Source organism: Elaeis guineensis, chromosome 8 (genome assembly GCF_000442705.2).
Source record: "Elaeis guineensis isolate ETL-2024a chromosome 8, EG11, whole genome shotgun sequence".
Lineage (NCBI taxonomy): Eukaryota > Viridiplantae > Streptophyta > Magnoliopsida > Arecales > Arecaceae > Elaeis > Elaeis guineensis.
In genome coordinates this window covers 14,338,027-14,410,115 of record NC_026000.2, presented here as the reverse complement: position 1 = coordinate 14,410,115, position 72,089 = coordinate 14,338,027, and the positions used below count along the sequence as shown (strand labels likewise).

Here is a 72,089-nt window from a genome sequence, read left to right as displayed (position 1 = left end):
TGAGTTATTTTTTATTCATTTTGTGTACAGATCCATAACTTTAAGGTAAATTATTTTCTACAATCACAGATCCAATAGCATCTTCTTGCTGGTCTTGATCAGACTGAATTTTGACAATAACAATTTTCATGATAGCCGGCTCTTGGACGCACACAAGGACCATTTGTGCATGCATGGAATCCATTCAATGGTGGATCGCTAGCCTTCAACACATCAAGTCTACTCCTTGTTGTTTCCAATACGATAAGTTTATTTCCACATATTCGATCAAAGCATGTCCGGCAACTTCAAGCACAATTTTGATAGAGTATTTGAACATATAAAATCCCCAATATTCTCTTAATGGTTTCTAATTTATTAATTTCCCATTTGATCCTACTACAGCTGGGAGCTGGCAGATAGGGGCAATCAATCTAATTCCAAATATAGCCTGAATGTGTACATTCTAATATGTCATAAATACAAGGTTTTAGCCCAATTATTGGGCAAGCCATTGAACGGAAAACCCGAAATCAATTTTTTTTTTTTTTTTAATGATATCAAGGCCTCTGATCTGTTCAGATCTGCATGCGTCTGCTTGAGAGAATAAAACCTTTACGGCTTCACCGATAACACGAGAAATAGAAGCATTCCAATAAATGACTTCCATTACGAAAAACATATAAATTTTGTACACATCAAACTCTCCCAACAAAAGGTCCTACAAGACCACAGCACAATAATGCTAGCCTTAAAAACTTTATAAACATAATATTTTCTATATAACGCACGAAACAGACTACGCCAAAACGCAAGCACCCAACTGCTCTCTATCTGACTCGCCCAAACCGCCTACTGCTTTCAGATTTTTCCGGCGCCCATCAAAGCCTTCTTCAGTTCCTCGTTCACCTCCTCCGCCGCCACTTTCCCGGAGCTCTCCTGCGACTTCCCATCGGTCCAGCGGTCCCTTTTCCCCGCCGCCGCCTTATTCCCGCCCTTGCCAACGTCACCGCCGCCGAAGACCTGACATCCGGCCGATGGAGCCGCCTGCCCACCGCTGACTTCCGCCCGAAGCTCCTCCACGGCCTTTCTCAGCAGCCCATTCTCAGCCTGCAGCGCCTCCAGCTGCCGCCTCACCGACAGGCACGCCTCCGCGACGTCGCCACCGGCGACAGCCGTCTGCTCCTTCGCCTTTCTGTCGTCCAACGCCACGTGTTCGATCGAGATCTTGTTCATCACAAGAAGCGGGAGCTTGGTGAGCGAGATTCCGGCCGCCGGCACCCTCACCCCGCCGGCATCCTCCGCGAAAGCCGCGCGGAGCTCCGGTGGCATCTTCACCCCCCACCGGAACCTCACCGCGGCACGGCTCCGGAGTGGGAGGACGCTCCTCGCGGTGATCTCCATGCCAGAGAGGAGGCCTTGGATCCCGCCACCTCTGGGGGTGAAATCCGTCGGGAATCTGTTCACCTTCTTCCCGAGGTGACTCCCGTTCTCCGGCCGGAACCCCATGACGGGTGTCTCGACCCCGTCTACCGATCCCTCCCCGTCCGTGTCGGCATCGACGGCAATCTTCCTCCCCACAGCGGGCGCGATGCCGGCGGATCCGGTGGTTTTCTTGATGCAGAAGTCGCCGAGGCGTGGTTTGAAGAGGATTGAGAAGGTGGGGCCGCCGACGCCGGCGCCGAGGAGGTTGAACTCGGCAGTCATCGCCATGGGGGCGCCAAAGGGGGAGCCGAAGGTGCCGATCCCAGTCTTGACTCCGAGGCTGAAGGGGTTCCAGGAGTCATTGGGGCGATAGGAGACGCGGAAAGAGGGGCCGGAGTCGAAGGCGGTTGCGAGGTCGAGGCGGAGCTCCCGGGACTCGCCGGCGGAAACTCCGGAAAGGAAGGGGAGGCCGAAGATGCTGATGGGGATCTTGGCCCTCACAAGGGGCTTCTGGTCCTCTCGGAACCTGATGGAGGCCTTCATGGTGTCCTCCGCGGTCTCGGGTTTTAGAGCTCGACTTCGAAGCCCTCGATAGATCGATCGAAGAGGAGAAATTCGAATTCTAGGCCACCATGGATGGATCGAAGTGGGGAATTCGAGTTCGGGGGAGCGATGGGTCGCTTAGGTTTAGGGTTTTAAAAATTGGGGATTGGAGGGGAAAGGGAAGGCGATTATTTTGAGCTGAGATTACGGGATGTGTTTGTTCTTGATTCGAAGGGCCGGCGAGAAGGGTCTATCGATGGGCAACTGTGCACCGGGTCCGCGCCAGAGGCGAGGCGGTGATGGCGAAAAGCACTTGGCCCTCGGCTGTCTCTAAACTTACGACTACACGCCGTATCCTTGGGTTTTACTTTGACTCGTCTCTGTAGGTGAAAGGTGGCATGAGTTAACTGATGCAACATACCATAATAATTTGGAAATATCCTTCAAAGAGGAGTGAGCATGATCTTGGTGGATACAATCCTGAATCTTGATCACCATCGCAATCAAGTCCCCTTCAACAATAAAATAGTCACCTTCAAAATTTGCCTGACATATAGAATCTCAACCCAAGTAGTACGAAATTACATCTCGATACTATAAGTGTGAAGAGATGGTTTCTCCCAGCCACTGACAATCTGGAGTCAGATCCATAGATCACAAAGCTCGCCCCATTCTGTCCATCTCAAATATTACCATCAAAGTGATCTTCAGGTACCTCGAAAAAGGGGGCACCTAAACAATAAACACCCATCAGATCGCCATGTGAGCAGGATGGAACTCCCAAATCTCTGAGGGTTTGGAGGTCACATCAGTCACCTCTACAGCCAAAATACGAACTCTCTCCAGGATAAACCTCGCTAAGCTTCTTTTGGACTCAAATACAAGGCCATTCTAGGCAAGCCAAATGTAATAGTTCGTATATGTAGCACAAGGAACTACCGCATTAGAGATAGCTTCTTTCGCACTCCTACGATGGTACTCCAAGAATGCTTGAGCTGGAGCTGTAGTCTGGAGGAAGTGCTGGTGTAGTCTGGTGAGACACCAAACCTATCTGACCCTCAGGTATAAAAATAAAATGTGGTCCATTGTCACTTCTTCCAACTCACAGCATGGGCAGGTCGACTGGATCTCCATACCTCGACCCCCTAAAATGGATCTCGTCGAAAGCCGACCTCAGGCCACCTTCCACAGAAAGAGGTTCACCTGCAGATGCACCCCTATCCTCCAAATCCACTTCACGTCCATCTGCCTAGATGATCCCCTCTGATATAATCGACAAAGATCTGCCTTTCACCGCTCTTAGAGAGCAAGAGTGCCTCTAAACCCTAACATCTGGACTACTATGGATCGGCATAGGAAGGGCCAATACCCGCTCTCCCAGTTGCTCCCCAAAGAGACGAGCCACCACTATTGGATCCCATCCACCGCTATTTGCATCGAAGATGTCAGTCACCGTCATAGTGTCCATCACCTCATGACTAATGAATGTCAGCCATCGGCTAAATGCAAGGTCGTCAATCCACTGATCATGCAAGAGCCGTATAGATTGACCATTATCTATCAGCCATTGCATTTAAACAATGACCTCCAAAGCATGTGCACAGATCTTCCACCACACGAAGGATGCGCCTCAGCCAGGCCGAATCTCCTAGCCCATGGTCCAAGATCCATATATAAACCTCATTACCGCACTCCATAGGCTCTCTGGATCCAGAAGTAATCTAGCCACATATCGAGCAATCAAGGCCTCTCGTCTTGCGATGAGGAACTGAACACCAAGTCTCCCATCCCTCAATGGCTGACACACCATCTCCCATGCCAATAAATGCACACCACCCCCACCTCAAGGTCTTGAACTGCATGAGAAGCTTCGGAAGTGCTGCTCCAATTTGTCTACCACAGTCCTGGGTAGCATTGAATTTGAAAGGAGATAGACTGGCATGGAGCTAAAAATAAATCTTATCATAGTGACTCTCCCGAATATAGAAAGGGCACGAGCCTGCCATCCCTCTAGCCGCTTTCGGATCGCCATCTCTACACCACTGCAGTCTGTTCTCCTCAGAGTACGGTCGACAATAGGAACACCCAAATCTATAAGGTCCCACTATGCTCCCCAATCCTCAGGCTCTCTCTGATCACATGTTGAATCCAAGCTAGTGTCTTGGGCTGAAAATCACAGTAGATTTGGAGAGGTTCACCTTCTAATGGGATGCCCCATGGTATTCATCTAGAATCCTTCTGAATCCAGCCACATTCAAGACAGTTGTTGAAAAAAAAACTAGACAGTACCATACATATATTTTTAAAATTTTTGATAGCGAAAGCATTAGATTAAACTATTTAAGCTAACTAACATACATGAGATCTAATCTAGACTACCTATCCAAGATCTATAATATAATTAATATGTATTTAAAATATAAAATAAATTGAAACTTGTATTGATCACATTGATGTCTTAGATCAGATCCAACCATTAGATCTGATCTAATGAGTTCAGAATCGATTATCTTTGCACAAATCGATGATCTTCACTGTTGAAACATGTAAAACAGAGGGTTTGCTGGTCGCTCGTAGCTGCACAGAATATCTCAGCTCTGCGAATCATCCACATGAAGTCTTTGTATCGATCTGATCTTTCGAGACTACTAGATCACGCGAATATCATTTCTGATGGCTGATTTTATTTGATCTTCTTCTGAAATCGCCTCAGACTCTTCCAAGGTTGAAGATAGATCAATGGAGGTTGCTAGATTTTGGAAGAAAATCAAAGAAAATAATTTTTCTCTAATCTTAACTCTCTTTCCTAAAGACCCGAACGCTTAGGGCTAGTATACTCACCAAAGAAGAGACGATTCTTTTTTAATCTCTCACGCCAAAGGATGGCAACCCAAAATCAAGTTCAGCCCCTATCTTTCTGCTCTCATTCATGATGGAATTGCTCTTTTTTTCTCAGCGCATAAAAAACAAGTTGTTTTATGGTTGTCGAACAAAGGATATGGATGAGATAAGAGCCCATTTGAAGTTCAAATTCAAACCCTCTTTAAATTCAAACCAAACTCTGCTTATCCTCATCCAAAGCCAGATCAAAGAGGGGTCGAACAATCCGTTTGGTGGGGAAAAATGATCGGGAACCATTCCCTATTGTCGCACAAACCAAGCACCTTCACAAGGGGCCGACGGGAGGAATAGATAAGGATAGGATTAGGGTTTAGTTAGGGTTTAAATTTAAATCCAATTTAAATTCAAACAAACCAATCTCAACCCTACCAATAATGGGCGTCAAGGAGAGGCTATGGCATGATGTATTCAGAACACAAACCTGATCTGTGCGATGAAAGAATTTGTGGAGAGTTTTGGGGGGCGCATGGGATTTGAAATTCAAACCTAGTTTGAATTTCAAGTTGGTTCTTCAATTCAATCCAAACCAAACCAAAATCCTTTTGGTTAGACTCAATTAAACCAAAGCAAACCTAATCCAATTATGCTCCTAATCAATTTGATTAAGTTTTAATTCAATCAAAAATTAATCAAGCCCAAGTCCTAATCAAATCATGACTCAATCTCTTTAGATCATCTCATAACCTAATCGGATTTGACCTAATTGAATCTAATTCAATTAGATTTAGTCCAGACTTTAATACTCAATCAAATTGAGTTAATCAACAATCAAATTATTGACTAATTTCTCTTGAATATCACTAACTCTCAATGAATCAATTTATTACAATTATTATACAGGGTTAATCATCTATCATATTAGTAACTTTACTCTCGAATGATTTTTAATCATCGATCATCCATATAATCGGAGAGGCACTTCTTATATATGTGACCTCATAGGTTCGAACCTAAGTCGATAGAATAAAAATAATTTCTGTACTAATCGAAGTAACCATCTAGCAATAGGATTTAATGTTCGGATAGATCGAATGTGTGCAAAGCAACACTTAGAACCAACTGGACTGGTTACCGTATAAATTCATCTCTTTGACCTAATGCTCAAGGTGATCTTGGGTTTAACTGTCAATCTTAAAATAGTCAACCATATTGTATTTCAACCTTTCAAATCCATCATATGAATTATTTTGATCAAGATTTTACTAAATTAAAATATAGTGATGCATTAACTCCTACTTATTTGAAGGGGTCAATCATATTTTGACTCACACACTGACTACTATAAGTATTTAACTGTATCCAGATATCTTCTATTACTGAATTAAAAATTTAGATAGTCTGGTACTAAAGCATAGTGAGTTGCTTGCAAGTCACTGTGGTGATCTCAGATCGGAGAGATATTTATATCCATATCCCTTCGAAGTAATTTTTGATAGCAGAGTATTTCAAAATTAGTTACGTTCAGTGAGATGTACTCTTATATCTCACCTGCATGCCATACCAGTGTCTCCACACTTCTTGGTTAAGAGAACAACTAACTTATATGGCATATAACGACCTACACTTGATATAGCTATCGTTCTAGTAATAGCATATCATTTGATCGCGAATACATTTAAGGACTAAACGATAAATTCTGCTTTATCAATTTTAAATAGTCCTAAGGACTTCATCACAACATAGAAGTTTATAAAATAGATATACAATTTATGATGAAAAGATGCCAAATAATTTTTATTAATAAAAATTTATATACATTTATATCAATGAGTTTAACTGTCAATAGATTGACAATTGATTTTGAAATATTATTCCCAACAAACTCCCACTTAGACTAAAGCCAATTAGTACAGTAACGTATACCCATCTTTAATTTATGATCTTCGAACTCCTTGATACTTGGGGCTTTAGTGAATGGGTCGGTCAGGTTATTCTTTCCATCGATCTTTTGAAGCTCGACGTCATCTCGATCCATGGTCTTTCAGATCAGATGGTAGCGGTGTAGTATATGCTTGGTGCGCTGATGGGATTTCGATTCTTTCACTTGAGCAATGGCACCAGTACCATCATAGTAGAGCAAGATCGAACCATCGATGGAGGATGTCACTCCGAGCTCATCGATGAACTTCCACAACCATACAGCTTCCTTCATAGCATCGGATGTTGTGATGTACTCTGTCTTGCACATTGAGTCGGCTATGGTATGCTGCTTGAAATTTTTCAAGCAAATCGTTCCACCATTTAGGATAAAAATAAATTCCGACACATTTTTGCTATCATCGAGATTTAACTGAAAGTTAGAGTCGGTAAATTCTACTAGTTTCAAATCAGATTCTCCATAAATGAACTACTGATTCTTAGTATTTCTCAAATATTTAAGGATGATTTTCACAACCTTCCAGTTGTTCTCTTTCGAATCAGACTGACACCTACTCACTATCCTTAGTGAGTAGGCAACATCCAATCTCATACATATCATGATGTACATGATGGATTCCACTATCGAGGTATATGAAATCTTATCCATATGCTCTTTTTCTTGAGAAGTTGTTAGATAATTCTTCTTCGAAAGAAAAATTCTATGATCTATCAGAAGATAGCTTTTTTTAGAATTCTTCATACTGAACCGCTTCAGCACTGTATCTATGTACGTGAACTGTGACAACCCAAGCAACCTCCTCGATCTATCTCTGTAGATCTTCATCCTAAGGATGTAGGATGCTTCTTCCAAATTCTTCATGGAGAATTGAGACGATAGCCAAACTTTTATTTTCTATAATGTGGGGATGTTATTTTTAGTTAAAAAAATATCATCCATATATAAAATAAGAAATACAATTACAGAATCATTTGCCCACTTGTAGATGTAGAATTCTTTTTCATTTCTAACAAAATTATATGTTCTAATCACCTTATCAAAATATATGTTCCAACTCCTACTTACCTGCTTCAATCCATAAATGGATCTTTGTAGCTTGCATACCTTAGACTCATCTGTGGATGTGAATTCTTCAGATTATATCATATACACCTCTTCTTCTTGCTTTTTATTTAAAAAAACTATTTTCACATCCATTTGCCAGATATTATAGTCTAGATATGCCGCTATCACAAGTATAATCTAAATAGATTTAAGCATTGCCATCGAAAAAAATATCTTATCATCGTCAATACCATAACATTGACAATACCTCTTGGTAACCAGATGCACTTTATAGGTCTCTACCTTTCCATCTATACCCCTCTTCCTTTTGAAGATCTACTTATAGTCAATGAGATTTATCCCTTTAGGTGGGTCAATTAATGTCCATACATCATTGACCTTCATGGACTCCATTTCGGACTTCATGGCTTCAAGCCACTTATTGAAGTCAGATCTCTGCATCGCATTCATATAGGTAATCGGATCCTTATTGTTCTCATCGAGCTCAACAGGATCACCATTCCAAATCAAAAAATCATAGTATCTATCCAGCTGATGCGGTACTCTATCGGATCGCCTTAAGAATGATTCCACATTGAGCCTCAGATTTGATCTAATCAAATTCAATTCAGGTTCAGTCACTGGTGTTGATTCATCTACCTGTCGAACTTTATCAATTGTTCAACTTTAGAGGCATTAGTTCCTTCCCTAAGAATTTTTTTTTTAAAAGACTACCATAAGGCTAATGAACATTCTTTGTTCATCAGCAAAGTAGAAGTAATATTCTCTTATTTTCTTGGGATATCCTATAAAATAATACTTATCGAACTTAGGTCTGAGCTTGTCGATCTGTAATCGTTGGATATAAGTCGGACATCTCCAATCCTTCAGCTAAGAGAGGTTCGGCCTACGTCTTGACCATATCTCATATGATGTTTTACTAACTAACTTGTTTGGAATATTATTGAGCACAAAATAGGCTGTCTCAAGTGCATATCTCCAAAAAAAGATCGGCAGATTTGCAAACCTCATTATGGATCGAACCATATCCAATAGGATTTGATTTTTTCTTTTTGAGATGCTATTATGCTGTGGTGCTCCTGGAAGAATTTATTGTGAGAGAATCTTATTCTCTCATAAATATGTCAGAAATTCACTAGAGAGGTATTCACCTCCTCGATCAGATCAAAGAGTTTTAATACTTTTTTTAGTTTGTTTCTCTACTTCATTACTGAATCGTTTGAATATTTTAAATGATTCAGACTTATGTTTCATCAAGTAGATATATCCCTTTCTAGATAGGTCATCTATAAACATAATGAAATAGTGATATCCATCTCTGGCACTAGTGTTCATGGGTTCATATACATCAGTATATATTATATCTAGAACATCACTAGCTCTTTCACTTTTTTCAGTAAAAGGTGATTTAGCCATCTTCCAAAAAAGACAAGACTCATGGATCGGTAATGATTTATAATCACTCATGTTCAAGATATCCTTTTGAGCTAACCTGTTTATCCTATTCTTATTAATATAACCGAGCCTACAATGCCAAAAGTAGGCATCCATGACATTATCTAATTTAGGATGTTTATTTGAAGTGTACATTATACTAAGAGATTATGACAGAATATAGATGCCATTTCTTAATTATCTTTGCATTACTGTAACACCATTCATAATGATATCATAATAATCATTCTTTATTGAAAAATTATAACCATGTTTGATCAAAAGGCCAACAGAGATTACATTCATCAAGAAAGATAGACAATAGTGACAATTACTCAAAATGATACTATTAAAGTTGAAAACAAGCTTGACAATTTCCAAAGTTAGGATTGAAACTTGACTTCTATCTCTAACATTCAAAAATCTATCGTCATTCTCAAATTTTTTACCAACTTGAAGACCTTGCAATGAATTACAAATATGAACTGGACTTTCGATATCCAATACTCAGATAGTAGTATTACATATAGAGAAATTACAAGATATTATCATACAAGCATCTTGATCAGCAACTAATTGCTCGTTTCTCTTTGGTCTATTTGGGTCAAAATCTGTCTGACTCGATTCAGCCTTAGACTTCTCATCTAGTTTGGACTCAAGACCAATATTCAACTTCTGATACTGGCTAGCAAAGTTGGATCCAATAAGCTCATCATTGTAAAACAGTGTGTGGAGAGACAACTTACTAGCCATAACTATATAAAAGAAAAATCAAAAGCCTAATTAATATATAAATTTTAAGCCTAAAGACTTGAATTTTGGTCTAAAAGATTCTCCCACTATTTTTATGAATTGATAGCCTCTATCTTTAATTTAAGAAATTATCTTAATTTTTTAGCGGATATTAAAATTCACACAGACTGTATACGGGTCCGAGTATGGCTCGATCAATCCATGTGCATCTATGAATAGATTTTTAACCAATTATTTCTTCAAATAATTTTTAGTAATCAGTTTCACTCCAGATTTTATTTCAATAGGCTAAGGGCCTCCATTGAAAGTTCTGATTAGGTCCAACTATTAATATAAACCTATTTAATGATTTTAACTAATGAATAATTAGATCCGAATATAGCTCGACCAACCAAATCATTCATCAGATAGAACAGTAGAGTCATCATATAATGAATGATAATTCTATCATTCAGAGAAACACTAAGCGTAAGGCGCCTCCAATGTCAATTTGAAATAATGGACTCATTACCATTCACCTTAATGGAAGGCTATGATCTAGTTATCTCCATAACCAGCTCATTTTTATTGACCTAATAATTTAAAAAAATTGGTTAATACAATTTAAAAAAATTAAAGATATAGATCAGCTAATTATAATCCTCCCACTAACTTCACCAAATCAGATCAGAATGGATTAGAAACAAGCTGGTTCGACTGATAAGTCATCAATCCTTCCATTGACTTCACCAAGTTATGAAGATGACTAAGACAAGTTGAACTAAGAGCATCTAAATCAGTCGAACTGATTTTTTAGTTAGCATGGATCAATCCCTAATTATTAAGTGATCTAATCAAAATATGATTCACCATGTTGGCTAGATAAGTGAGATCGATGGAAAAGATATGTCATTAACTCATCATAGACTCAATCTATTTGAGTAGCTCTCAATTAATGACCATCGATCAAGACTGCCAAAATTACCTCAGACACCAACTGGTTAATCAGTTTCAACTTGATCAACTTACAGATTTGGGTTTGACCGTTGAGCTAGAGATCAAAGTCCATTTGGGTCTAATCAAAGATATAGACTTGACCAACTACAACTATTGTATTGGTTCTAAAAAAATTTTTATTTAATCTAAATTTTTTTAATCCATTTAACCTTTGATTCTAATCCTAGGATCTAACCTAATTAGGAGGACTTGATCAAACTAACCCATAAATCCATCGCCCCATGTTTTATGCGAAAATGACATTAGATCTTTAATTCATAATTCTAGATCTAATTGGTTCAACTTAACTCTCAATTAAGTTTGGGACTGACATGGGTTGAAATTTGATATTTAAAAATAATTTTAAATTTTATAAAATATTTTATAATTAATTTTATGCATGATTATTTAGATTTAAAACTTGAGTCGGCTCACTTCTGGATTGAACCAACTCATTACAGTGGGTTGATTAAGTTTCAAGACTTAGTCGACACACTGATGATAAATAATAAATCATATTTTTAGCTTATTTTATTGAGTCAGCTTAGCAGAAATTCAGTTGACTAACCAGAATTCTGAGTCGACTCAAACAAAAATGAGTCGACTTAATAGGCGAACCACAACAATTACAATATTTTTAGATCAAAATAATTCTATATAAATAGTAATAAAATTAATTATAAATTATTTTAAATCTAATCAAAATATATTTATGATTTTAAATTTTATCTTCAATGATTAGATGCTACTACTTTTCGTACAATGTATCACATACATGATCTTAAAATTTTAAAACCTAAAATTTTATAGAAAAATATATTTTTTATCTAATCTAATCATATCACATTTGAAAAAATTTAGATCTAATCTAAATCATATCAGATCTAATCAAATCAGATCATAAGTATCACATACTTGAATTAAAATAAAATTTTATCAAGATCAGTATAAACTAGGACAATCTTTTCATTGTAAGGGGTAAACCATAAGGTGGGATAACCTTATTTCAGTTTGTGCCATCAAATCTATAACTAATTTTAGATCTTAGACATCAAATATTAGATTTAATAAAATTAAATTTCAGATCTTAAAAGTATAAAAAATCATGTCATGCGATCTAGACTCTGATATCAATTGAAAAAAAATTTGACAGTACTATGCATATATTTTTATAATTTTTAATAGTGGAAGCATTAGATTAAACTATTTAATCTAACTAACATGTATGAGATCTAATCTAGACTACCTATCCAAGATCTATAATATGATTAATATGCATTTAAAATCTGAAATTAATCAAAACTTGCATCGATCACATCGATGTCCTAGATCAGATCCAACCGTTAGATCAGATCTAGTCCGATCCAATAAGTTCAAAACCCATTATCTTTACATGGATCGATAATCTTTGCTTCTGAAACATGTAGAACAGAGAGTCTGCTGGTCGCTCGTAGCCGCACAGGGTGTCCGACCTCTGTGAATCATCCATATAAAGTTTTCATACTGATATGATCTTTCAGGACTGCTAGATTGCACGAAGATCGCTCTTGGTGGTTGATCTGATTTGACCTTCTTCTGGTATCACCTCAGATCCTTTCGAGGTTGAAGGTAGATTAATGAAGGTTGCTAGACGTTGAAAGAAAATCAGAGAAAATAACTTTTCACTGATCTTAACTCTCTCTCCCAAAAATCCTAATGCTTAGGGCTAGTACACTCACCAAAGAAGAAACGGTTCTCTTCTAATCTCTCATGCCAAAGGATGGCAACCCACCTCAGATCTCACACCCCCAAAACCAGGTTCGGCCCCTCTCTTTCTACTCTCATTCATGATGGAATTGCTCTGTTTTTCTCGATTTACAAAAAATAAGTTGTTTTATGGTTGCCGAACAAAGGATATGGATGAGATAAGAGCCCATTTGAAGTTCAAATTCAAATCCTCTTTGAATTCAAACCAAACTCTGCTTATCCTCATCCAAAGTCAGACCAAAGAGGGGTTGAACAATGCTTTTGGCATGGCAAAATGATCGGGAACCATTCCCTATTGTCGCACAAACCAAGCACCTTCACAAGGGGCCGGCGGGAGGAATAGATAAGGATAAAATTAGGGTTTAGTTAGGGTTTAAATTTAAATCCAATTTAAATTCAAACAAACTAATCTTAACCCTATCACTAATAGGTGACAAGGAGAGGCTATGGCATGATGTATTCTACACACAAACTAGATTTGTGTGATGAAAGAATACATGGAGAGTTTTGGGTGGTGCATGGGATTTGAAATTCAAACCTAGTTTGAATTTCAAGTTGGTTCTTCAATTCGATCCAAATCAAAACCCTTTTGGTTAGACCCAATTAAATCAAAGCAAACCTAATGCAATTAGGCTCCTAATCAACTTAATTAAATTTTAATCCAATTAAAAATTAATCAAACCCAAGTCCTGATCAAATCAGGACTCAATCCCCTTTAGCGATTAGGTCATCTCATAACCTAATCGGGTTTGACCTAATTGAATCTAATTCAATTAGACTTAGTATAGATTTTAATACTCAATCAAATTGAGTTAATCAGTAATTTAATTATTGATTAGTTTCTCCTGAATATCATTGATTTTCAGTGAATCAATTTATTGCAACTATTATATAGGATTAATCATCAATTGTATTGATAACTTTATCCTCGAACAATTCTTAATCATCGATCAGCCATATGATCGAAAAGATATTTTTTATGTGTGTGATCTCATAGGTTCGAACCTAAGCTGATAGTATAAAAATAATTTTTATACCAATCAAAGTAATCATTTAGCAATGGAACCCGATGTTTGAATAGGCCGAATGTGTGCAAAGCAATATTTAAAACCTACTGGACTATGGTTATCATATAATTCATCCCTTTGACTCTAATGCTCAAGATGACCTAGAGTTTAACTGTCAATCCTAAAATAATTAATCAAATTATATTTTAACTTTTCAAATCTATCATATGGATTATCCTGATCAAGATTTTATTGAATTGAAAGATAGTGATGTATTAACTCCTACTTATTCGGAGCAGTCAATCTCATTTTGACTCACACATCTATTATCTTAAGTACTTAACTGTGTCTAAAGATCTTCTATCACTGAATTAAAAATTCAGATAGTCTGACATCAAAGCACAGTGAGTTACTTATAAATCACCATGGTGATCTCAGATCAAAGAGATATTTATATTCATATCCCTTTGGAATAACTCTTGATAGCAGAGTGCTCCAGAATTGATCACGTTCAGTAAGATATACTCCTATATCTCACCTGCATGCCATACTAGTGTCTCCACACTCTTTGGTTAAGAGGATAACCAATCTATATGGCACACAACGACCTACACTTAATATAGCTATCGTCCTAGTAATAGTATATCGCTTGATCGTGAACGTATTTAAGAACTAAATGATAAATCCTCCTTTATCGACTCTAAAAAATCCTAAAGACTTCATCACAAAACAGGAGTTCATAAAAAAAGATGTACAACTTATGATGAAAAGATGTCAAATAACTTTTATTAATAAAAATTCATATATATTTATATCAATGAGCTCGACCGTCAACAGGTTGACGATTGACTTTAGGACACAATTTTCAATAATTATCTGGCCAACCAACATGCAATTATCTGCAAAAAGCAGGTGCAAGATCAGTTGGACCCCTAGGATCGACACATAGGGATCAAGCATTGGCCCCTAGGTAGCAATATGCAGAGCTCACGAAAGGATATTAGCACATATAATAAAGAAGTAAGGAGATAGGGGACAACCATGCCACAGCCCAACCGTAGAGTGGAAAAAAGATAAAGGTGACCCATTGATGAGGAGGGCAAAGGAGGGGCTCTAAATGCACTCCAAAATCCAACCAATCCAGTGAGAATGGAAGCCAAAGGCTGTGAGAGCTCCCTCCAAGAAGTGCCAGCTCATATGATCATAGGCCTATTCCACGTCAAGCTTGATAACCGTAAGACTGCATGGGATGGAGGCATGCGAATGACATACATAAGCTCTTGGGCGATGAGAATATTATCAGATATACTATGGTCGCCAATAAAGACCCTCTGCTCTAGACAAATCAGATGAAGAAGATGAGGCTTCATCCTGATAATCATTAGCTTTGTACAGATCTTGTACAAGGTTGTGTAGAGATTAATCGATCTCAAATGACTCTGCCCTGAAGCATCCTACCTCTTTGGTATTAGAGTGATGAAGGTCTACTTTCATACCTCAGGCATGTGATCGGTGACAAAGAACTTTTATACAGCTGTCACAACCTTCGATTAGATGATGGGTTAATATCTCCTATAAAAGAGGGGGAAAACCATCGGGGCCTAGGGCTTTATCCTCGGCTATAGACCATACTGCTCTTTGCACCACCTCTTCAGTCACCTCACGAAGAAGGTCTCTATTCTCCTATACAGTAATCAAACTATGATGAGGGGCAAAATGACTAACTCGATTCGTGCCTAGTTCCATCGTCCATCAAGATTGAAAGAATTGCACCACCTTCTACCTAATTTTGTCGTCGTCCATTAGCCACTGCCCTCTAGTATCTTTGATTGTCCGAATTTGGTTTCTATGCCTCTGGATGATAGTAGTTTGATGGAAAAACCTCATGTTCTGATCCCTCTCTCTGATCTACTGCATTCTGAATTTATTCTCCATAGGATCTCCTACTGTCTGAGCAGGGAGTGGTGGGTGGAAAGCAAACCATGAAGGTCTGCAAGCTCCACCTCCACAAGGCCCCCATCTTGGTCCTCTCACTCTTAAAACTCCACTATGAAGGCCTCAATCTCCTCAAGTCTTTTGAATATATCTCCTCCCTCGATCCTATTCCACCTCATCAAGCGCCACCCCATTAGTTTGAGCCTCCTAATCATTGGTATCTGGCATCACCACGTACCATTAGCCTCCAAACCCTCCTCATTGTTCCAAGATCGAGGATAGGAGAGCCAAAACTTCTTGAACCTAAAAGGACTTCTGTAAGAAGGGAACATGCCAGTGATCAACGGGAGCGAACAATGGTCCGAAATGATTTTCGGTAGGTAATGAATCTGATAGTCCGGATATCATTGGATCTAACTGATCGTGGCTAGGGCTCTATCAATCCTTTCCCAAACTCTAGCCCCTCTTAATCGGTTATTGCATCGAGTGAATCTTGACTCAATAAACATGAGATCCACAAGGCCACAAGACTGAATGAAAGCTTTATTAAGCTCCTTGGAGCCCACATCATCCACAAACGGTCTGCCCCCTTGCTTCTCATGAGGACTCGTGATGCAGTTAAAATCTCTAGCAACTACCATGAGGATATTCTGATCAATCAAGGCCGTTACCTCCTGCCATAGAAGTCTCCTATTTTTATATTTAATACTAGCATATACTTTCGATAAGAGCTAAGTGAAACTATCCATTTTTGTAATTACAATAGCTGCTTGTTGATTACATTGGTGGAAGATATCCACCGCAGCAACCTCCCTTTTCCAGACTACAATAATTCTCCCCAAGAGACCCATGGACTCGATGGGATAGAACACCCATCCTGTCGAGAAGCGATGTCGAATGTGAGCAAGACTAGGGCTAGAAAGTCTGGTTTCCATCAACGCACATAAATTGGGATTATGATTATGCATCAATCACTTATATGATGAGTGGAAGGATGGTTGTTTTCCTACCCTTCACATATTTTCCAAATAACAATCTTCATGACTTAATCGATGGTCGATGACGAGCCTACGGACGAACCAATCGGAGCACTCCCACTGTCCATCTTCTCCTCCAAAACACTCGTTGAATTGCTCAGGTCCCCAACCTCCTATAGGGCTGACTTGAGGTGGCCCACCGCTTCTTCATGGGCCAGGGGCACCTCCATGGTCGAATCCCTATGAATTCCCCTACTATGACCGCTCCCCTTCGCCTCTTGCATCGCTGACGAAGATACCTCAGTTGCTCGATGTCGTACCTCCCCTTAAGCTCTTTCTTCTGACCGCACCTCCCTTCTCATCTCTGTCGTACACTCCTCGATTGTCCCTTCTGGTGGTGGGAGTTGCTCGATCATCGCTACAAGACTGTTGGCCCTCGACCCCAGACTCTCGACGGTGACTCCCCCGATGAACAAGGAAGAGGGTGATGGGGGTCTGCCCCCCCTCGGCCAGTGATTATTTACCCTTCCCCCATGATGGCACAGGTGACACATCGACACCTTGATTGGTGGGGTTAGCCCTCGATTTATTTGGCCCACCTTGTGTGGATCAGGCCAGGCTTCTAACCTACTTCAATGAAACCCCTGATGCGTCTATCATGTAGGAGTCCACTGGGCTTGGATCCACCTCGTAGCCACCTCTATAGAGTCCTAGCCTAGGACCAACTCAGACAACACCCGAAACCCAATAGATGAATTTGGCGAGTCGACTTAGTCCATCACAAAGCCGCCTCTTGATCTCGCCAGAGATCACTGCTGGGCACGTTTGGCTGGTTTCTACTAGCCATTAGAGTCTGACGGAGATCTAAGAGAGCTCTCTCGGATTCTAGATGAGCTAGGCCTTGATGGGGAGGAGCTGGAAGCCGAAGAATCCAGATTGGATCGGCTTGCCATTATTGGTTTCATCAAAACTATAGATTACTAGGGTTGCTAGATCTAGTTTGTCGCTACCCACGGTCCCATCCTCGATCAAGAAATAGAGTTAAGCTCCTCAACTTCCGCCGTTCCTTCCTCAATAGCTATGGGGGAGATGCAAATGTTTTCTAGCTAAAGGAAATTGACCTCCCCTCTCCTTTTCTACCGGTGAAGCTTGAGCTTGGCTAGAGCTGAAATTGGATCGGATATCAGCATATCATATCCATATTTATTTTGTCTGATGAATACAAATATGGATATGAATATTATTCGGATGAAAAAATTTACATTCATATTTGTTTTAAATGGATACAGATACAATTCAGATACTAGAAGTATGTGTATATATATATATATATATATATATATATATATATATATATATATATATATATATATATATATATATATATATATATATATATATATATATATATAATTACGGACATAACTTAGATAATTAAATTTTATGACTATAGAATTAAAGATATTGCTAAATATATGATAAATCAAGTTAATAACATATTTATATGGTTGTCTATTTTGTTTAAAAATTAATAAATGCTATATAAAGTTATATAGGATTATATGTAAATTTGGATACGGATTGAATAGTTGTCATCTATATCTTTATTTATTTTTATTTGATAGATATTAATACAGATATAAATATTAGATAGATCTTAAATTTTTATTCATATTTAAATTGATTCGAATATAAAAATAAATTTGAATAAATAATATCCATACAATTTTTATCATTGAGCTTGGTATTCCCTGTCACACTGATCCATCCGACCATGCTGGTAACACACTACCACTATATTGTCGTAGATGAACGGCTGACAGAAGATGCGCCGTGACCCCGGATTGAAACCCCTGGTTTTAAGGGTTTCGACGCATCTAGTTCAACCCGGATCCTCGTAAATCTGGTATTTTGATGCTGGTCGATGAAATCATCGAGGGCCACCGGATGTCCCGCCTCCGTCACGATCCCCATCAATGTCTCCGGTTCCCAGAACTCCACCAGCAGCCTTGGCAAGCGGATCCACATGATAGTCCTCCACACCCATATTGGTTCCGGCCATAAAATCAGGGACCCATGGTTCCACCTCCAGGAGTTGGCTGGCGACGAACCACGGGCCACCCTATAGAATCCTTTCATATTCCTCCGCCAAGTGGAATCCAAGAAGATGATGGTCCTCGGCCAAGTCAAATGCCTCCGGACACTGCTCCAGCTTCCCATGATTTTTAAACTAATTTGCTACCCAATCCGACAGTACCTGCCGGTCCAAACTTCGGACGAGGACAGAGACCTCCTCCCACTTCTTCCTAGACTTTGCCATCACCTCCTCCGGGAACTCGAGAACTTTCGTAAAATATTTTTGCAACTGTTCAACCTCCTCTGATGTGATCATATGCGCCGTCCACCGGGGCTGCCTCGGCGGCCCCTGAAGCACACGAGCCCATGTCACCCTTCCCCTCCCGATTCCGACGAGGATTGGTTACCTTTGCTCGGTCCTTTCCCTTGATGGGCCATCAGCAACCCACCCCAAACAACTCCAGCAAATGTTCGAAGAAATGCCCTAAAGACTCACGGATTTTGACAGAGCCGCACTATCGCACTCAGGCAGACGGGTCGTGTTCTGTAGCTATAGCACATAATATCAGTCCTTCTCATGGCATGGAGCAAGAGCATCAAATAAATAGACATGTTTCACCAAAAAAAAAAGACATGCTGGATCTACTGGTGTGTGCCTTGGGGGTTAAAATGGATAAATTAAACAAAATGATTATAAGCGTGTGCCTTGCTTATAATTCATGTAGTCACTGATTAAGCTGGTGAGTACTCCTGTTCGCAAGAGTGAAAGAGATGACTATTTTAAGTTTCTGCTGCCTTAACACCTTGTTTCCTTCCGATTCACGAGAGCATCTTCTTCCACAAAGCCAGTCCAATTTTACGTTGCTTGTTTCCCCTCTCTCTTCTTGTGCTATCACGGCGTCAATTACAGAGCAGGATGGTGACCATGGCACCAACAGGACAGTGGGGACGGTCGTGCTGATAAGGTGTGGAGAACGACATGGAAAGATGTGAGGAAGCCAAATGATGGCCGACTAGGGCGGTTGAATCTTTTCAGATAATTGGGCACCGATCTTTTAGGCCAAATATCCTCCCATCTGCATAATTACTTTTTATTTATTTATTTATTGTTTGGCCTATGCTCATAAGATCATCTAGTAGTCCGTTGAAACCGATATTTAGGGATGAGAATGGATCTGATATGGGCCGAGAGGATCATTATCCATACCTGCGTTCAGGTAGGATGAAATCGGACGAATAGAGTTTGCTAGGGTCGGTTGAATAGATTGAGTCAAACAAAATTATTTTTGCATACAAATCATTTTTTTTTATCTTGAGAAAAAATTATGAAAAGTTATATATATCTAGACGAGGTTTTACCATGATTCGCATTGGTTTTGGATCTACTACGGGTTGGTTAAAGCCCACTCCATTAGGATTAAGATTGGGTCGACTATCCAATAGTAAATTGCCATATTGGATCGACTATCCAATAGTAAATTGCCGTCCTTGCCTTGAAAGAGTTTAAGTAGATGCAGTTAAACCATCATTCATTCTTTTGAGGGCTGCAAATATAAGTAAGGTATGCATGGTCCACGTGAGATAAAGCATTAATCATTATATTCTTAGTTATTTTTAAAAGAAGATATTATATAACTGACATGTAAATTGTGGTTCTCCCAGTGGCTGCACCCTTTTGCTGGGTAGGCAGAGGGTTGTAGAGTCGAGCCTTAAATATCATGTCTATAAGAATTTAGTCGTTGGTGGTACATGTCAATTTAAAAACAAGGTGACTTTAAAAATATAAAAATATTAAACTACACAATCACAAGGATTATTAATCACCATCCAGGATGGCTAAAAAATTATCTGCTCCTGTGCTACAGTGCAAATTATCAGCTATTAATTATGATGGTAAAAATTATACATGCATTATTATTTTCTACATTAGTAAAGAAGTTTGCTAAAATACGAATAACATTGTGACTAGATGAACGATGATTAAATAACAGCACTTTAAAATGACCGTTATATGTTAAGCTAAGGCCTTCGAAACCATGACAACCGATACTCTTACATCATGCCACGTATCATGACCGTGCATGGTTTCTGCAATAGGGATGACGCAGTCTGCCCCCATCGGAAACTTTTGATAAACGCACTCCACTACTGTATCCTTCTCGAGACATCTCCCCAGAGAATGATACGAACTCTCACGAGTAAGTCCATTAAATATTGGGTACATTTATCAGAGCCGGTAATAACGGCTTATGTATAAGCAATTCTTTGTGCACCGCGCACCGCGCGCGGTGATTCGCTCACGCGCGGGCCCGGGGACGTCGGCGGGAAACTTTTTTTTTTCTTTTTTGCCGGCCCCGCGCGAGCGCGAATCACCGCGCGCGGCGCACAAAGAATTTCGCCATATATAAACGAGGGAGAACCTCCATCTGCCCAGTACGCAGCCCGCCTAAATTCCAGGGGAAGAAAAATCCCGGGCGGTGCGCGCGCGCCATTGAAATCTTTTCCGACTTCAGAAGACTTCGGTTACTCTTCGTGCTTGAAACCTCAAGGCTTCTCCTGCCGCTTTGCCTCTTCTCCTTCCCAATCTCTAGTATGTGGGGTTAGGGTTAGGGTTAGGACTTCGAGATTGAGGATTCCAAGGGTAATAACTTCGCATCCGACCTCATTTTCGTGTAGTTCCCTGATTTCGATTTGGTAGTTGCCTTCTTGATGCCATTCTAGGGTTTTCCGTCTTCTAATTTTAATTTTGTGTGTCTGGTCTTAGCGTCTTCGACCATGGTGAGGGGGGTGAAGAGAGAGCCAGAGAAAAGAGGGAGGGAGGAGAGTTGGGGAGATGAAGCAGAGAGCAGCAGCGGGGAAGGCACGCAGGGGGTGACGGAGCGGCGTGTTCTTCGGTCTCGGTATTTGGCTGTCAAGAACTTGATCGGTGGTATGGATTCGAATTCCTCTGCCGAGTTCTTAGCTTTGATCGATTGAGCATTTTCTTTTTCTTTCTTCTCCCTCTTTGGTTTCTTGGTCGTTTTCTTTGTTGTGAATCAGCCAGTGATTTGCAGATGAGAAGGAGGATATTAGCAGGGTGGATTCGGGCAAGTTCAAGTCGATCATCGCAGAAGTGGAAAGCCTGCATCATCTAGGCACGTTCTTTTAGTTTGTTTCCAGATTACTTTGTATCTACTTTCAGAATTTTAGAATGACATTATGAGCTTAGCTTAGCTAAGCTAGTTTAGTTTCTGTGAACTAGTTATGCTGTATTTTTTTCCTTTTTAGGCAGCTGACTGGTCGTAACTTCAAATTAGGTAACTTGTTCTTGTTATAAAAGGTTCATTATGGTTGCTGCTGTTGCTCTATAAGCAACTTATGTGATGATTTCCTTCTATTGATTTGGGTAGTGCGCTCAACTAGGACTTTTGAATGTTTGGTCGTGACAATGGTAAGCCATAATTGGAATATGAACATACAAATTATTATTCACTTGATCTATCATTGTTGTTGTGCACTGTGATATACTTGACTACTTGTTATAGGACTGAATGGATTGATTATTAATACGTTCATATACCTATCCACTTCTATCAGTTGCATAGAAATATTGGATATGGCTATTGGTGTGATGATAAAATTTGCATGCATATTTGTTCTGAAAAATATAGACACAAATTGGATACCAACTGTATCTGTATTTGTTAAAAAAAAAGGGTACGTATGGTTATAAACAAGATATTACAAATATCTGACTTTGTTTTAAACAAATGCTAATACAAATTCCTCTAGATGATGCAGATATAAATCAGATAATATCTATTGCTGTTTCAGTCATATATATAAACTTTTCAGTCAGAACATAATTCCTCTCACCCATACCCCACAAGAAGCTCCTTCATTCATGTTATCATGTGACTGTTTGGTAAATCCTAAAAATGCTACTAGAGTGCATTTTTGAGTTGGAAGGCTCATTCTTAGTGGTTTAGTTAAAGATTGGCCTTTTGTTTATTCATATTTCTACCTGCTTTTATGGGGTGGATACAAATATAGGTGCAGATATAATTTAGATGCTAAAATCTGCATCTTATGTGGATACAAAAACCAATTTGGATGGATATCCTTCGGTCCAATCTCACCTTTTAACTTATCAATGATACTTTGTGTTTTTGAGAGTTGTTGTTCACTTGAACCCATATGTTTCTTGCACTCAACCATATTGTCTGATTGAGCAGAACCACCTTGGCCTCATTCGGTGGTTGCTTTTCAAATCCTTAACACTGGAAACTGGCTGTTGCAGATAGGGCCTTACCTTTCCTCTCTCTCTCTCTCTCTCTCTCTCTCTCTCTCTCTCCATATTATCCATGTCCTCTGTGTAGAGGGCAAGAGGTGCATGCTGAGATCCAATAGAGGCTGTAATCATTAAGTCTTTATGAGTTACTTTCATGTTGGTATCTCTAATCAACCAGCCATCCAATATGTGCTCTCTGATGATTTAGTTCAGTTAATACTGACCAGGCTGTGACAGTCAGAGAACTAAGTTGACAATATTTTAATCTGCAGAAGTCCATTGAAAAATTGTGTTCTTTAGATGTTGTTGCTACATGGTAACCTATATGCTTGTTGATATCCATAAAAGGTTTAGATATAACAGTCAAGGAAATAAAGAAAGAACATATAGTTACATAACTTTATTAGATGCCTCTATGTGCATTAGTTTTGTACCAACAAGATAGTATGCTTGTGGACTAGAAACATAACTTTCTAAGATAGATAAAAGTTGGAAATTTGACCTGTAGTCTCTCCTGTCTCTCTCTCTCTCTCGAGTTTATGTTGAAATGAAACATAGTGGAGAATGAATTAAGGAATTTAGGGATGGTGTCAGCAAATATGTAGGGAGAGGCAGGATAGGGAAGATAAAAGAGGACCAACAATTTTGAGTCATGTTGAAAATCCATGGTTGAAGATCAGAAGAGAAAGAAGAAGTTGAAAGAAGAGAGCTAATGTAGTTGAATTTTTCTGTTTCCAAACATATTTGATTGCCTTCTTATTCTTCTTTTTCAAGGGTTCAACAAATCCTTTTATAAATTGTTGGGGTTACAAGTTTATAAAGTCTTTATAGTGTGCATTTCCATGCTTATATAGTTCAGTGAATGATCTATTTGTTGACCATTTTTGTTTAGTAAAGTTATTTGGTCCACTTATTTCTTATAGTGGATAAACAGCCTTAGGTTGTTCTTTCTAGGTTCTTTCTAGGGAGTGAGGTCCTATACTGACTTAAGGGAACATATGGGGTTACCTTTTTAAGAATGCAGATATTTTGATAATGAATTTTATTGCCTACCCTGTGCATGAATTTTGTAATGGATGACAACAACATGATCATCATTGATTATCCTAGAAAGTGGTGTATTATTACTCTGCTAGAACATTTGGTGTTCTGATGTCCGTGGAAGATAATTTCTTGAACTGAGGAAATGCTGAAAAATTGTTAAATTATCATGTGTAGAATAAAAAGATTTAGCAAAATCTTCCTATCAAAATAAGCAATTAGGGATTCTTACGTCGGTGTTTTCATAATGATTCTTAAAACTGAAACAATGACCTTGCCTTTTTATTACTTTGAATATTCTATGTCCATTTTCTCCTTCCCTAAAGAATCTTCTAGGTCCAAGCCTGGTCTATTGATATGCTTGTTAGCAGACTGGAACATTTTAACACTTGCTTTTCTTGAAAAAGACTCCCTTACCACACCTCCCTGATCTTTTTTATTTAAACAACAGCAGCCATGATTCTTAGTTCTAAATTTCACCTTTCTATCCATTCTTATAACAATCATAATGGTGATATAATATGTTTCTGGCTTCATTGATGCTTATTTATTAACTATATTAGATATAACTCATGTTGAAGAGTTTGATGATTTACGAACCACCAGTACTTTACCTCTTACTGCATGTTCTAATTAATTGGAGGGCAAAAAGGATCCATTATATGAAGCCTTGTAAATAGGGGGCTCTCCCATTGGTTTTCTGGAGTTCAATAAATTTATTTGGCTTTGAGCTAGAGATGATGCAGTCATTTGATCTTTGCACCGACCCTTTACTATTTTATAACATTATTGTTCTTTTTTTTTTTTAAGGGTTACTTCTCTCTTTCTTCCACTTGCAAACTTTGTACTAAAATGGCATGATCATGTAATAACTGCCAAATTCCTCACACTCATTGTTTTTATGTGGCCACAGTTCAAAAGCCTAGAGAACAAGTAGCAGATGCAGAGGTTTTGTTGGACATTGCTAGTACACTGGTAACATCAATTAGGTCTCAAAGCAATGATGGAGTGACTCCAGCAGATTTTGTAACTGCATTGCTAAGGAACTTTGGACAAAGAGATGGACATGTGAATGTTGATAGTGCTCTCAAAATGATTTGTTGGAAAGAAGTTGGCAGTGCTGTCTCCCATATTTTTCTGAAGGTCCCTGGATGCTGCACGATGTAAAGAACCTTCGTAACTGTTATGACAATTAAGATATTAAATGTTGCTTCGCTTTTGGTGAATTTAGCTAGCCAGGGCTGGATTTTTAAGCACTTGAACTGATTTGTTTGCAGTTTTCCATATCTAGTAACTTCTGTCCTTGTTACATGTGATGTAGGGTTGGTCCTATGAGTATGCAAACTAAACAACGCAAGGCTGTGGTTCACAGAAAACGGATGAGGCCAACCGAAAACACTCGTCCTGAGGAGGTTAGCTGCTATGTCTTAATTTCTTTCCTCTGGCTCTTGAGTTTCTAATTCTCTCTTTCTATACGCACACAGACCCCTTACAGAGCTTTTTTCTCTTTTTCTTTTTTTTTTTTGAGTTTTTTTAGTTGCTGACTGATTTCTTTTTTCTATCCTAACCGACAATAAAAATGACATGTGCAAAGTTGAAGTTGCAGTTAAAACTAATTTATGCCACGTTTTTTTTTTTTTTAAATATTTGTTTTTTTTAAATTATGACACTTTTTTATTTTTTGTATATCAAGTTTGTTTGGTCTTTACTCAATCTAATGGGAAGAATGTTCTATTGCTGTTGTTCCATCATATGTGCAATTTCATGAAAAATCTTCACATCTTGTAGGACTAAATATTCAAAATAAGGTCCATCTTAGATGCTAAAACTTTCTTCTGTATTCTGTCTAAAATATTGGGCTCTCTCTCTCTCTCTGTGATTATTTATTTTATTCTTTTTTTTTGGGGAGGGGGGAGAGCTGTGGTGGAGGTGCTAGGTAATGGCCCAATGGGCTACATCATCTTGGTCACAAGGACCCTGCAGTCTACATTATGAACTATGCTCAGCGCCCCCACATTAGAGAACACTTTAAGCATCATCTTTGTTGTTTGTGCATGTCATGCCATCAAGCTGCCCACTCTATGCGCTTCCTTCCATTGCTATCAGAACAACGAAATTGACCATAGAGCAGCATCATGTTGAAATCCTGAAGCTTATAAAATGATATTTTAAAACATGACCTCCAGAAGGGTACAAACTATTTGCTTGGTCCCGCTTTAGTATCAGAACAATATGATTTCTTAACTTCATAATTAATGACATACAGTTTTCTTTTTGTTTCCTTTTGTACAGCTTGATGAGGCTCAACCAGAAAAAAAAACTGGTACTGATAAGAACATGGCAACCATGTTTGACATATTGAGAAAGAGGAGACGTGTAAGGCTTGAGAACCTGGTTTTAAACAGAGTATCTTTTGCACAAACTGTGGAGAACATATTTTCCCTGTCATTTCTGGTGAAAGATGGGAGAGCTGAAATATCTGTGAATGATGATGGGCTTCACTTTGTTAGTATGTTCTTTATGAGGAAAGTTAGGCTTCGCACTCTTGTTTAAGGTTCTTCTGAATTGATCCTAATGAAAACCTCTGTATGCCTGTCTTTTAGCTCCAAGGAATGCGCCTGCTGCTGCTGCAGTAGCCTCAGGGGACGTGTCTTACAACCATTTTGTATTCAGATTTGATTTTAAAGATTGGAAGGTATAAAAATATATTCTTTTTACTGGGAATTTAATTATTCATTGCATCATTTCTTGATTTAAAGCGGTCATGGATTCATTAGATTTAATACTTATGGAAGCAATTTCTGTTAAAAACTTGTAAGTAGATAGCAAACAGTATGATCTATAGCATGATTACTGGAATGAAGCCAATGTATGAAAAACTGTTCATTTTGAAGAACATGGAAAGGGGACATTGTTGTTGGTCTTATTTGAAACTGATTGTCTTATTCTGAAACTGATTATTGTCTTATTTGAAGGACTTGATTATTGTTGGTCTTCTCAATTTTGTCAAAGTACATTGCCTTCAGGTTGCAAGACAAAAGTATAAAAACAGAATTTTCAAAACTTGATGGATCACCTGTTATCTTTCGTATATTTTTATTTGCCTTTTTATCATTGTAAAATTTGAGTTTGTAAGGAGCTACCTCATTAGGATTCTAGGATTAATGCTGCTACATTTGTTGTCAAAATTTACTTCTTTCTGGTCCCCCCTTCTCTCTCCTTGCTGCAGGAGCAAATAGTCGTGGCTGTAAGATTATTGTTTTATTTGTTTTCTTGGTTTGCAGTTGATGATGGATAGTGTTGGGTCTGGAGAAGAGCTGATGCCTCATAGGAGTGGCCCGAGTACGTGCAACACATCCTCACAAGCAAAGCCAACTCATGGGGCTTCTCAGCCTGGTGCACCTTCAATGCCAATCAGAAAGTTGACTCGGAATAGGGGCTTGGTCGTACGAGAAGAAACAATCGTTGAGGATACACCAGAAAAAGAATGTTCAGGCGAACTTCCATCCAGGCATAAGGGCAGGCGTGTCGATGTTGGCCCTTGACAATATACCTTCATGTCTGCGTTGTTTTATACTTTTAGCTCCTCTATACTAACGTAAGTGCAGTGCGGTTTTGATTTGTACATATATTGGCCAAGTGTTTCTCTAACATGGTTAGAGTGTATCTTATTAATCGTTACCATAAATCTAATGGTCATTACCATATTGCTTCTTTCTTCTTTTGCTGCACTATTTCTTCTGATGAAATGGTGGAATCCTGCTACGTTCATCTTATAAAAAGATGTCAAACTGTTATATTTTTTATCTCCAGTGCCTTTGTTAGTAGGAATTTGTTACGCTTTGAATTCAACATCTGGATCGAATACGTGATGACTGAGCAAGTCTCAAAGAATATACAAGGTCAAATTAAATCATTACAATCTTATCAATCATAATATTTAATTTTAATAATAATTCATAAAATTTATATAATTATAATTAATATTCTTTCAATCTTCTGTTCAGGTATCAACGGTATTTTATCTATGCATTCATTCGTTTACAAATTCATATCATAGCCAACTATGAATATTTTATAATTCTGAGAAGAAAAGAAAGATGAAGTGGTGTGAGCTTTACAGTTCAGTAAAAATTTTCATATCACATCAATATAATAATAAAATTTGAAAATAAAGATAAGCAATAATACATCATAATACTGCAAACATTTATAGATTATCTGTTTTATCAAAAGAGATGCATTATCATATATTAATGGGTGAAACAATTTTATTCAACGACTGTTTTATGTCTTATCTTTTTATTTTCTTCTATTATCACATCGTTTTTAATCTTTTTCTTTTTGGCTTTGGCTTTGGACTATCAGGATCATGCGACGATCTTTTATTCGGATCGATTTCTGTGATCTTCCTCAGATCGAAATATTCATGATCTTTCTCGGATCAAAGTAGCCATGATCTTTCTCGGATCAAATCATTCGCGATCTTTCTCGGATCAGATTCTTCCACACATAAGTCTGTGGGGGCTGTTCCAGGCATAAGCTCCTGGCAGACTATTCCACATGACAAGGGTAGTTCAAATCATATTTTTCTTTCTTTTTATTTTTATGAAATTATAATATTTGACTTTATTAATCAATTCAAATTTTGCAGTGTAATAAATATGTCATACTCATATAATCATGCCATCAATCGCTGATACATATGTATTGATATAACATACTCATGCTCAAAATCACATAAATAAATAACAGTGTCTCAGATATAACAAATTCATCGATCTCAAATCCAACGATGCAAAACTAATGATGCAAGACCAACAGTAAAATAGCATATATATAATAGTGATCATGTACAGGGATTCTTATCTTTACCGGTGACTGATCCAAGCACAGAAATCAATGTTCTTCTTTGATTTATTAATTTCTCTAACAAGATATTCCACTCGATATCTTATGCAGACAATTGTATTTCTTCATGACCCTGATTAATATAAAAATCACATATAGAAAAATTACCGATAATCGATCCTAATAACACAAATCGAGGACCGCTCTCTAGGATTAATCAAAATTAGGATTTATCTAAGTATCTGGATCCTCTACTGATCCATAAGACTTTTAGAGAGAGAAAATTCATGAAGAGAAAGATAATTATAGAGAGAGAAAGTAAAGAGAGAAAATAGAGAGAGAAAATTTTTGTATCCTTCAGATGAGGCAATCATGATCGAGATCATCAAAGATCATATCAGGGTGACTCAATATGGATTAACCATGATTGATGTTATCAATTTCAAATAAAGATCGGACCGGGATCTAATATACTGCACGAATTTTGGAGTAATTTCAAATCATCATATTTTTATTTCAAATTTATCCTAGGATCTGTGATGCAATCAGAGAGAGAGTAGAAAGACCTTAGAGAGATAAAATCCATAAAGAGAGAGAAAAAAAGGTCTAGAGAGAGAAAATAGAGAGAGAAGGTAGAGAGAGGAGAGAGGAAAGAGGAAGAGCAAGGAGAGAGAGGAGAGAGAAAAAATTCTCTTTTTCTTTTTTTTTTTCTATTTTTTTCTCTTTCTCTTTTTCTTTTTCTTTTTTTTTCCTTTTTTTTCTTTTCCTTCTTCTTTTTCTTTTTTTCTTTTCCTTCTTCCCACGGCCCTCTCTTGGGTCGAAACAGGGGAAGATCGACGAGGTCCCCCCCCAGTGACTCGGGCTCCGATGAGGTGGGTGGTGTCTGGTCGACGGCAACGGAGCAAGGCCGGCCGACAGCAAGGTTCGGTCGGTGAAGTTTTTTTTTTTTCGAAAATCAGGGGATCCATCCCCTTTCTTCATGATTTTCGGTCATTGGCTGGTCACTGGCCGCCAAGACCTTCAGGAAAGAGGGACAGAGGGATGAGGATCCTATCCTAGGGGTGAGACACCGCAAACGGCGACGTTGGTGGCCGGAAAAGAGAGGAAGATGGCTCATTCGAATAGAGCAAAACTGGATCATGATATTTTGTGGATTTTCCGACGATCCCGACAGTCGGCGAGGGTGCATGAAGCCATGAAAAGGAGGGGAAGGAAGAGGGGAAAGAGGAGAAGGGCTTACCTCCGACTCCGATGAGGTCTCCGACGAGTATTTAAGATGAACACGATGATGACATCCGCGGCTTCAACAGAAAAATTTGAGAAAAATAAAAAGAGAAATTCGGTGCTCGTCGTGGCCAACCTTAGAGGAAAGGAGAGGGGGTTTTTATAGGGTGGAGGGGAGGTCGAATCTTCCTCGGATTCAGCTTCTCTTCCGATGTATTTGAGCGGAAGAAGACTCCCAGCGGGACTCTTCTTCGTTTGCCTCCCCTATTTTTTTTTTTGTATAGGATGTGGGTTGATTCTGGGTCCAATTGGGCCGGGTGTTACATTCTTCCCCTTTCAAATAATTTCGTCCTCGAAATTAAGTTATATCATTCGAGATACATATTTCAAAGTATCCATTCTTCATGTCATTCTCAAGCTTACGATAATGTCTTACATATTATTTATTTCTCATGATCTTGTTATAACAAAAAATATTTGAAATCTCAAACTCATCCCTTCTTATTGATTTCTCAATTTTTTTTGAAGAACCGTAACATTTTAGACTTGTATTAATATACCACCGTTATTTGTCTAATACATTCCACTCGAAATTCATAATTATCTCAGACTGCCTATGATAGAAAAATAAATGAAGGCCAAACATCGGGCACTCTTCACAATCATCGATTTCTTTCTTCTCTTGACCTTCCAACAAATTTTATATGTAAACTCTCATCTTAAGAAAACCTCAATCTTTTATATCAGTTCAAGTAACAATATTAAATTTGAAAAAAAAAATGAGATCTATGTCAGGACATTCTAAGTTTGAACTAATATCAGAACTATCAAGCTGTTAATAAACTTGAGATATCTAAAATTTCTTGACATTATCTACAATGAAACAACCTACTGACAAAAATTATCCGGCTATGATCAAATTAGATCAAAATTTATAGCATCCTTTCATTATCAATAAAATCTTTTCTTATTTGCAACTAATGTATTTCATCATAATATCTTTTGATTTAAAAAATTAATATTTCTAATCAATTTAATCCACCACGCTTTTGCTACGCACTCTGATCTTAATTTATCAAATTGTATAAGTCTATCAAAGATAAAAATATCCTTATATGTTAGATCAATTCAGGATAGATCCAACCTTCAAATTTTATATAAGACTTAGGACAAAATTTTAAGTTTCTTTATCTTTACTACCTTTGGGTATAGCATATAAAAATTAAATCTTGATCCACTTCCTATGTTTGAAATCATTGCATAAGTTTCATCACTCTTCAAGAATCCAACATGTCTAGAATCAATTGGAGTTAACCTTAGATTTACCTTATAATCATTTAGATAATTTCTAAATCAATCTTCCTTTTTAAAAGAATTAATTCTAACTTGATAGACTAGAAGAACTCAAACAATATCCTTAAGTAGAATCAACTTGATTATTTCTTATAGAGCTCCCTTCATCACAACCCTTAATATTAATCAATAAATCCATACAAAATCTTGTCCCTTGTATAAGTCATTCAAAATTTAACACCAGCAAGATGTCTTAGTTCAATTTAAAAAAAATCCAAACTTTGACTTGAATAATTAATACACTTCACCATCTTCAACAATCACAAAAAAAATTAAAAAAAAATCCAATCCAAAGATAGTAATATGAATTATTAAAGATTTCATCATAACCTGTATATCATACTCTGACAAAATAAATTTTCTTCTTTAATTTAACAACAATATCAAAATACTTTTGATCCACTTAGAAAAGTAAACTTTTGACTTGAAATTTAATGCAACTTGAAAGATCAAGGAATCATATTCAGAATATAATATTTTGAGTAACCAAATATTTCATCAAAATGTGTATCTCATATTCTCATAATAAAATTCAAGTATATTTTTTTTTTAATCTAAGATTGAGTTCATATATGATCCTCTTATAGGTTCAATGCTCAAAAATATTTCTCTCTCATATGATGAAATTTCTTTTTAGACCATATCCTAACTTTCTTCTGATAAATTTAAAATTTATAATGCTCAGATAATTAACATCAAAATCAGAAAAGTTATCATAATTTCCTTCCATATAAGTTTAGCATTCCAAAATCATCGAGTATACTCAACATAACATATCAATACCTCCCACTTCCTTCTAAGGTCAACTCTTCTTATATTCAGGCCACCCGACTAATTGAAATCCAAGATATAACTCGTCAATTTTATTATGGACATCATACGTCACTTATGCATAAATTTCATCTTAATATTTATTGATTCGAAATCTAAATATTGAATCTTTTCTTTTATATCTATCATGTTCCTCATGATCATAACTTAAGTTCAGATGGTGGTGCAGCCCATAGTACTATTGGCCTCCTCGTAAATGTGCGCAGATGAGTCAATTTTCCATACATCCGATAGGAGAGGATGAACACACTACCTAGTTCGCGGGGTTTGTTATCCAACAGATCATAGTCTTCGAGTACCCTCCAGCATCATACTGGTGCTGTCCTCAAAATGGTGGCCGCCTACCTGAGTTCTTCCTGATGACCCTCTCAACTTTGCCAATAGCATGATAATGTCGAACGAAGGATGAGCTAGGTCCTCTAGTCATAAAATCTGCACCATCATCGACACAATCCATCACATCGTCTTTAAAATTGATCTTGAGGAAGGGGTACAGAATCACATGAGGTCTCTCTTTGAATGTCTGGTATCTTCTATAAGCTGATTATTTTTACCCCTAATTTCAGCCTGCCATAAGGATGGATTAATGCTTATGTAGGGATTCACTATTTCTAAGTTTTTGACATGTCCTAACTGCTCATTGGCAATGGAGGCAGTCAGTTGCAAACATTAGTCCATCTGGCACATAAGACACCACTACAATTGTAATACCCGGCCCATTTGGGCCTTAAACCCAGCCCAAAGGCCCACAAAGCCCAAAAAAAAAAAAACGAAGAAGACTCCCGAGAGTCTTCTTCTTCCTCCCGACCGGCTCCTAATCAGAGTCGAAAAATATCTCGGGAAGGAGTCAAACTCCTCCCTTCTGATCCTTTTTAAAGGAGAGACTCTTCTCTCTCCCCCATCAAAGAAATCAGGAGCCAAAACGGCGAGGATCGTCGAAAATCGCTCGCGGAAGCTGTCACCGTGCTCGCCTCGATTTCTCATCGGAGAGGTCACCGGAGCTCGAGGTAAGCCCCAGCTTCTCTTCCTCTTTTCTCCCCCTTCTTTTCCTTGTCTGTGTGTACGATCGCCGGCTACCAGATTCGCCGAATTTTGTTGGAAAAAATGTCCCCTGTTTCCGTCATCTTTTTTCTTGATTTTTCGATGCCACGACTTCCGACTCGCGAACTCGGATCGGGGGCATGACAATTAATATGGTATTAGAGCAATTAATATGGTATCAGAGCATAAATTGATAAACTATATGACATATAGAATCAGATATAAATATAGGTGGGTAGACATTAAGGATATTGGGACAATGACTTATACTGATCATGATATAATTTAGAAACTTAAATTGACATATGTGTACTAGTGGACTGAATCAGAGTGCGCAACGAAAACATAGTGGTCTGAATTGTTCTCAAACTGATCAGAACAGTAATTTAATTTGATAGATATTATGATGAAAGATTCGATTTTGAAATTAGAGGATGACATGATTTAACGTAAAAGTAATCTGAAATTTTGAGGACTTAAGCAAAAAAAAAAAATTTTGAGGACAAAATTTATTTTTAGGAGGGAAGAATGTAATACTTGGCCTATTTGGGCCTTAAACCCAGCCCAAAGACCCACAAAGCCCAACAAAAAAAATAAAGAAGACTCCCGAGAATCTTCTTCTTCCTCTCGACTGGCTCCTTTCGGAGTCGGAAAATACCCCGAGGAGGAGTCAAACTCCTCCCCTCCGACCCTATTTGAAGGGGAGACTCTTCTCTCTCCCCCACCAAAGATATCAGGAGCCAAAATGACGAGGATCGTCGGAAATCGCTCGTGGAAGCTGTCACCGTGCTCGCCTCGATTTCTCACCGGAGAGGTCACCGGAGCTTGAGGTAAGCCCCGGCTTCTCTTCCTCTTTTCTCCCCCTTCCTTCCTTTGTCTGTGTGCACGATCACCGGCGATCGGATTCATCGAATTTTATTGGAAAAAATGTCCCATGTTTTCGCCACCTTTTTTCTTGATTTTTCGACGTCGGTGGTCACCACCGACTGCCGGTTTGGTTTCTCTGGGCTGTGGTGTCGTAGCCCTCCTACCGTCGGCCACCGCCGCACCGACTGCGGCCTCTGATCCGTCGAACAAGGGAGGGACCACACGGTCTCCTATTTTTGCCCAAAAAAACCACGAAAAGAAAAGAAAAAAAAGGAAAAAAAAGAGAGAGAGAATTTTCTGTCTCCTCTCATTCTCCCTCTTCTCTCTCTCCCTTCAGTCTGAACCCTTGCTTTCTCTCTAGAATTGAACTTTCTCTCTCTACTTTTTCTCTAGAATTTTCTCTCTCTAGATTATTTCTCTCTTTTGATGGATTTCTCTCTTTCTATGTTATCTTTCTAAAATTAGCATAGTGAAAGACTTCCTTTTGATGATTCTGATCGAGTTTAGTGAAGAGTCCAATCCTAAGTAAGATTTTGATCTGAGATTTGTTAGATTTAATTTTGAAATAAAATTAATATAAGAATATAATTTTGGATAATAGGCACTAAAGAATCTCTTAGAGGTTAATCGATCTATTCGTTCAGTGGTCTGTGAAAGGTAAATAATGAATCATCTTCTTGAGATATTTTATATTAATTTTAAAAGTAAATATAATTATTCTTAGAATTATGCATGATTTATGAAATTATATTTTGAACGAAAAGTGATTCTGAAATACTATGGTTTATTGATTATGTATATGTTCAGTGAAAATTATGATATGTTATGATATAAAAGTATTTTGATACAGATCGAATTTATGCTCTCAGCCTAACTATATTTTAGTGGGCTCCATCAATGGATATTATACGTTGGTACTCAGTGGACCCTGCCAGTGGGGGTTGTGTGTTGGTATTCAGTGGACCCTGCCAGTGGGGGTTGTGTGCTGGTATTCAGTGGATCCCGTTAATAGGGGTTAAATATTGGTCATAGTCGAGGCTGTTGAGTTATGAGTGTTTTAATTCGAATCGATTTTATGATTATATTATATGAAAATATTTGAAAAGATTGGATTTACATTGAATTAGCATGAAATATATTTTTATGTTTATTCATAGCATTGTTTTTGAAAATTATATAAATATCTGAAATATCTAGTTGAAATATTTGTTACTTACTGGGCTGTTTAGCTCATTACCTTTCTTTTTATTTTTCATATTCAGATAATTAATTGCCAGCGTGGGTAATAATGTTAGGATGGAGCTTTTAGAGGCGAGATTTAGCATTGTTAACTTCGTTGAAATTAGATCTATTATTTTATTTTTAGTAAAATTTTATTGGATGTAAGATAGTTGATTTAATTATTTGAATTAAAGTTGAATAATAATTATTTAAATTTTATTCCGTTGTGATGTATTGATATCGTGATGAGATGTCTTGCATGCTTGTGGAGAGAGTTTCTCATAAATATGCGGCGGTTGCCATGACCTTGGACTCACGATCTCGGGTTAGGAGCGTGACAACAATGAGTCCGTATAAAATTATGTAACACATAAGACACCAATACAATGTCAATTTGTGAGTTGATAAGATGAAGTGAAGCCATTTTCAATATTATCGTATTATATGATGTTATCATATTATGAATTATATATATTATTATACAATATAATAGTAATTATTTTTATATATTATAATATCTCATAGTATGAATGTTAGTGTCTAGCATGCCACACTAAAGTACTGTATCAATAGCTTTATTGTATCGTTGGTAATAATAGAATTGCGTTATGTCATAAGATAAATATTTTTTTCTCTCAAAAAAGCATTATATTGTGACTGTTACATTTCTTGTGAGTGCTTTGAGAGTACCACTGCGGCCTTTTCTCGTGTGATCGCTGGCAATTGGTTAGGCCATAGCGTACGTTGACATCGGAGGAGATGTTGAGCAACCCAAGAGACTGCTCTAGAGCCTTGAAGGTGGGTGATAGGCAGAAATTGAGCTAGAGGAGGGCGGTGCAAGGGCTCACCATTTGGATCTCGCTGGAGCCATCTTCAAAGGAGGTGGACGAGTTGATCAGGTGGTTTTTAGAGATCGTCTAGCCCTCGTAGGAGGTTTTGAGGGAGAGTTTGGAGTGCTAGACAGCCTTAATAGTGGTGGCGAGGAGTCTGGGCCAGCAGGTGGCATCGGATCTAGTGGCTAGGGAGTTCTAGCTGTGGGTAGGCTTGAAAGGGGAGGTGGTGGCTTACTGGCTGGAGAAGAACTTCTTACTCTTCCGATTTGAGGAGGTCGGGGAGAGGGACCTAATCTTCCATTGTTGCTGGGCAAGTGCTGGCAGTAGAGCCATGGCGGTGGAGGTTTTTCCTAACGAAGGGAGCTATCGGATTAGACCTAATCCTCTAATTGCTGTAGCTCTCGATGAAATTTTAAGAAGAGGCAGCAATCCAAAAAGTGCTTCATCTGGTCGGAGAGTTATCCTCGATGGATGAGTGCACGATGGAGTAGAGGTGCCTTGGTTTCGTTCGAGCATGCGTTGAAGGTCGATCTCTCTCGATCGTTGAGGCTGGAGGTGCTTGTCAAAGGTCTGGACGACCCCTTCTAGCAAAGGTTTATCTATGAGAACCTCGATAACATTTGCCTCCGATGCGACTGTTTCCACTTGCTAGAGGAGGTGTGAAAGGCCGGAGGGGGAGATGGAGACTTGGCGGATGGTCTACGCTTAGAGGATAGGGGAGTGGCTACGAAGGGGTTGCGCTTGGGGCCGTAGCTGGTGGCAGCCTGAGATGGAAGGTCTGGTGGAATTGAGGAAGGAGGCCAAGTCAACTTGGCCAAAGCAAAAGGCGAGTTGACCTAAATCGAAGACAGCTCATGTGGGCTCGAATCGGGCTAACTTGATGGTTGGATTGGATGATTGGATCCAACCAGCCAAGATCACATGATGGAGATCTCCTATCAGATCCAGGCCTGAATCAACGGTCGGATAGGATGCTGGGGATGTGGAGATCAGTGCGGGGTGCATTGCGGGCTTGAGCCTAGGTGCCAACCATTTCGGCCCGTTGGTTGAGCTCGGGCGCAGGCCGGTGCTAGGCCAAGATGTGGACAGGGGCTCTTTTACAAGCGGGCCGAGAACATCATTGGCGGTGGGCTCAGCCCAGCCCAAGCATGCCCATCCCTCTGACTTTGATGCGGGCCAGGCACCTATCAGGCCCAATGGGCGAGAATTGCATTTTGAGGGGCCAGGAAAAAGCTCTACAAGGAAGAACAAGGTCAAAGGTAAAGCCTTGGCCTCCTCAGAGGCCCGCATGGAGTCGGTAGCTAGCACTAGAGGTCTTGGGGCTTTCATTTTCTCAGCCAGGACCTCGGGGGAGGCATCGATTTTGATGGTGGAGGTGGATTCTAATTCAGGTGGCCTGGTTGAGGGGGGCAAGACTGAGCAAGGGATGGAGCACGGGATGGAGAGTAATCCTGTGTCTTTTAGGAGGGAGAACTTAATGTACATGGACACGTTGGTGGGGGGCCAGAATATTACCGACGAAGATGTTGTTACCAGACTGAGACAGGCCATCCAGAGGGAGAGGTGAGCCCGTCGATAATGGACTCGATGGCAGTTGGGACTAAGATAGATTTTTAGACTAAGAGGGTACTAGTGTGGGTCCCCTTCCATGCAAGTCATTTTTATGAGGCTTCTAATCTGGAACACTTGGAGGGCGAGAAAACCCTTGTTTCGATCGACCTTCGATCGATTGATCCAGTAGTATGACCCTAATGTTTGCATCCTACTTGAGACTTGACTCTCTAGGGCAAGTCTCATTCAGGTTAGATGGCGAATTTCGATAGCATGTCAAGTACTTACACGTGGAGTCTAGAGGCCTGTTGGAGGGTATCCTGGTGATGTGATGTCGTAGCTCGATCAGGATGGATGCCTTCTATATATACGAGCAATAGGTGGCTTTAGTCATCCCAGAGTATACTAGAGGATCTTGACTTTTGTTTGGAGTCTATTTGAGTACTGAGTACAAGAAGTGGAGGGTGCTCTGGTTTGAGATCTCTAGAATAGTGTCGTAGGGCTTGCCTTCCCTTATCGCCCAAGATTCCAACTACATTGTGAGTCTTATGGGTGGCAGGTAGCTTGGGGATGGCATCGACTCTAGAGAATTCATCAACAATATGGGTCTGATTGATCTTGGCTATTCTGGTTCTAGATTCATCTGGTGCAACAATCGATAGGAGATGGCTGGAGTTTGGAAAAAGATTGATCGGACACTTGCTACTACTAAGTGGCTCCAACAATTTTTGAAGTACTATATTTAATACTTTTTCGAGGATTAGGTCTGTTTGATTCTCATCACCACAGTCGGCCTGCGTTTGCCCAGTGCCATGTTTAGGTTCAAGAAGTTCTGGACCTTCTACTTGAGATCGTGAGATCTGATTCGGGAGGTGTGGAGAATACCGGTCAGTGAAGATATGAGGTATCGGATGATCCGAAGGTTGGAGTTAGCCAAGCATAGACTCCTTTGGTGGAATCATCTTGAGGTTTACGACATCTTCAGATGGATCGAGGGGATGGAGGTGGACATCGAGGAACTACAGCTGAGGGAGGATCAAGAGAGGAGTCTCCAGGAGCTTGTTTTGAGGGAGCTTCATTACAAGCTCTTGGTGAACAATTCTTTGCTAAGACAACAGGAGATGCTATGGAGATAGAAGCTTAGGATTTAGTGGATTAGGGACGACAATCAGAATACTAGATTCTTTCACTAGTTCAGCATGATCTGGAGGTCTACTAATCGCATCAGGCAGTTGAGGGAGAGCAACGACAGAATTATGGATGACAGTGAGATCAGGGGGCAGATCTTTCAGTTCTTCATATCTCATTGGATGGCATTTTTAGGCAGAGACATTCCCTTCCAAGGAGTCTAGCCTATGACCTATATCTCTGGATCAGGAGAATAAGGCCCCGACTTGTTCGATATTTGCCGAGAAAGTGCATGGGGCCCTCTAATCTCTTAGAGAAGATAAGGCCCTAGGACTGGATGGGTTCCCCCTCTTTTCTTCCATCGATATTGGCCTATTATCAAAGGAGAGATGGTGGAGGTGGTGCAGATGGTTTTTAAATCCAAGAGCATTTTGAAGGAGCAGAAGAAGATACTGATAACTCTCATCCTGAAGCAGCTTGATGCATCGACTCCGGGGCACTTCAGACCAATCAGTCTCCATACCACTCTCTACAAGATGAGTGTCAGGATCTTGGTCAGATTGTTGAAGCCGATTGTGCCTCACCAAGAGTATTTTGAAGGAGCAGAAGAAGTACTGATAACTCTCATCCTGAAGCAGCTTGATGCATCGACTCCGGGGCACTTCAGACCAATCAGTCTCCATACCACTCTCTACAAGATGTGTGTCAGGATCTTGGTCAGCTTGTTGAAGCCGATTGTGCCTCATCTGATCAGTCCAGAGCAGAATGCTTTTATTAGCGGTCGTTGTATCATCGATAATGTTTTGTCTGTCTAGGAGTTTATGCATAATTTTCAGCGAGCACATATTTGTTGAAGCCTCATGGTAATCAAGCTGGACATAGAAATGGCATATCATTGGATGAGCTAGCATTTTCTTCGATGGATGCTACGGGAACTCGACTTCCAGAAGAGGTAGATCAATTAGATTATGGATTGTGTGGAGATCTTGAACTTTGCTATTCTGATTAATGGTGCCCTAATGGAGTTTCTTCACTTGACAGTCGAGCTTCGCCATCCCTCTACTTGTTTATTATGTGTGCTGATGCTCCGTCTTAGCATTGAGGGTAGCGGTTCAGGGGTTGGTGCTAGAACCTTACTAGCCCACCCTTGGGGCTTAGCCACTTTCATACCTTCATTTTACAAACGATTGCCTCCTCATTGGATGGGTCTCAATCTGAAATGCGAGATGCTTTGTGTCCATTGTTGAAGTATATTGTCGGACCTCTAGCCAGCTTATGAATCTATAGAAATTTGCGGTCATCTTTAGCCCTTGGATGAAAATCTAGATGAAGCAGATGATTCGGGAGAGGTTAGGGATCTGGGAGCAGACTGAAATCTTGATCTATCTAGGTGTTCCTCTCATGGGGCGGCGACTTTGAAGGGTTGACTGGAGGCCTATGGAGCAGCAGGTTTAGGATCGCTTTGAGGGGTGGCAAGTCAATGCCCTCTTTATGATGGATATGACAGCCTTTGTGAGATCGGTGTTTAGCTCCATCCCCATGTACCTCTTGGCAAACACAATTGTGTCGAATTCTTGTCTCAGAGGGTTGGAGCAGTGATTTCAAAATTTCTTATGGGGCTTAGGATACGATGGACGTGGGATCTACCTACCATCTTAGGAGGTGGTTTGTCAGCCTGTAAGGGACGGAGATTTTGGGATTCAATCCTTGCAGGTCAGGAGAGAGGTCATGATTGCCAAACATACTGTTAGATTTCTTATCCAGCTTGATTGCTTATGGAGCAGGATGATGAGGGCCCGATATGGGGCATGGTGTCAGAGATCCCAATAGTTGATTGGGGATGGGACTTCGATGGATATGAATTAGGATGCTTGAATTTCTAGCCTCTCTTTCTCATTGGTCGACCTACGTCAGCAGTAAAGTGGATCACCATCTGCATGTCTACGATTTGTTCACTACTGATGGTAAGGGTTAGAGAGCTCTGGATATCACCCATCTCTTTGATGGTCTTCTCGCTTATTGGATCCTTGCCACTCTGATTCTTATTTATCACTGTTAGGATCTAAAGGTGTGGCGCCGAACATATTGCTTTAAGATCCCTCTGAGGGATGTATCCAAGATATGCAAGTTGGTGCAGAATAGGAGGATCGAGGCTACTTGAATTTAGAGAGCGATCGTCCACCTCAGAGTGAAGCTCTTTCTCTAGAAGCTTGCATGAGATTGGCTTCCAATGTGCATGCTTATTAGGAATGGGCATGGAGCTTCTGGCTTCATGTTCAGTCTACGGGCTGGAGGATCAGTCAATAAAGAATGCCATTCTGTATTATTCGAGGGCAAAGCTGATTTGGAGGAGGGCAAACGGTCAACTTTAGGAGGCGAGTAGTAGTCTTTGACGGGAGTCCTTGAGCACGATCCGTCAGAATATGATTGAGAGGATGACCTCTACTTGGAAGGTAAGATGGCTTATATCGCCTACTAAATCCGACTTTCCAAAAACAGCTTAGTCTTTGGAGGTGAGGTGGTATCTATGCATCGGATGCTGGAGAGAACCATCTGTTTGGCCGTGAAGTATAGCCATTTCGACATTGTTGGCCTGCCCCTTGACGCCCTCGATCCCTGAAACTCCCATTCTGCTCCTGTAGCAATCTAGAGCATTATTTTCATTTTCTAGGAACCACCTCCTTTAAAATTTGTCAAAGTAAATTTCAATGACAGTGTCAGAGATGGTAGGAGTGATGTAGGCTTTGTCATCCAGGATCCAGATGCTCGATTGCTGACAGAGGGAGGGATCTTATCTTTTGTAGCCTTTAGTCTCAAGAGTTGAACTTCATGCCGCCTAAGTGGATATTACCTATATAAAATAGGAGTTGCGGACGGAGAAAATTTTCATCAAAAGAGATTCTACCAATGATTAGATGATCCGAAACAACACGAAGTAGCTGAAAACCCATCTACTGCTTCGTGACATTTGGACTGCTCTGTCTTTCAACCGTGGTGTTGATCCGATATGTTTATTGAAAGACAAATAACATGGCAAATTGGATCGCATGCTATATGACAGAAGATTTCGAAGACTGGGCGAGACATGCCTGCCAGTCTTGCAGGATCTTTTATACTCTAAATTTACGAACTGCTCTTACACTAGAGTAGTATGTCTGCCCACATATATCATAAAAAAAATAATTTCCATTGCTTTGATGTGACCAACTACTATGGTCAACAAGAGAAATTCTTTGTGCACGGCCTGCGATGCAAAAAATTCGGTGTGGAACACACTGCTTTACCTTATTGGACCACATAGCCATCACTTTTCAACGTGCATTTAATATCCGTAGTTCTACTTTTTCGTTTGAAATTTTGAATGATGAAAATACCCCTTCACTTTCAAAAAATTATGATATTTTGTGTTGATATTATAGCATCCTCTATTGAAATTACGACTTCCTGCACAGAATGTCATAATTTTTTCACACGATGTCATCCAAAAAAAAAATATTTTCGTCGTTGAAAAATTACCAATATTCTTTCTTTTTTACGACATTCTGTAAAAAATATTGATATTTTGTGTAGAAAATCATAATTTTAATGCAGGATGCTATAATATTAACACAAGATGTCATAATTATTTCGAAAGAGAAGGAATATTTTTATCGTTCAAAATTTCAAACGAAAAAATAAAATTATGAACATTCAATGGATGTTAAATGTACATTGAAAAACGATGACTATGTGATCCAATAGGATGAAACGTTATGCTCTACATCAGATTTTCTACACCGCAGGTAGTGCACAAAATATTTTGCGATCAACAAACAGCTATTTTCCCAACATGTAAGAATGCTGCATTCTGGCACATATTTAGTGGCAATTGTACATTAGATATATATCAAATCATACGATAGCTTGCAGCAACTAAGATTGCAGCAGATTCAATCACATGTAAACTGAACGAACTTGCCTTTTATAGCCTATAAAACCTTTTCTGGCAACTTCAGATTTCTAAATCTTACGCCCCCAAAAGTACTCAAAATAACAGCCAAAAGAAGCAAAGCAAACTCAGCACTCGCCATGACTCCCTCATGAAGTCTACCATCTCATAGGAAGCTACTGACAAAAACTTGTTTTTGGAATCCTGTTCGTCCGAAGAATGTAAATACCGACAAAATCTGAAACCCAACTCTTTATTCATGGCAGACAGCCTCTGGACAGGAAACTAAATGGAACTTGAGCACCAATTAAGGAACCCGATCAATATGCCCTTGCCATCTACACTGCTAGTGTTGGGCTGTCTGTGGCAAGTCCCATGGTGTTTAATCCATTGTCAACATAAACTACGGAGCCAGTTACTGCTGAAGCTAAAGGAGAAACCAGGAATGCCGCGGTATTGCCCACTTCATCTGTACCATTTTCCCAAACGAGAATTAAGTACTGCTGGAACTTCTATGGGGCAAAGAACGAGAGTTACAGAAGGATAGAAATATCATAATTTTTTTACCTGCTGACAATTCTTTCTGCAATGGTGCATTGGCATAAGAATATTCTATCATCTTCTCAATGAATCCAATGGCTTTTGCAGCACGGCTTCCCAAGGGACCTGATATCATGTTTCAAGTTTGGAATCTAAATCAAACAGCTCAGTACCAGAAAGCCTGCTTGTGCACGAAAAGATTGTTTCATGGGGCCTATACCACCAAAATAGAAAGTCTAACCAAAATCTTTCAACAATACTGATAAGGCTTCTTATTCATCCATCGCATCAAGGATTTATATCCATAATGCGATCAAATTTTACCAGGCAGATTGATTGAGGCTGTCCAGTAGTTTTCTTTTGGCAACTGCCATATGAAAAAATTCTTAGAGAAGATATACATACCTGCAGATATTGTATTCACTCTAATCTTGTGCTTCCTCCCTGCTTCAAAAGCTAGCACCTGCATAACCAAAAAGAATGCATTAAAACAAAACAGTCACAAATCAAAACAATCAGTCAAATATTAATGTGAACCATCTGAAGAGGGTATGGGAATCTCGTGCAGTACCATAGTGTCGCTCTCTAGGGCTGCTTTTGCTGAACTCATGCCTCCACCATACCTGCAAAGTTACACTTAAAAAAGGTTAAAGATCTAGCCATGAAAGACATATATTCAATATCTTGACTGCTTCAGTGAAGAGAGTATACCCAGGAATGGTCCTTTCAGAAGCAATGTATGTCAAGGAGATTGAAGCACCACCTGCAGCAAATACAGTCAATGATTCTTAATTTTGCACTACATCCAGCAAAAGAGTGAGCAGGTAAAGTTGCTATGCTGACAATTGGGTTTACGCCCCCAATTCCAGATAAATCGGCCAGCACATAAAACCCACAGCACTTGTTGTGATGCTTGTAAATAATCAATAAAATAAGGTGAAGGGCCTAATCCAGGCAGTCATTTACCTATAAACATTGCATGATATGGAATTGAAGAAGCATGGAAGACCATAAAAACAAACAAAGGAGGGAAAAAAGATAAACCACTGTAACAAACCTGGATTCATAATTGGAAGGAAGTGCTTAAGTAGTGATACAAAAGAATAACTTGATGCAGATATAGCAGCAAGGTATCCCTTTCTAGATGTCTCCAAGAGAGGCTTGGTGACCTGCATATGCGGACCCCCCCATACATAAACAACCGATGCTCCAAATGAAAAGAAGAAATGTGACATATTGTACCTCTGGTCCATTTGCTAGTGAATGAACAAGAATGTCTATGCTTCCAAAATCATTCTTGACAGATTCAGCTACTTCCTACAAAAAAAAACAAAGCTTGCATAATGAGAACCTGACCAAATTGAAATTCTTCTATGATACGAGGCATTGGAACGAACTGGGAATCCTAAGTATAGGGTTCAACAGTCAAGGAAAATGACGATGTTTGGTTGTAAAACAGCAGAAAAGAACTAAGCATAAAAACAACATATCTAAAGAACTGAAACAAGGACGTATTAGCCTACCTTCACAGTCCAATTTGAGGCACCTGCATAACGTTTGTTTGTTCTAACCTGTACAGAACCATGCAAAACAGACATTGTAACAAACCAACAAGACAATGGAGTGGAACAGGGAAGGGGGAGGGGATGACAAAAAAAAATAAAACAAATTGATTTTTTTTCCATCTCACATCATCAGGAACATCCTCAGGAGTATCATAAACTGCATCCAATGGGTATACTTTGATGATCTCCATAAGAGAACCATTGGGCAACCTGCAACAAGAGTAATATTAGCTATTCTACAGTGTGGAATCAATGTCCTCACCAACTCGTGCCATCACTCATGGGGGAGATCTAACTACTGAATAAAAAAGAGAGCTAGGTACACACCGGCGTGACTCATCGAATTTGCCACGTCTTAAGCTAGTCTCAAAAATGTTAAGTGCCTGCAAGAGGTAAAGTTCTCAAATATCAAGTCAAACAATAAGTGCCAGTTCATTACCTCCCATAGTCAAAAAGATAACAGAATGCAGATCACATACAGGCACCCATGTACCAACGAGAATTTCAGCACCGGCAGCAGCAAGAGCCTTAGCAATTGCCCAACCATAGCCATTATCATCAGCTACACCAGCAACAAATGCCCTTTTACCTGAAGAAAAAGAATACCATGCAGAATTGTAATCCAAAATGTTTCCCATTCATATTGCCGAGCAAAATCATCTTTATGAACCATGATTAAAAATGACATTGTCAGAGTACAAGAAGGTTGCAACTCAAGAATTAAAGCAAGAATATTGTTGTGAGAACACATTCTTAAACGGTCCAAGTTAAGCAGGAAAACAAGAGATAACTTCAGATACTTTGGATGAAGACAACAAATGAAATAAAAACTGAGAAAAGATAAAAGAGGACATCTGATGACTAAGATTTGCATATATATACATATTTATATATATGGTGATTAAACACAAGTAATAATGAACAAATGAAATAATTTTAAACAGCCATCTGAAACACAGATCCTATAATTGTGTGACTATATTCTCAGTCTTCAAGATCAGCTCTGTTAGCATCCATTAGATGCTTATAAACGGAAGTGAATGAAGTAAATATGCTTAACGATAAAGTCCATATACTCGACTGTGTAGTAGTTTTGTTTGATAATAATTTAGTCTGCTAAGATTATGCAATTCTATTGCTTATTCGATGGTTTAAACAACAGCCAGTAGCAGCCACATAAAGAACAAGCAACCTTATAATGAAATCAAAGCTTTGAGCAAGGTACAGGATATTAGCTCTATCAGGATATCCCTAAGCAGCAGGACTTCAATGGACATCACTACTACATCATCAATATATGCTATTCCCTTATCAACATCATTACACACCTCCTTGACATGAATCTCAAAGGTTTATCAACATTCCCTAATTATCTTTTCTGGAATTTTTCCTTAATATTAATGTCAGCATAAGGTCGCAGATTGTGCTATTTGAATCCTCCTATTGTCAAGAATGGAGTTAAGGGGAAAGCATCCTAATCAAGATATTGCAACCCACAACAGAGGAGAAGCCTCTGATGAGTTAGGAACTGCAATATCCATAAAAGATGCAAGTCATCAGCAGTTCTTCTCTTCTCAAAGCAGGTTAAATAAGGCACTGAGGTGCTTTAGTAGTTATCTTCCAAAAATGTGATATAACAGCATGGAATTATTTGTATGACATCAACATGGCCTACAATGATGTGCCGTGTCATCTTGTGGGTGATTATGAGATTGCGATCATAGGATGAGCAGCTCAAAGATGAGCAAGTTATGTGGATAAGTAACAAAGTAAAGATAGCATTAGAATTTAGTACAATGAAGCTTAGAAATTGTATTTCTAGAAACTAAAGCAAAAAACAGATTGAGATAAGACTTATAGGGAGAAGGGCTTGACCGTGTGCAGATGGGGTGGAAAGTAGCACAGGACATAAGAAGAGGTGGTCTAGCAAGAATTTGGAAAATTTTTCTTAGTGAAGAATGCAGCCTTTAAAAGAGCTCATAATAGAAGGAAATAGATAAGGCACATGTCTAGATGTACTAATGTATTTAATTACTATAAGAGACCAGTTGCAAAATAGACAAAAAAACATATGGATGACATAGGCCCCACAGCTACAGAATTTTCAGCATCTAGAAGAACTTAAGTCAACAAGTTTGTGCACCAAAATGTATTTTGACCTGTATAGATTGCCCTAACTTATTATTCCCTGAAAATCTATCGCAGAATTTCCAAGTAGAAGACACAAGTTATGGTTGGAAATTTCAACTCATTAAGGACTGCATCCAACCATGAAGGGAAATCTCTATGGGCTTTAATAAGAGTAGTACATTGAGACACATAAGCATCTCTCATTTGGAAAACTTTGCACCAGATAGGAACCAGTGTTGCAGATGGATACATAAAGTGAACCCAACAGAATGGATTCAATGGAATAGGAAAGATACTGATGCCAGTGTTTGTGAAAATAAAACAGATGTAGTTGGCAAAAGAAAAAAAGAGCATCCATAAAGCTGATCAGAAAGTTGAAAACTTGGACTATGAGTTAATCATTATGGGTTTGGTATATTCAAGTAGAAAGATACAATTGTGTTCTGGTTATCTAAAATATCCAAGAAGGCATTCTAAATTAAAACAAACAACAAAATGACTAAGAAACTTTATTTTCTCTTCCCTACTAGTTTTTGATGTCTCCAAAAGCCATTGAAATATTCTGTCAGCTTATATGACCTCGAATATAATCCTTACGAAGGAATTGTAAGAATAGCAATCATAATAGAGTCATGGTCTTGCCACTGCAACTTACTGCAGGAAACCATGCTTGTCAACCCCATGGGGCTCTTAGCATTCAGGAGAATTCATCCACAATGTGTAAACAATGAAGAATCCACTAATCCAATTAATCAGATCAGGAAAATACCTTGTCTAGCATTGCAAGTTAATAGAAAAATATAAGGATAGGCAATCATGGCATGAGAAAGGGAAAGAAGATATTCATAAGTTGAAACGTTCAAGGGAGCTACGGTAGCATATCATTGGTGATGAGTCATATATACATGGTAAAGAGCATTTGGTGTGTGTTGGAACAAAGGCAGAAAGTAGAATTCTCTCCAGCTCTTCTCCAATATTTTATGCTCTTCATAGAATAATCACTTCTTCTTAGAAAAAGCATAGAATTCATGAGAAATGAAGAAAAAGAGTAAAAGTTTGCCAACAGAGTTTGGAGGGGGGGGGGGGGGGACAGAGAGAGAGAGAGGCCACAAGTCAAAATTCAAAGCAATACCACGTGTTAATACCAAACATGTTTGCACCAATATCACAGTAAAATCCTAGCCGATTTAGAAATGCTGAAAGCAATTAACTAAAAAGATCAACAATTTAATAAGACATGAATTTTTCCAATGATGAGTGCATAATATTAAACAGTTCTCAGATTTTCAATTTTCTGGATTTTTTTTACCCAGGTACATTTTTTGTGAAAGAAGAAGAAAAAGACTAACCGATGAGATGTGATGACAAGGACGGAGGGAAGTGAGTAAAAGAATCAGTCTGAACAACAAATGAAGAGCAGCGATAGAGCAAAAATGATGGAATCTTTTTTGATGATAAAGATAATGGATTCTTAACTAGGCATTTAAGGTTGGATCGCACATTTGAGGTGAAGTCCCTAATAACACATTTTGACTTTTATATAATTTGGGTCACTACATTCACTGAATTATCATCTCATTAATTGTTAAGTAAATATAAGGGAAAGAGGAATCTCAAAAAGTGTATGGTTCAGTTAAAATATAATCATAAACATCAAGCCTTTATCCCATTGGTTGCAGCTTTCAATCAGATACAGCTAAATATTCGCATTAAACTTTTTATACAAAGCTGCTCAAAAAATCCAATTTGGAGCAAGCATTGCAAGTTTAATTCCAAAAATACTTTTCGATCAAGAACATACCAAATATACACAAAAATTTTACAGTGTATGCTAAGGGAAGGCGACCCAATGTCAATTAAAACATGCAGTAAAGTAACTAGAAGTATAACAAAAATATCTACTTGAATATAAGAAGACAAGTAAATTACAAATATATCCTTTACCTCTCAAATCAATAGGCAATCCTGAAACAACCCCTTTCTCACTTTCACCAGACAGTGCCCTCGTAACGACATTCGTAAACTTTAAAGGAGCAGACACAAGGGTTTTGCGAAGAGGTTTAACAGAGGAAATATAAGAAGAGCTTGCAAATTTAGCTTGGCTTGCTCCTTTTACATCCACCCCTAAAATTGCTGCACTTGACATGAACAATCTACGAGAAGAAGAGGTGCAGGGCCTCATTGCTGCCATTTGCAGACTTCCAGCTGTCATTGTCGCCATCTTCTATCAGATAAAGGTTCTGATTGCAAAACTGTGATTCTGCACAAAAATCTGCTGTAAGGAATACAAAGAACAACCTATATATTCCCTGACAATTAAACAAGAGTGACCCACTGGAAAAACATCAATGGAAAAAGAAAACAGTATATATTATGAACGAAAAGAAAAATCCAATTATGAGGAAATAATATATGCGAACATATTACATCAAAACCTAAATCTGAAAGAACTTTAGAACAAAACACCGAGGCCTTCGAATTGTAGAGGAAAGTAACCTATTACCATTGTGAACCAACTAATACTAGAAACTTGGAAAATCTACGTAAAGTTTAATGCACCACTTTACACGAAACACCAATTCCTAATGCCCAAGGAAAATGCTAAACCATGACACCGCTTATGTTTAAGATTGTGAAAATTTCTGGATTACTTATGATTCGCAATGGAATTGCAAGCGTACCACAAGTGACAATTATTCAATGTGGAACTAAGCATCATTTTACTGATACACAAACAAAGCATCTGGAATTTCAGAAAATTCAAGAAATTCTCATTCGTCTCCAAATTATGGATCAGATTACCATGTAATTAAATTCTTCACCATTAAACATTGAAAACTCACAGTTTTGAGGAACCTAGTCTTCGGATTTGCTCCAAAGGAAAAACCCGAGGAAAGAACAACAAATATTTAACGAGAAGTAAGAATAGGCTCGAATCCATTTGGAAGCAGAAACCAAGTACCCCCAGTAAGCCCAGAAAATACGAACAGGCCAAATTACCAGTGTTCAAAAAATGCTACAGATTAACTCAAAACCGCATTTTTTTCTCGGAAATACAAATAAAAAACACGAAATAAAAGCCATCAATATTTTTTTAAAATAATCCTACTACGTTCTTATAAGAGGCCTTACCTCTTAAACGAAGCCGCTACTAAACGGGGTTCTCTCCTCCGATCTGGCCTGGAAATAAAAGAGAACGCCTTCCCCTCCTCCTTGCTATCGACGCCCAGCTCTTACCACCGAGATCTCAGAGCAAGTGGAGGAGCGACAGAGGGGGATTTAAGAAATCGGTTTCGATGAGACCGAGGCGCGGCGCTTCGGAAACATCGAGGGAGCGAGCGAGCGCGCCCGTCCGTAGCTAGGGTTAGGGTTTAGTGGGGGCATTTGATTCGTAGTGAAGGGGTCCTTGGCTGGGGCCGGGCTGGACCGAGCTCGCTCTGGCTCACTCTACGTGGGTGTCATGTGGAAAACGACAGCAAAGAGAGAGAAGGACGGGTATTTGTGGTGGTGTGGGATTTGCTGCTAAATGCTGATACCAAAATCCCATAGATGGTTATTTGGTAGTTGAAACGTGTCATATTGGCATGGATAAATATTCTCTCATTAGTTAAACCATGGAAAACAGCATTGTGCCCCTGCGTTCGCAAGGCCATATGCCTATTGGTCTAGGTGTTAGGGCTTAGAGGGCTTTCTCTCTCTCTCTTTTTTTTTTTTTGGATAATAAGAAAAGAGTAATAGTTACAAACCCATGTATACAAAAACCAGCTGCAATATACTCAAAACAGCAGTGACTCTACAATGTAGAACTATAAAGCTGTTTAAATGAGGGGAATGACATAACAAAAGGTATGTAATATAGAAAACCATAACCCAGAAGAAATGTAGCATGATGGAACAACAATGAGATATGGTCATAAGAACCCAACTGCTGCAACAGATAACATAGCCAGGCCAGATAAAGAAATGCAAAATTGTTAGAATCAAGAGACCATAGCATGCCCAATGCTATCATGGAGGTCCCCAAGGTTGCATGTATATGCGGGCAAAGCATTTTCTATAGACACCCAAAAATTTGGTTGATTCAAGTATGCCACCCACTTTATTGGTGAAGCCTTTTGATGATTGTATAAAGTTACTAAATTCTAATTATGCTTATGTCCGGATATAGGGAGAGGCTACTTGAGTTTGTCAAGTCAAGAGTTGCTTATTTCTATTTAATTAATGTTAGCGAGCAAGGTGTGCGAGTTAACATTGTCTTCTATATTTTTGCATAACAATAAATGAGTCTATAGCTTTAAACTTTTACTCAAAATAATGCTTTGCAACCCTAGTTTCCAATTCAAGTTGCCCAAACTAAATGGTGAATAGCAATGCTAAAATAACAAATAGCTCTACGACGATCTCTAACAAACAATTATCATAAAACAAAGCATTGGAGGCAGGAACCTGATACTGTTATCATTTTTGCTTAGGCATTAACCTTGTTTCATAATGGTTGTCCACCAGTGTTGCTTGATGTAACAATATTACTTAATTGCAAGATAATTTATAATGCTCAAGAAAGTTTGATTAGGCACATCACATGGATCAAACATGATGCTCAATTAATTTATTTTATTGGTATTTTTATATTGCCACTAGTAGTTGATTGTTATCTGATGATTGATTTTGAGAAGAATGGGGATATAATATTTAGTAGATACATTAGATTTGTGACAGCAATAAACTACAACTCCTCTTTGACGTTTATACCATAATGTTATTCAATTATAATAAATTTTGATATTTATTGTTATAATGATTATGAGAATAATTATTTTTTTAAAAATATTATTTTATTTTTTAGTATTGAAATAATCGTAATCACAAAGATTGCTACCATAGAAAATAGAGAGCACTAATTGAAAAATAGTGGCATTTTTTTTTTTTCAGCCTTAGTTCACTAAATGAAAAATATAATTTCAGATGGTACAAATTTTTTTATTTTTTGAAAAAATGTGAGTACAAAAATTCCAATATTTTTAAAAAATATTTTAATAACATAAATAAAAATAATGATCATTATTCATGTTATAACAGAAAGTTATAATGCTAAATAATGTATTATAATTGCTAAAACGTTATGATGACGTTATATCAGAATCTTGGTGCCAGGTGGGTACATCTGGCTAGTTCACTATTCTGCCCTTCGGGCGTCGCTATGGGATTCTCTTCGAGGCGGCGGCAAAAATAGGGATGGGCTATGGCCTACAAGGAGTCCAGAAGAAGTGAAAGATGGGACATGTGGCTCCAATAAGTATGCAGCCGCATCAACATTCTGTTTCAATCCTTGTTCTACTTTGCTCTGCTGGTTCTTATACCTAGAAATTCTTCTGTCCCTTGCCTCTCCCACTTTGCCCACCGCTTGTAGCTGATCCGCTCTCATTTGACCAATTACCTCGGAAATCTTCACTTAACACCTCAGGAATCTTTGAATCCCAGAGCTCCCTCAAAAGAAATTCCTATAAGCCTATAAATATTTATATTGAGTATAAAATAATCTCAACCGGAATTCATAAGAGATCAATCTTTTCAGGACTCTTCCGACTTTCGATCTTGTGCGGCATCTTTTTGAACTCTCCCGACCGTCCGAGCTTCCACAGTACCATCCGGACTCCTCCAGCAATCGACCTTCCACAGTGTCCTCCAGATTCCTTTAATGGACGAACTCCTATTGTACCCTCCGGACTTCTCCAATAATGAGCTCCTTCAGTCGTCTATTGGACTACTCTAGATGTTCTCTGGGCTTCACTATCAGCCGATTTTCTACAGTGATCGACTACTCTCCGAATCTCTTCCAGACTTCCTCATATCATGATCGACTTTACTCCGAGCTTCTTTCGGGCTTTGTCAATATCCGGACTTCTTCAGCAGCAGAACTTCTACAGTGACCAGGCTCCATCCGAGCTTCTACAGTAAGCGGCCTCCTTCCGGACTCCTATAAGAATCGGACTCCGTCTGAACTTCCACAACAGAAATTGGATTCTAGACGAACTTCTACAATGGACGGGCTCCATCTTAGTTACAACTGAGTAGTGCTGGATGCCAAGGAGGGAGTTTGAATCTTCTATGGCCTCCACTATTATGACCTCCCAGTGATCGGCCCATGTGGTGGTGGTCATGGACCACGAGACAGGAAAGAAGCCATTGCATGGTCTTTGTTGGGATATACCGACTGGCCCCTGTATGCCGACTTTCTTCGGACCGATCCGACCGATGCCCGACTCTACCCGTCGGACAGACAGGTGACTTCGATAATGATTGCCGACAATATCCGACCGAAGGTATGCCGGCCAAACAAACCAATACTGTTTTCAACCGGCTGAACGGCCGAACCCATATCACCGACTCACTGTCGGGGGTGGCAGCCGATGTCCGACTTCCATAAGGCACCAGATCAGCTGACGGTGTTTTCGAGTCATCACCCGACGTCCCGACAGTCGAATATCGATATATGATAGGGCAGCCCGTCCAAACGCCGTACAACCACTATGGGCTATTGTCCTGTCAAGGACATGCTGTGCGGCCATCCTGAGGCATTATCCTGCCAACGACATGGGTTAATTCTGATGACCTGACAACCCACGCCAATTTGATAGCTCCCGGTGGTTTGACAACTCCCCAATTATCTACACCATTAATGGCGGGACCATACCGCATTCTACTATAAAACGGGATAAGGCAACAGTTTCGGTAAGTTTTCTCGAGCTTTCGAAAAGCTCTTAAGCTCTAAGCACTATCTCTAAACTCTGCTGAAATTCCATTCGAGTGCTCCATTTCTGTTGAAGCAAAGTACTGATTTGAGCGTCGGAGGGTCTTGCCGGAGCACCTCCAACTCCGGTTTAGATTTTTCTTGTAGGTCTCGGTGGTGGCCGTGATCCCCTCATTTTCAGCTTTTCCGGCATCGGCGAAATTCTGCACCAACAGTTTGGATTAGTGATTTTGAAAATTTGATAGGGTAGATACGTTAAGATGCAAACTTTTTTCTCGGTATTGGAATTAGATTTTTTGAAGTAAAAAAAAAAAAAAAAAAAAAAAGAAGCTAAGCTTCACATCAGAATTTGGACTCTTGAGATTTAGTTGGTTCATTATATACATAATATTTGTTCTTGGGATATAATTCAGCCCTCTGCCTTCTCATCTTCGTTTTCCTTCTATTTTCTCGTGGCGTATTTTTCGATTGGTCCGCATTCTAACAGCTTATACCAGCTCAAGTCTCGCATAACCTTAGTGGTGATCCTGTCACAGTGACCGTAGAATTGTGCAATCAAGGATTTCAAAAGGTGAGATAGGGCGGAGCATTCTGGTGATTTCAAAAGGATAGTGAAGCTAGTCACCCCGAGGCTTCTCGCACAAAAGTCATTGCCAGGTTCAAAGCAAAGGGGAGATAGAGATATGTCCTTGTTTAGTTACTTTGCGACTAATGATCATAATTCAAGCATTTGTATGTCAACTTAGTTTGTAATGTTGCTAAAACTTTTATGCTCGTTTAGCATTTTCCTACTCCAAATTCTCAACACTCTTTTGAGTTTATTACCTCTGTTATATATATAATCTGGTATTGTGCACATCCATATTAGATCATAAGATAAGTTTTGATTGGTAATGCCACAAGTATACATCAGGACCTATCCACTCAACTTCATTGTCCTAAAAAAAGGTCACGGCAATTGCCATGGCAATTTAACCACGTAGGAAGTTTGATCATATAAGCTATTTATTGTTGGAAGTCTATTGCTTGTCCTTCATCTACAAGGACTCTATTCTTAGTTTTATTCTACTCAATTATTCCTCCTAGAAATTTTAGATTTCTTATTCTAATAGATTTTGGTTTTTGAGTTTAATTAGGAGTCAAACATCCCATCTACATGATGCTCTATTGAAAGAGATCTTCAGCATCCCCTTTGAGGTGTGGAACAAGTGGTAGAGAGACAGAGATTAGAAGCATCCTCTTTGGTGAGGTATGAGGAAGCCTTCTTATCTTTCTTTCTTTCTTTCTTTTTTTTTTTTTTTGATATTTGTTTTAGATCTTGGAATGGCCTGAACAATCTACTATAGATAACATACCATTCTATATGTCAGTTCAACCATATAGAAATTTTGATGATATAGTCTATTTATAAATAGATTAGCCTACTAATAAATGTGGAGAGGAGAAAAAGAACTTTTCATTATTTCTATCTATTGGAAAAAGTATGTCTGAATACTATATAAAGTGAGCATATGGGTTTTTAGTAAAGAATGTGGTACTTGAGATCCTTGATTTTGTTAAGGCCACATATTAAGTTGATCACTAACTCTGGGAGCTGTGGCATGTCAAGTGAACATGCCGGTAATACTGCATACACACAAAGGTTACCTCCAGTCTACATCTCTTGTTGTGGATCAATAAATTAATGTTCAAAATGAGATGTCATGGTGTATATTTTTGTTTTTTTTTTTTTTTAATGAAACACAAATGCAATTGAACAGTGCATAGTACTTGTGGAGAGAAAGCACAGCATATGGATATGATTTCACTGGAGATACAACTGAAAATGAGATTTCATGTCCGGGACATACATCATTGGAGTTTCTTGGATCCACTGCACTGATGGATGGCGAGAAACGAAGATATGTAATAAAATCAGAGCTATATGGCCACAGTAAGAGGCATTTTTATTATTTTATTATTTTTTATTTTTTTGGATAAAAGATGGCTCACAGGCATCTTGACTTACAAAAAAAAAAAAAAAGCTTCCTTCCCAAATGAAAGTGACAAGTACCAAAGGTGCTTACAGACTTTCTATCCACATGAAAGGGATAAGTAACAAAGTAATACATGAAGCAGTACTTTATAAAGAAGACATAATATTCCGACCACCCTAAAATAATATGTTGTTAAACAGTTGACAGATGCCTTTGAGCTGCTAGATATTTTCTTAATTCAGAATGTTGAACAATTAGGCAAGGAGCAGGGACACTTGTTGTGCATAAAATGACGTCAAAGTGACCCGATTGATGCAGGTAAAATGGGAATCCAATTAGGCTGATCAAGGACTAAGCAGTAGAAATCAAAATGAGGTTGTGTGGGCATCTGCGACACATATTTGAGGTTATTTCACTGAGTAAGGCTAAGATTTATGTCGAATTTTCAAAAAGAAGATGATAGGATGTAAGATGACTTTGAGAAAGTTTAGGAGGTGGATTCAGAAAGGCTAGCATTGACAGTAACATAGCCCTAAAAGAATAGCTAATGAAGATGGTTTCATGCCGAACCTTTTTCCGTGGAAATGGATCAAATGATTATGTGGATTTTGTGCCAGCAACAATTTTACCCAGAGATTCCACACACAGGTAAGTGTGTCTAACCCTTCAACCTCTGAAAACCCATCCAAAACGCTTCCACACTGTGCGGTGGATGTTATACATATCCTCATGATGGAATAGAGCACATCATACACTATAAGAAAATAGTCAATCAACGATAAAATAATTTACTATAAATCATAGTTTGCTGCTAATAATCATCATAAGACAACAAAATAAAAGGTTCATTATAAAATATTATTTAAATAATATTTTTGACAATAAAATTATATTTCATTACTAGCTTTTATCACAAATTTGTGGCACCAAATCCTCCCACTCAGATTTTTTGGTTGAAAACTTTTGACAATCATTTATGATATTTTCGTAATGAAAAATTATGATCACAAATATCAAAAATTTTAGTGATGATATATTTTAATTATGAATTGATTATTAATGTTGACGACGATGATAGAATTGTTTCCAAATATATACTTATAGATATATAAAATTAATAAATAGTAGTAATTTTTTCTAATAAAGTTAATTTATCATTAATATTTCTTATATTTGACATCAAAATTATATTTCATTATAAATAGATCATTATTTTTTGATGAGAATGATATTTTATTACTGAATACATATTTATTAATGACATATATAATTTTATCACATAATGTAGATTATTTAGTAAAGAAATAGTATTTCGTCATATATTTTTCAATATACAAATTCATAACATAATTTTTTTTGTTACTAATTATCTAATTAACTTTTAGTAATGATAACATTTCATAGTTAAACATATTTTTATTGACAACATATATAGTTTTGTTATAAAATATTAACTATTTAATGATAGAATAGATTTTTGTTACCTATATATCATTTTATAGCTTTTGTGATGGAATAGTTTTTGTTACAAATTATTTATATAACTTAGTGAGGACAGTATTTCATCATTCAATATATATTTATTGATAATATATATAATTTTATTATAGAATATTAACTATTTAATAATTAAATAGATGTTGTCATCTATATGTTGCTTTATAACTAATAATTTTTATGCTAATTATTTATAATTTATTTTCGTCACTATAGATTAGAAATGAATTAACTATGTGACCAAGTAATATTCTAAGACATAATTATGAAACTTACATAGAGACCAATTTATAAAAGTAATCAATTATTAAAATATAAAATATCATAATATATTTGAAATAAGTATATTTTATATTGCAAATATATTATATATTATAAGTTAATATTGTCATAATGGTTAGATAGTAGGTTATAAACCAAGGGATCTTATATTCAAATCTTTGTATAAATAAATAAATAAAAAAATAAATATAATTATTATTCTCTATATTTAAAATTATAAGCACATGTCTATTACATATATGAATCCATCTCTATATTTTATTTATTGTAGTCCTAATTTGCAATGAAAATATTTGTGTCTCTAACACCTAATTTTGAGTGACGAAATACTATTATTGCTGATAGCCATCATTTTATAATAAAAAAAAATCATCACCAAAATATTTTATGACGAAAATATTTTTATCATGAAAAAAATATTTTCACAGTAAAAAATAATGCACGTGACCTTTAGAATTGATTTTTTGCAACAAAATAAATATTTAGACAACACTATTCGCTCCCTTTTAGTGATGAATTATTTTGTTAGGAATTATGTATGTGTTCGAAACAAAATTTATTTCATCAAAAAATATTCAATACTTTGCAATGAATTACTCTTTTCGTTGTTAATGACTTTTAGCGATAGGCATTGGCTATGAATCTAGCGATAAAATTTTTTTCATCGTTAAATATTTCGGACGATGAGATTTATTTTTTAGTAACAAATTTTTTTTATGGCTAAACATATAAATTCTTGTAGTGATATTTTAATGCGTGAAATATGAAGATCTCAGGCAAGTGCATTGATAGTTCCATAAAGAAGCCCCACTTTAACCCATTCCCTACTTCTAATCCAACAGAGAATTGCCAAGCAGATGTAAATCCAAGACAGATTTCCAGAATAATTGGTACCCATAGCAGACTTAAAACTGTGGATGGCTTATACTGGGCCAATACGTGGATTCGAGGCCAATGGGCCACACCTGTAGCCTACCCCAACTAGTTTGGGATTGAGGCTTAGTTGATTTGACCTGGGCCAAAGTTGAGCTTGAGTGAGCCAGCAGTTGGGCGTTTCGTATCTGATTTATATGATACCTTTCTTAAAGATTTCATTATAAATTCTCATTCTACATAAATGTGTCCCTCAACATATAAAAGTTACTGATGATATCTTTCTTGTCCTCCAGGCATGATGACTTTATACTTTTCACAGGCATTATGCAATTGCATCTCTTGCTACCGTTGCTAATCTAACTGCGTTAGATTTTATTTTTCACATATTTTTTTTAGGAGTTATATTTCAGAGTTCTTTTCCTTCACTCACTTGTATTGGAACAGTTAGTAAACTGATATACGTTATACTGATTTTAACAAATAACACGAGGCTTTTTTTCGCTGTTGGTTACTGATGATTCAGTAATTTTGCTCTACCATGCAGGTATGATTTAAACAAATAACACAAGGCCATTTTTTGGTGTTGGTTACTGATGATTCAGTAAGTTTGCTCTACCACGCAGGTATGGAGTGATCATCATAAGGTTGCTGATGATTTGGTGCAGACCAACTTTCTATTTTCAATTCCCATAGATAAAACCATGTCCTTCTCCATGCCATATATTTCTGTGCAGTGGGCACATTGATTTGAACTTTTCACTACACAGTTAATGCTGCTGCATAATAATTTTCTGTGGAGATTACAGTCACATATTTATTGCTACTGATTTAAGCATTAAACATAATGCAGAGCAGTTTGACATATGTTTGTTGAATCTTGGAACTGTCTTCTTGCTGCATTAAATCCTCATTTTGGTGTTCATGCATGTTCAACAAAAACTATGTAAAGGCTAGATACTTGAATTCCCAACTACATCCTTATGGATCTGTTTCTCTTCGAGAAAAGTAGGAGGGGTAGCAAGATATGTTCTAAGCCAGTTGTCTGTTTTCCTTTTGTAACTGTAGTGTTGGGTGAATGACTGGCCAGGACACCACCTTCCAAGATCCTTTCAGTACCACGCGATGCAGCATGAAGAAAGAAGAAACAAAACAAAAGAAAAACAATCAAAATACGTGGATCAGCCACAAAAGGGCTCGCCTCCACGGGGCATGCAAACTTCACTATGAAAAGAAAATTTTACAAGAGGAGACCTCACCCTCAACTCTTGTACACCCAATTCTCTCTCATCTGAAGTTCTCCTCACAAAAGCTCTCTCTCTCTTGGAGACCCTCTGAACCCCTAAAGAGCCTGGCGACCGCTGTCCAAGAGCCTCCTGCTCCTTCTCTCACAGCAGCTCTCGTCTCTCTCTCTCTTCTCTGATTCGTACGGCTCCGTACGGTGCGAAAAAACCGAACCAACGCCTTCTCTGTTCGTCTCAGGCCCTTTTAAAGGGTTAAACAGAGCTTAAAACCTAATTAGATTAGGTTTAAGAGTCCTAAACAAGCCAAATCAGCGTCCCAGACCGTCGGATCAAGACCGGGAGCCCCCTGGGCCCTTAGATCGCGCTCCGATCCACGGAATAGTGCCGTGGACCGCGAGAAATATGTGGGAAACACCCACGCGGTCCACGGTGGACCGGGGCAATGGGGGCCAGCAGGCCGCTGGCCTGGGCCGGCTCACACGCGCGGGCCTGGGCCGCGCCTACGTGCGGGCCTGCGTGCGCCTGGGCCGCGGGCCTGGGTCGCGCGTCCCGCACGGGCCTGGGTCGCGCGTCCCGAGCGCTGCCGCCCGCCGCAGGTCGCCGGCGGTCCTCCGTCGCCTCGATTCTTGTGCCGACTTCAAAAGCTCGTATCTCCTCCATCCGAGCTCCGTTTCAGGTGATCTTGGTCTCGTTGGACTCCATTTTTCGCCGCGAACCTCGCTGTGGGCTCAATGTGGGCTGAATCTCAAGGCGTCAAATCCTAACAATCTTCACCTCGACTCGATATTCAGCCTCCTCCAAACTCCGAGAGCTTCTGGATCTCCTTGCCCCCATGCCCTAGGGCAATCGTCTGCTGATCATGGATGGGCAAACATGGGAGTCGAGCCAGACTGCTCGATCCCATCTCCGTCGTATGCTGTGCTCTTCCTGTCCTGAGACCTGCTCGGGGCATCGTCCTGCGACAATAGGAATCTCACCTTGCGACGTCGCCTCTCGTCCTCCCGAGTCTCCTGTCTCGTGCCCGATCCGCCTCCTGGAGCTCCACCTCGCTCTGGGCTCCACCTGGCTCCCGAAGCTCCACCTCGCACTGGGCTCCCTGTCAGGTAACAATGTCCTCTGCTCCCCTTCTTCCCCTCCAGCACAATCCTATCGTCGCGTAGCACCCTCAGGATTCCTCCACCAGCTACCGTCCTGTAGCCTCTCGAATCCAGTCTGCTAAGTGAGATAAGATTCCGCCTGAAATCGGGTATGTATCGGACCTCCCCCAATCTCCTCATTGCACCGTCATGTGTCCTCCAGCTGATCGTCCCAATGCCTCTGATCGCACAGCTCGATCCATCCGGCAGATATACAGTGCTCTCACTGTTCTCCAAGGAGTCAAACTGCTCCTCTCTGCAATACACATGATAGGGGCATGCAGAATCTAATATCCACTGCTGGGAAGAAGTAGATACCTCATCAGATATCTCCAGGACATCTCCATCTGAATCGCTGCCGGCCGTCGCTACAGCAGCCACCGTCCGATTTTTCAGTTGAGGACAATATCTGGCTAGATGCCCCAACTCCTCACACCGGTAACACCTGGTTTTGCTCAAGTCCCTCCTGCACTTAGACCGCCCTCGTTACGATCTCCTGTCGCTCCGTCTACCGCCTCCTGCACCTCCAGAAGCCACCAAAGCTGAGCTATCGCCATCTGAGCTCGAAGCTGGGTTCTCCCTCCTGAGAACCTCGTTTTGGAGTATTGCCGCGGTGACCTCGTCTATCTTGATAGTGCTCTTCCCCACTAGAAGAGCAGTCACCAAGGACTCGTACGAAGAAGGAAGCGACGCCAGCAAAACCAGCGCCCTGGTCTTCTCCTCAACGTTCTCGCCAACGCTGAGAAGGTCGGTGAGGATCTTCTGGAAGTGGCTCAAATGCTCCTGCACGCTCTGTCCCTCAGTCATCCGCAGTTGGTAAAACTGCCTCCAGAGGAAAAGAGTGTTGGTGAGAGACTTCGCCATATACAACTCCTCGAGCTTCGACCACAGCACCGTCGGGGAAGTCTCGCTCAGCACATGGATCACCACCTCATCCGTCAGGTACATGCAGATGGAACTCACCGCCTGCATCTGTAGCCGTTTCCAATCCCGCACCTCCATGGTGGTCGGCTTCTCATCGCACAAGAGAGCATCGATCAACCCCTGTTGGATGAGCACGTCCTTCACCCTTGCCTGCCACAAGGAGAAATTGCCCTTACCATCGAACTTGTTGATCTCCATCTTGATTGTTTCTGTTTTCTCCATCTTCAGTCTTGCTCACCACCACTGCAATCTGCGTCCTTGTACCGCCTTGCTCTGATACCACTTATTGGGTGGATGACTGGCCAGGACACCACCTCCCAAGATCCTTTCAGTACCACGCAATGCAGCAAGAAGAAAGAAGAAACAAAACAAAAGAAAAACAATCAAAATACGTAGATCAGCCACAAAAGGGCTCGCCTCCACGGGGCATGCAAACTTCACTATGAAAAGAAAATTTTACAAGAGGAGACCTCACCCTCAACCCTTGTACACCCAATTCTCTCTCATCTGAAGTTCCCCTCATAAAAGCTCTCTCTCTTGGAGACCCCCTGAACCCCTAAAGAGCCTGGCGACCGCTGTCCAGGAGCCTCCAGCTCCTTCTCTCACAGCAGCTCTTGCCTCTCTCTCTCTTCTCGGATTCGTATGGCTCCGTACGGTGCGAAAAAATCGAACCAACGCCTTCTCTGTTCGTCTCAGGCCCTTTTAAAGGGTTAAACAGAGCTTAAAACCTAATTAGATTAGGTTTAAGAGTCCTAAACAAGCCAAATCAGCGTTCCAGACCGTCGGATCAAGACCGGGAGCCCCCTAGGCCCTTAGATCGCGCTCTGGTCCACGGAATAGTACCGTGGACTGCGAGAAACATGTGGAAAATGTCCACGCGGTCCACAGGTCCCGCCGTGGACCGCCTGGTCCACGATGGACCGGGGCAAGGGGGGCCAGCAAGCCGCTGGCCTAGGCCGGCCCGCGCGCGCGGGCCTGGGCCGCGCCTGCGCGCGGGCCTGCGCGCGCCTAGGCTGCGCGCCCGCCTGGGCTGCGGGCCTGGGTCGCGCGTCCCGCGCACCGCTGCCGCCCGCCGCCGGTCGCCGGCGGTCCTCCGTCGCTTCGATTCTCGTGCCGACTTCAAAAGCTCGTATCTCCTCCATCCGAGCTCCGTTTCAGGTGATCTTGGTCTCGTTGGACTCCATTTTTCGCCGCGAACCTCGCTGTGGGCTCAATGTGGGCTGAATCTCGAGGCGTCAAATCCTGACATGTAGAGTACTAAGGTGCGCCATTGCAGGTAACATCATGCCCCAATTTTTCTTGCAGAGTCTTCTGCACCGTGTCTTATAGCTTTACTCCACACCTGTACCAACGAGGGCCGCCGGGGGGGGGGGGGGGGGGGGTGGTGTTGGCGTATTCATGAATACGGTAAATGGCAATGGTCATGCAGCCACCCTTATTATAAATTTTTGTTCTAATTGTTTGGACTGGCAGATATGAGCACCAACGCCTGTGTAGGAGAATGGGATGATTGAATTCTTCCAAAGACAGTTTGCGTGCCTCTGTCACATTCAGATGGCACATGTGAGAAACAAGCAGCCCTTAGTTTGTGGGTGCACACATAAAGGTTGGTCAAGTACATATTCTATCAATGCATTGTAATTTTTAAGCTTTTATTTGTTCTTCTTCAAACTAGCAATATCCACTAAACATTATACATGTGATTGTAAAATACGAGCAAATGATTCTGCAAACAACTTATACAGTTAAATTTTGATGGCCTGTAATTCGTCATGATGTCTTATTTGCACAATCTCTGCTCTTCAGTTTCTTCCTCTCTTGCAAGCTTTATAGCTTAGCATGCATAAGAAAATCATAACACTAGATTCACCACCTTTTTTGGTTCTGTATGTTGCAATATCAGTGTATTGTATGCTTAGATGCTACACAGTAAGCTTTCTGATATTGTATATATATTGCTGAAGTAAAAAAGTTTATCTGGAATGGAAGTTTTAGTGGAATCTTTGGCATGAATTAGTTTAGCAATACTTTAAAAACTAGAGCTGTATTGCTGCAATAGGATCATCATAAGCATAGAGTTTGTCTTTTGTACTTTTCTGAAAATATTTTTTCTCCAGCGTTGCTTTCTGATAAACACCTAAATCTTTTGTTTTTGGCTTATCCTTCCTCGTCCGCCATTTTCTTTTTTTTGTCTGGTTTGTAAATTGCTGTAGTTTTATGATATCATTGGCATGATAAAATCATCAAATTTCAGCAAGAAGGAGATATCACCAGCGTACTTGTTCCAGAGGGCATGAAGAGATTTTAGTTTTTCTTTTATTTAAAACAAATTCTAAAACCTAGCCAACTACTATTCATGGTCATTCAGTCCCTAAAAGATATTTCTCATAATTTTCCTGATAGCCGCAGAAGCTCCATCTTTGTTCTTGTTAAACCTATACTCTTATGCAGGTGCATATTTGTCAAACAGAAATCATGAATGTCATAACTTGACCACTGGTTCATTGGCTATTTGATTCCCTTATGCTTCTCTTCATCTAACAGGCATGGGATCCTTGTGTGAGCTGTCTTCTTTCAGCTTGTCTTTGATACTATTCATCTTTATTTATTTATATCAATACTTGTCAGCAGGAGCATCAATCTCCTTGGCATCTATTGCAATCAAGCAATGCTTTATGTCACTTCCCATCCTGACATTCTTAAAGACTCCCTTAACTTTTCTAATCATGCACACCAATTAACCCTCAATATCTGTGATCTGCCGCTTATCTCTTATCTGGAGAAACACCATAAAATGTCTGAATAGTTCTGGAACCATTTGGGCCATGGGGTGATGGAAGTCATCCTTCTGCTTGCTCTCCTTGTATCATCTAGTGGGGAATGCACATCAATAATAATATACAAGCAGTTTTCCTCTTTTTCCATCTTCTCCCATGTTGAAGTTTTGTTTGGATAGAAATCTTTATAATTACTCAAGTGCTACCAGGCTAGCATTTACACTTTTCTCCTATATGTGTATCTGGGGTGATGGGTGAAAGCCCAAAATGGACATCCAAGTGGTGTTATAGTTTTTCTGAATGTCAACCTTCCTCAATACCAGCACTCATATTTGGAGCAATTAGCATAAAGAATATGTACATCATCAAATAGCCAAACGAGTCCTCTGCAATCAATTATCGAGGTGTGTATTTTCCAACCTTCTTTACATAGGATTATTGCTATAGATTGCAAGGATCTTTTCTCCAGATAAGAGTATGGTGCTCCAGTGAAAGATAGCAGATTCAGCCTTTTAGTTTGAGAGATTGTGAGAATCCTGTTTTGATGTAATTGCCTGCATGGCAGATTCTGTCTTTTAGTTTGAGAGATCGTGACAACCCAGATTCAATGTAATTGCCTGCATGATCACAACCCAGCAGATTCTGTCCTGTAGATAAGAGATTGGGACAACCTAGATTCAACGTAGTTGCCTAATAGATCACCAAATGATATCAATGCATCTATATATGATCCAATTGCATTATCTAGCCAATTTAGAACTGTTAAGATAGGCCGGCTCCTCCCGACCTGCCTTGACCCGTCTCTAAACGGGCCAGGGTGGGCTGGACCATTTAACTGATGGGTTGAAAAAATTCCGACCCGATCTGATCCGTTATGGATAGCGGGTTAAGCGGACCAACCTGCTAATTTTTTTTAAAAAAAAATTATAAATAACAATATAAATTAAATTTTATATTCAATTTAAACTCAAATCAACCTATTAAAATCTCACATCTCAATTTTTAGAGTCATAAAATGAAATTGTCAAACTTAAACTAAATACTTAATACAATCCAAACTTAAAAGTTTTTAAGTTTCAATTTTTAAATTAATGTAGAGGCAAATCAAAGTCTCAAAAAATTATCCTTCATATCATTATTGTAGTCTTCATTATTTAATTCTTTATCTGCTTCCTCTTCTTCATCAATTATCTCTTCAATAATATTAGAACTCTCTTTTAATATATATATATATATATATATATATATATATATATATATATATATATATATATATATATATATATATATATATACATACATACATCCATACATACATATATGGATCAGTCCGTCTCGATCCGTCTTAACCTGCCGATCCAAACGAGATGGGTCATTTGATCCATTTTTTAAGGGATTGCTAAAATATAAATCCAACTTACTCTATTTATATGGAGGGATGGGCTAATCCGATGAGTCCAACTTAAATTGACAGTTCTAAGTCAATTACCCTGATAACGTGCAATACTGTTTTTTTGACAATTATGCCCTTGCTGAGCACTTGGAATGGCTTAATTGAATAAGATGTCAGTTTTGTTTATAGTTTATTTTGGGTTTACTGGTGTTACACTTGTGGAAGGTAAATAATTTTAAAATGTTCGATACGTGCTTTGTCTGAGAAGTGGGCCTTCGGTCGTTTTTTATGCAGATGCCGTTATTTCTACGGCTAGGAATAAGTGAAGCTGCTGCTTAACAGCTGGACATTGCCTGTTCAATGCTCGATTGGTCGGCCAAGCTGAACAGGAAAGTCCAGAAACATTTGTCATAATGTTGTACATGTTTTAATTGATTCCAAACGCATGCTGATAATCTAAAGATTCCATCAACACTGCTGCTGTTTGCCTGCATCTAGTTAATTTGGAATTGTCTCGCGCCACCATCTCAGTTCTTATTTCATTTTAGTGCTTATTTGAGTATATAACATTTATAACCTTAAGATAAAATTCATGATGGGATGTGAATTTTGATCTTATAAAATTATACATAAAATTTTGTTGGAAGAAAAATTTATTATAACTAATTATATTCGATGTTTGGATGATAGATTAGCATTTCTTCCCTGTCTTTTCTTCTTTTTTTTCTATTCTCTCTATTTTCAATAATTAGGTAGATAACTCAATGACTTGGTTTTAAGTATCAAAATTATAGCATGGGTTATATAAAAAAAAAATATGAACTGAAAATAAAATTTAATTTGTTAATTTACTTTTTTAACCCCGTGACAATAAGTGTAAGTAGGCACCTACGATAAAAAAGAAAATGCATATGTCATGCATGATTTTTAACCAACCTCATGATAATAATATGAGTAGGCATTTACAATAAACATGAATAAGTGTGTATCATGTATAACTAACCAACATAGATATTATTAGTTTTATTGAGCTGTGTTAATTTGCTGTAGTTATCCTCCTTTATCTAAGTTTGGGATTGGCCATACACAAAGCATAGGCAGAACTATTTTCAATTATTTATTGTACTTGTATTAGGGCTTGCAAATGAAATCAGCTACTAATGGTGACAAACAAAATAATCTCAATTATTTACTCAAACATGGATGATGAGTATTAATAAAGAAAATAGACTATACAGAGGAGTAATATATCAAAATTCAACTATGTTGTATCCCAATCATCAAGTAGATTGTTTTGGAAACAAAAAAAATTGTAGATAATTAATCCTAATATTGTCTCTCTCCATCCATCCTTCTAATGGGATTTTTCTAACACTGCAAATTTCTAACCAACTTCCGCATCTAACAAACTTATTCTCATCTATGTCCATCTCTTTGAAACCTTATGCACCTCCAATCACTATTAGCTTTTAATATTGGTTTATTACAATTTTAATAATTTTTATCTGATTTATATTTTTTTGTTACAAGATGCATAATGCATGTGCATGTATGCTAGTTTTTTTTTTTTTTTGGTGCTACATGTATGCTAGTATTTATAACATATGGACTGTAAAGTTTACTTAGGTCCAAAATATGTGTGGGTTTAAGCTTCATACTTTCCTTGACCCATCTTTACAAAGACTGCCCGCCGGCTCATCGAAAGCTCTCTAGACTCCATCAGGACCCACCCATTCCTGCCCTAAAGTATCGTGCCCCTGATCTTATGCTCCCCCTTATTGTACTCCACGCCCATGCTGTTGCCCTTGTTGATCGAAGGGCGAAGGAGCCATGGTTTAGGGACTATCACAGGCATCAGCTTCTTCGACTGACAATTGCTCCAGGAATGAGAAGTTAAGCTTCACCCCCTCAGAATTCGACCGTGCGAAGGACGTAGGCCCACACCACCTGAACAAAAATCATATAGGGTGGGCACTATAAAATATTATATCGGGTGGTCTTCATAGTTTGCATGTATCTTTTAATACCAATTTTAAAAAATAAATCTAAAAGTCAAAAATTTTTCTACTAATGCAATTATTAGTCCCGTGATTTAAAACAAAGGCATACTTTTTTTTTCTTATTTTCAGTACATATTGTTTAGTGATACATACTACATGACCATATGATACGTACTAAATAAATTAATCATCAAACTAGTAAATATACATGTATAAATAAATCAATACATAATTTTTAGAATGTTGAGTTCAACCAATATACAGTATATATATAGCTAGATGATATATACTATAAATTTTTTTGATATATACTCAACAACAATCTAATATATATCTATAGATAAATTGATATATATTTTATCAAACTTAGTATTTATCAATACACAGTATATGATCAGTTGATATATATTTAACAAAGTATTTATTCGATATTTCAATACGTTTCTTTAGATAAAGCGATATACAACTTTCAGAATATAGCGCTGATTAGTACACAGCATACGATGAAAGGATATATAATAGATGGCTTATTGATATATATTGTAAGCTATTTTTATATACATCCAGTAATAATCCAATCACACCGATAAATAAATTGATACATAGTTTACCAAAATTAGTATTCATCAGTATACAGTATATAGTCAGTTGATACACATCTAGTAAAATATTTATTCGACATCCCAATATATACTCTAGATAAAATGATACAAAGTTTTCATAAACTTTTAGATGCAAATGTCTTAGAAAAAAAGAAGGATTTGGAAGAGATCTCGAGAAAGATCTCATGGATAGAAAAGATGGAGCATAGGGTTTGGAAGAAGAGAAAGATATTCAAGAGGAAGATCTTATGGATAGGAGAAATGACTTGATGAGAAAAATAATAGATAGAGAGACTTTATGAGAAAGAAAGAGAAAATAGACGGTCACGATGGGTCTCTCTTAGGTATGCATTTTATTTATTTATTTTTTTATTATTTCAATTATGGGCTCCGTTGATGAGAGAAATCTAATCTCTATATGACTTATAGGTTTCCTCTTTAAGATGTAAAAAAGAAAACGTAGCATGAAACTGGGCTTACCCCATATGATGGCCTATAGTGCCCATCTCAAATGATTTTTGTTCGCACCACCTCATTAACTGTGCCAAACATGCCGAGTCACTTGCACATGTCCCACCGTGGATCCTAAATCTTCACCACCCACTTGCTCCATGGTTGCTGTCGCACTCCCCTATGCTTGTTCTTCTTCCTCCTCCACTATAAAAATATTCACTATTAGTGACGGCTAATTGTATTTAATGACAACTTATTACATCGGACAAGAAATCGATCGTTAAAGTTTAGATAACTATTAGTGATGGAATGTTTTGTTATTAGTGATGGCATTAGCCATCGCTAAAAATCTTAAATTTTATTTATTTATTTTTTTCTCCATAGAAGATATATTGACGATGGTGTAATCCTTATTAGCGATGTAACTGATCATCGTTGCTAATAGGTTCCCTAAAATTTCAAACCCCTTCCCGATCGATCATTTTCTGCTGCCGCCTCCCCCCTTCTTCTTCAATCGGATCTGCCATCCCCGTCGCCTCCCCCTTCTTCCCCCCATTGGATCCATCGTCCCCACTACCTCCCCTCTTCCCCCACTGGATCTGCCATCCCCATGCCACCATCCTCGCACCTTAGCCTCCCCTCTTCTTCTCCCACCATAGTGGTTCCACCACTGCCTCTGTCCCCACATTGGATCCACCATCTCCACATCGGATCTATTGTCCCCATGCTAGATCCGTCACCCCCTTACCCTCACTTCCCCACTTCTTCCCTATGGTAGTTCCCTCGCTGTCCTGGCCACCTCACCCTTCTTCCCCCGTCGGATCTGCCATCCCCGCCTTCTTCCCCTTTCTTCCTCCATCGGATCCGTCATCGCTGCACCCCCACCTCCCCTCATCTTCCCCCACCGTGGTAGTTCCCTCGCCACCACCATCCTCGTGCCCCCTTGTCCTCGCATCGCCATCCTGGTGCGGGATCGCCATCTACTAGATAGTTACATTGATTGGTTCAGAAATTTACTCTTGTGCTATCGATTTAGGTTCAAATCTATGGGGTCATACTCAAAAAAAATTTCTGGCTGATCATGTGGTTGATCAACGATTGAGAATCGTTCAATGACTTAATCGTCAATTCGATTGATGATTAACCTTATGCAAAAGTTGTAATAAATTTATTCATCAAGTATTAGTGAATTAATGAAAGATTAATTAGCAATTAGATTACTGATTAGCTTAATTTGATTGGATAAAGAAGATTAAATAAAATCTAATTGAATTAGATTCAATTAGATTTGACCTGATTAGGTTATGAGATGACCTAATCGCTAAGAGAGAAATATCTTTGATTTGATCAGAATTTTGATTCAATCAATTTTTAATTTAATTAGAATTTGATTAAAAATTTATGAACCTAATTAGATTGGATTTCATATATTTTATTTTGATTAAACCAGATATGATTTGATTTGGATTCAAATAAGGAAACCTAGAGTCCATATAGGATTGGACTCTTCCTCCCATGCGCCCCCAAGTTTTGGACGTCACATTCTTTACGCACAAAATTATTTTGCATGAGATTTTTCCATGCCAAAGAAGTCCTCTGCCCTTCCTTTCTTCATGCCAAATCTGATTTGGTTTTGATAAAAAGAAGGTTTTGAAATTAGATTTTAAAATATTTCTTATTAAGAGAATCTGTTTTTATCCAAATCACTCCACACACCAACTTATTTTTTCTCCTTATGTGTGCGACACTTTGTGGAGGATTTTTATTTTGAAAAATTAGATTAGAATCTGATTTCATGTGGAAAAATAAAAGAAGGAGCGTCCCTTATTTCTTTTGGGGCGTGGAATTTATGGAAGGGCGACATATCTTGAAGAGTCCAAGATTCTTAGGACTCTTCACCCAACCCTATTATACATCAATAAAAAGGGATCTATTTCTTACTTTTGTGTATGTAAGAGATCAGAGAAGGAGTTCTCTACATTGAGGAGCTTTGGGGTGTGGTTCTTGACGTGAAAAAGAGGAGAAGAGTCCTCTCTCTCAGGGTGTGTGCAAAATCTAGTCTTCTAGGGTTTCTACCTCAGGGTTTGGAAAGAAAGAAAAACAAGAGAAAAAATAGATTCTTCTTCATCTTTCTTCCAACTCTTCTTTTCCTCTAGAAGTCCATCTTAAACTATTGAAAAAGTTTCAAAGATTTGAAGAAGAGATCCAGATCAGTCAAGAAGAAGGTTTTCGAGTGAGGTAGCACTCCCGAGAAGACCGATCAGATCGGAGCTTCGAGTGAACTTTTCATAGAGGTCGGACGTATGTGCGATTGTGAGCAACCAATAAGGATCATCCTTATCATATCTCTCAGTGGTAGCGATCATCGATTCATGCTCAGATATCTAGTTCTGAACTCAGATTAGAAATAGATGTGATTTACTGCTTACATCCATGCATGAAGATTTTATCATGTGATTATTTCAGATTTTATATGCAACATATCATATCATAGATCCTAGAGTTGGTTGATTTGATAATTAGATCATATGCATATTAAATTAATTTGATTAAATCTAATTATTTTTCATTATAATTTATTCAAAAAATTTTTGAAATACATGCATGAAATCGTCTACATTCACCAACAGTGGTATCAAAGCCTAAATTCGTTATGACATATTATATATGCATATTAAATCTAAAATTTAATTTTATTTAGATCTGATATGTGATATTTTTATCTGAATTTAATTAATGATAGATCACACAAACTAAAATAAGGTTGTCTTGCTGTAGGATTGACCCCTTACAGTGAACAGATTATCCTAATTTGTACTGATTATTAATAAAATCTAATTTTATGTCATGCATGTGATGTTTATGATCTGATTTAGATGTGATATAAGGTTATGATCAGATCTGATGTAATTTAGATTAGATATAAATTCAAACATATATGATATGTGATTAGATCAGGTAGTCCGATTAGTAAGTACTTGCATTGGATTGATCACCAAACCATCCGATCATAGGAGCAAGAAGAATTTAAAAATCTTCTCTTCCTATTCGATAGGATACTCTTATGGTGTGTAGGGTTGCCATGTGATTAGATCTCATGAAGAAGAACGCG

The 72,089-nt window shown here is 38.7% G+C and overlaps 3 protein-coding genes across 4 annotated transcripts; 1 reads left to right on the top strand and 2 right to left on the bottom strand.

Annotated features, from left to right (window-relative positions):
* Positions 1–623: 623 nt before the first annotated feature.
* LOC105050204 (uncharacterized) lies at positions 624–2,299 on the bottom strand. Its single transcript, XM_010930136.4, has one exon. It carries the CDS (start codon positions 1,945–1,947, stop codon positions 841–843), a length of 1,107 nt encoding a protein of 368 aa, XP_010928438.1. The 5' UTR covers positions 1,948–2,299; the 3' UTR covers positions 624–840.
* An 18,764-nt stretch (positions 2,300–21,063) lies between these two features.
* LOC105050203 (non-structural maintenance of chromosomes element 4 homolog A) lies at positions 21,064–27,721 on the top strand. Of its 2 annotated transcripts, XM_010930134.4 has the most exons (8): positions 21,066–21,336; positions 21,460–21,624; positions 21,749–21,829; positions 24,920–25,169; positions 25,328–25,418; positions 26,299–26,515; positions 26,610–26,701; positions 27,291–27,721. In XM_010930134.4, exons 2-8 carry the CDS (start codon positions 21,471–21,473, stop codon positions 27,549–27,551), a joined length of 1,146 nt encoding a protein of 381 aa, XP_010928436.1. In that variant the 5' UTR covers positions 21,066–21,336; positions 21,460–21,470; the 3' UTR covers positions 27,552–27,721. The 2 variants fall into 2 exon arrangements, with proteins under 2 accessions (XP_073098737.1, XP_010928436.1); XM_073242636.1 differs by having other exon boundaries at positions 21,064–21,624.
* A 15,125-nt stretch (positions 27,722–42,846) lies between these two features.
* LOC105050202 (enoyl-[acyl-carrier-protein] reductase [NADH] 1, chloroplastic) lies at positions 42,847–50,429 on the bottom strand. Its single transcript, XM_010930132.3, has 13 exons — positions 50,202–50,429; positions 49,014–49,329; positions 45,419–45,528; positions 45,267–45,322; positions 45,065–45,149; positions 44,898–44,945; positions 44,617–44,691; positions 44,432–44,543; positions 44,086–44,137; positions 43,946–43,997; positions 43,780–43,837; positions 43,402–43,500; positions 42,847–43,303 (listed from the first exon to the last, which is right to left on the bottom strand). The coding sequence occupies exons 2-13, from the start codon at positions 49,288–49,290 to the stop codon at positions 43,173–43,175; spliced, it is 1,155 nt and encodes a 384-aa protein (XP_010928434.1). The 5' UTR covers positions 49,291–49,329; positions 50,202–50,429; the 3' UTR covers positions 42,847–43,172.
* Positions 50,430–72,089: the final 21,660 nt, after the last annotated feature.

Bases quoted from the DNA above. Each gene is read 5' to 3' on its own strand.
- LOC105050204 (XM_010930136.4), bottom strand. From the start codon at position 1,947: ATGAAGGCCTCCATCAGGTTCCGAGAGGACCAGAAGCCCCTTGTGAGG.
- LOC105050203 (XM_073242636.1), top strand. From the start codon at position 21,471: ATGGTGAGGGGGGTGAAGAGAGAGCCAGAGAAAAGAGGGAGGGAGGAG. The intron at 21,625-21,748 runs GTATGGATTCGA...AGTGATTTGCAG, and splicing joins TGTCAAGAACTTGATCGGTG to ATGAGAAGGAGGATATTAGC. The intron at 26,702-27,290 runs GTATAAAAATAT...CTTGGTTTGCAG, and splicing joins TTGATTTTAAAGATTGGAAG to TTGATGATGGATAGTGTTGG.
- LOC105050202 (XM_010930132.3), bottom strand. From the start codon at position 49,290: ATGGCGACAATGACAGCTGGAAGTCTGCAAATGGCAGCAATGAGGCCC. The intron at 45,529-49,013 runs GTAAAGGATATA...CTTTTTCTTCAG, and splicing joins ATTGCCTATTGATTTGAGAG to GTAAAAGGGCATTTGTTGCT. The intron at 44,946-45,064 runs GTGAGATGGAAA...GGTTCTGTACAG, and splicing joins CTGAGGATGTTCCTGATGAT to GTTAGAACAAACAAACGTTA.